The sequence below is a fragment of the Solea senegalensis genome, linkage group LG20 (assembly GCF_019176455.1).
Source record: "Solea senegalensis isolate Sse05_10M linkage group LG20, IFAPA_SoseM_1, whole genome shotgun sequence".
In the NCBI taxonomy this organism is placed as follows: Eukaryota; Metazoa; Chordata; class Actinopteri; order Pleuronectiformes; family Soleidae; genus Solea; species Solea senegalensis.
The window spans coordinates 20,105,799-20,166,255 of record NC_058039.1 but is presented as its reverse complement, the minus strand read 5'-3'; the positions used below and the strand labels follow the sequence as shown (position 1 = coordinate 20,166,255).

The 60,457-nt window shown below is 42.0% G+C and overlaps 3 protein-coding genes across 4 annotated transcripts; all 3 read right to left on the bottom strand.

The window, feature by feature from the left end:
* Positions 1-6,726: 6,726 nt before the first annotated feature.
* On the bottom strand, positions 6,727-12,790 carry LOC122786376 (hepatic leukemia factor-like). The gene is made up of 3 exons (XM_044052645.1): positions 11,363-12,790; positions 7,866-8,143; positions 6,727-7,059 (listed from the first exon to the last, which is right to left on the bottom strand). Exons 1-3 carry the CDS (start codon positions 11,556-11,558, stop codon positions 6,775-6,777), a joined length of 759 nt encoding a protein of 252 aa, XP_043908580.1. The 5' UTR covers positions 11,559-12,790; the 3' UTR covers positions 6,727-6,774.
* A 2,415-nt stretch (positions 12,791-15,205) lies between these two features.
* On the bottom strand, positions 15,206-24,299 carry znf865 (zinc finger protein 865). Its single transcript, XM_044052643.1, has 3 exons — positions 23,661-24,299; positions 22,272-22,423; positions 15,206-21,270 (listed from the first exon to the last, which is right to left on the bottom strand). Exon 3 carries the CDS (start codon positions 20,845-20,847, stop codon positions 16,738-16,740), a length of 4,110 nt encoding a protein of 1,369 aa, XP_043908578.1. The 5' UTR covers positions 20,848-21,270; positions 22,272-22,423; positions 23,661-24,299; the 3' UTR covers positions 15,206-16,737.
* A 6,761-nt stretch (positions 24,300-31,060) lies between these two features.
* Positions 31,061-59,464, bottom strand: shisa7b (shisa family member 7). 2 transcript variants are annotated; one of them, XM_044053442.1, is made up of 10 exons: positions 59,102-59,464; positions 58,768-58,858; positions 47,414-49,572; positions 44,878-45,120; positions 44,335-44,451; positions 44,122-44,252; positions 42,533-42,601; positions 37,051-37,287; positions 34,120-34,501; positions 31,061-32,035 (listed from the first exon to the last, which is right to left on the bottom strand). In XM_044053442.1, the coding sequence occupies exons 3-10, from the start codon at positions 47,821-47,823 to the stop codon at positions 31,537-31,539; spliced, it is 2,088 nt and encodes a 695-aa protein (XP_043909377.1). In that variant the 5' UTR covers positions 47,824-49,572; positions 58,768-58,858; positions 59,102-59,464; the 3' UTR covers positions 31,061-31,536. The 2 variants fall into 2 exon arrangements, with proteins under 2 accessions (XP_043909377.1, XP_043909379.1); XM_044053444.1 differs by lacking the exon at positions 42,533-42,601.
* Positions 59,465-60,457: the final 993 nt, after the last annotated feature.

Here is a 60,457-nt window from a genome sequence, read left to right as displayed (position 1 = left end):
GCAGCAGTAAAACCAGCAGCAGCAGCAGTAACAGCAGCAGCAGTAACACCAGCAGCAGCAGCTCAACGTTCACATTCAAACTGCAAAATGATTTGACCGCTCAATGACTTCCTTGAGAGATAAATCTGAGATTAATCGGATATTTATCTCGTCTCCACGCTGGTATTTAATCTCAGTTTGAGCTGAAACACCTGTATTTATTTCTCAAATATATAATTACGCGAGAACGTTAGTCTTGAGTAAATGGTCACCACCGCTCCTCTCTGATTGCTTTCCAAATATGGGACCAAAATGTCCGAATCAGTTAGGGCTCCTCCTGGTGGAGGATTATGTAGTGCACGACCAACCGTCATGACCGCAAGACTCTCCACCATAAAGCCAGAAAGACATTTATCACGCGTTGGTATACACTCGCAAGCTGCTTCACGACGTTCACGACGGAGACCGGTCCAGAGGAGTCATCGGTGTGAGCGCAAATGTCCACGGAAGCCACACACACACTCACACACTGGAGAATCTGCTGCCAGATCCCGAGTATCATCTCCTGCAGGAGAAACGGCAGATGATCCACAGCAAGATCTTCTGGAGATTCTTCTTCCAGATCCTCTAGAGATTCTTCTTCCAGATCTTCTGGAGATCCTCCTGCTGTTGTGAGCACACCCAGATATTATCTTGCCACATTCATCGTGCATGAACAGCAAAGTCCTGAGAATATCTGGACCCAAAATCCCCAAACTCTGCCCAGAGTTCATGTCTGAAAACAGCGACAGACGACTTGAGGGCAGAGAGATAAACCAACGGCTTAAAGTCAGAATGTTCCCACAGAAGATTCAACTTTGGATGAAGCATGATTAAAAAAACGAGGCTTAAGATCCAGAAAATCCAGCTCATAAATCAGTAAAAACAAATCAAATCAAAGTGTGAGGTGAATTGTGGTTTGTTTGTTTTCCACAGAAGTTATACTCTCAGAACTCGCTGCTTTGTTTTTGTTTATGCTTCCAACTGGAGGTTCTATCACTTCTGCGTCATGTGTCGGCGCGAGAACACAAGGTTGTTATCGCCGAGCAGATTCTCACGGAGGTCAGTTGACGACAAAAGCCTCGGGCAGAGAAGATGGTGTGATTAGATTTAGGACCGCAGGTGTCGCTTCTCCTGAGGTGTCAGTCATGTGTGCAGATGCAGCGCTTCATTAGCTTTAGAGACAAAAATAAAAAGTGTTGTGCAGCAGATGCAGAGCAGCGAGTTCACCAAGCCTCAGGCTCACAGTGAAAAATCTGGATTTAATCAGGGATCAACTTTGAACTGAGGACAACATTCAGATGGTGGACTCATCTGCTTGGACGTGAAGGTTAAACGGATCGACTCTGAAAGTCACCCAATAAAAAAAGAAATACGATAAAGGGTACAATTGAGTACAATCAGCCAGGGGTGGAGTCGAACTTGCGACCAATGCGATCATGATATCTTTCGCACACAGGGTACCGGTCTTAACCACTCCCCCATCACGTCGTCATTTTCTTGTTTTGACTTTAGTCGCTCGTTGTTTTGCGCGGAATCTCACGTCAACTGCGATGAGAGAGACAGTGTCCACAACACCGCTAGTAACGATGTCTCCACGTTTGTCCTGCATCGGCCTCGTCTACGTACATCAAGCAACGCAGGGCATGAAACAGTAGGTGGCGCCGTAACAAACAAGGGAGGCATTTACCTAAATATCAACTTCACTTCTTTCAAGCACTTTCAATGACCCATGTCTATTTAGGGCTTTCAGGGCCTTGAATTCACATACTTTCAAGGACTCATGGAAATACTGAAGGGGACACCAGTGGCAGGAGACATTTACCTAAATATCAACTGAACGTCTTCCTCGCTCAAAATTCAAGCAATTTTAATGGCCCGTGTCTGTTTAGGGCCATTTTCAAAGAACTTTCAAGGGCCTTGAAAAAAATTCCCAAACTTTCAAGGATCTGTGGAAACCTGATGATATGTTTCACGTCTTTATCTCACTGTTACAAAGACTTTTCCAATGTTTGTGAACTACTCACTCTCACACACCAAAGCCCAAAGAGAAAATCAGCGATTTTAACATCACACACACACACAGACACACACACGCACACACACACACTGTTGCCTCATCGCTAAGTTCAAATGGCTTATTATAGTGATTTCAGCTTTTAAAAGCTTTCATTCAGAGTGACCTCAGTGGCACAAAGTGGCCACACGAGGCAGCAGAGGAGCAGCAGCTCCTGTGTCGCCGCAGCTAAAATCACTGACTTCAGTGGTATTTATCCCAGTTTTCCCTGATCACCAGCCCTGAGAGAATCTGTGATTGTGAGAATTGTCCTGATTAATTATCTATTTCCTCGAGGATTCTTTTTTTTTTCAAACAGGAAAACAAACACAGAGCGTGTTCTTCCTGCAATTTAAAAAAAAACAACAACATTCCTTATCAATTCTCTCTTTAACAGAACAATCTTGAAATTCTATCGTACACAGACTTGTAACTGTATTGAAAGATCGTGTATAAAATGACAGAATCAGAGCAGCACGTTCATGAACGAAGCCGAACTGTTGATTCATTAAAGAGACTTTGAAAAAAACAGCCTTCATCTCTGATGTTTAGCAACAAAAGTTAAAATTTTAGTTTCAGTAAAAGTGTGATCTGCTGATGAGATTGAATTTTATTTTCCTTAAAAACTGGTCATTGTTTACCACTTTGTGGCTGTGGCAACACAACGATGAACAGGAGACAAACACGTCACGATATCTGGGGGGAAACATCCTGGAAATGTTGAATTTCATCTAAATTATTCAGCAAAATAAACATTCATTTAAAACAAATATGGACTTAAACGTGAGGTTAAAGCACAGTGGAGATGTATGTGAGGATAATGGACAAACGCTGTTTTCCTTCCAGTCAAACAGTAATTGTTATTATGAGACATTCACGCAGCACAAAACACCAGCGTAGGATTTGTGTGGGAAGAATAAATTCTCCTGGAATAACGACGTTGACTCCATGAGAGAAAAAAGAAAATCAGATAAGGCTGAAAACTCTCGCAGCACAATGACTCACTGCTTTGAGGCAACGTGAACACAACTGAAGTGAAGACTGACATGATGATGTCACGTTATCTGTAGATCCCAGTTTATCACGCGAAACTTTACATTTCATCTCAATGATCCAGAAACAATAAAGATTAGCATTCAAGACAAAGCATGTAAAAACTCAGCTGATTCTTAGGACACTCAAATCCTGTGAGGTTGCCAGGTTTGTGAGGGAAAAGTCGCTCAGTAATCGCTCTGACAGTGAACAGTTAGCAAAACATCTGGTTTAGTGTTTTGTTTTTAAAAAAATAAATCTATTTTCCTTTCACTCTGTTTCCACACAGATGGAGAGAATCGTTTTTTTTTATTTAAACTGTGTCGTGCCTGGAATTTACCAGGAGAGAAGGCTGCTAGCAAGCTAATGCTAGCAAGCTAATGCAAGCTAACGAAACCAGCAGGAACAGCTGCTAACCCATCTGAGACATTCAATTACTGTATATAGCATCAGGCTAACATCTTGTAGTTGCAGCTCTGTTTTTTTTCTGCCGATTCATTGTCCTCCAAAGCAGCGTTTTTGCATTTTTTCTACTGACTTATCCTAACCCTAAAGTAGTGTTTTTTCTGCTGACTCATTACCTTCTAAAGTAGCGTTTTGTCTGCTGACTTATCCTAACCCTAAAGTAGTGTTTTTCTGCTGACTCATTACCTTCTAAAGTAGCGTTTTGTCTGCTGACTTATCCTAACCCTAAAGTAGGACTCGTTATACTCTGAAGTAGCGTTTTTCTACTGACTTATCCTAACCCTAAAGTAGCGTTTTTTTCTGCTGACTCATTGTCTTCTAAAGTAGCGTTTTTTCTGCCAACCCATTATCACTCTCTGAATCACTGATATGTACAGTGCGTACACCTATATTTTTTATTCAGAGTAAAATATAGAACAAATTATTAAAGAATTGAAGAATAAAAAATACTTATAATAACAGGTTTACAGAATAATGTGTAAAGTTTATATTATTTGTTTTTATTTAAACTACAACTACAAACTCCAAATCCATACAGAATTTAAGACACGCTAAGAGTATTATAAGAGTAATAGTTGACCTTTGACATGAGAATATATTCAATGTATGTTAAATCTAAACAAGAGAATGTTTGTTTTTAAAGAGCAAACATCAGACTTTGATATGAACACATGAAGCCATGAACATATGAACACATGAAGCCATGAAGCCAAGAACATAAGAACATATGAACATATTAAGCCATGAACATATGAACATATGAACACATGAAGCCATGAGCCCACGAAGACATAAAGGACATTTTTTGTTTTGTCTCCTGCTGATTTTTTTTTTAAATCCACAATGAATTTAAATCAAACTGAAACATGTGCATGTGGATCAAATTATTACTTCCAGTCTATCTCTCTCTCTCTCTCTCTCTCTCTCTCTCTCTCTCCCTCTCTCCCTCTCTCTCTCCCTCTCTGCTGTAGTAACACTTCAGCTCCACAGTGACCTCAGGGATTTCTGGCTGGATGCATCATCATGCTCAGCCCAGTCACGTGTTTGTAATTCAGAGTAAAGAGCACACACACACATGCACACACACACACACACACACACACACAAACACACATGCACGCGCACACACACACACACACACACACATTAAAGCCTACAGTTGCATACAAATGCAGAAACAAAGAGGACACTGCCACGCATGTTAAAAGTTCAGTGCACAAACACAAACACACACACACACACACACACACACTTGGAGCCTGGCAGCAGTTTCCAGTGTTATTCTCTCCTCAGCGCTTGCTCTGCTTCTCTTTTTCTCTGTCATTTTTTCTGTGTTTTTATTATTTCTTTATATACATATATACATATATATATATATATATGTATATATATATATATGTATATATATATATATATATATGTATATATATATATATATATATATATATATATACATATATATATATATATACATATATGTGTATATATAAATACACACATATCTATATATATAAATATATGTAGATATACATATAAACTGCAGCTCTCTTCTTTCCCCCACCGTCGTTATCGTCTATTATCGTTTATTCAAACACAAACACGTGGTCCCGGTCAGATTCCTCACAGTCTGATCCTGGTGTGTGGTTTTTGTCTCAAGGCTTCATCATCCAAACAACTACGTTTATGTTTGAAAACAACTAAATATAAAATGATACATGAGGTCATGATTAATGAAGTGTTAATATTCTTCTTCTTCTTCTTCTGCATTTGTCACATAAGAACATACAGGTGTGAACATACTGACTGCATAAGAGGACAAAAGAGGATTTTAGCCTCTTAATTAAGACTCAATGAATAAAACGTCTTCATGTCACTGTTCGACAGGAAACTGAAGTTTGATAACGCTCACTCTCCGACACCAAACCTCATAGAGAAGTGATTTTAGCTCACAGGGACACAGGAGCTGCTGCTCTACTGCTGCCTCGTGTGGTCACTTTGTGTCACTGAGGTCAATGTGAACAAAGGATTTCATAAGCCGAAATCTCAAAATGATATTGTTATTTATTATTTGAACTGACCAATGGAGGCAGCAGCAGATTAAAAACTACTGTGTTGCTGTGACGTTAAAATCGTTGATTTTCATCATGGAGTTTGGTGTGGGAGACCGAGTTCTTGGCACAGCTCCGAAAACTCACTCTCTGATTGATCCATCTATTGATTATGTTTGAATTAGTTCAAAAATAATGATATGCCTGTCCTTTAAAAGGTGTTTTTTTGTCTTAAATGACAGCTCGTGTAATTCTATCTGTTGATTCCACTGAAGGAAAAAGGCTTTAATGGGGAAAATAAAGGCACACACTTCTTTAGAAAGAAAGTTTGAATCTTTAAAACATGTGAAAACATTTGTGCTGTCTGTGTGAGTCTCTCTCGCTCTGTGTGTGTGTGTGTGTGTGTGTGAGATACTTGTTCACTTGTTATCTGCTGCTTCCGCTAACATTAACAGAGACACGTGATGATCTGTTATCAATAAAACATCGTGAGATGATCTCGCGGTGCGGAAACCAAAAGTGACGACCGACACCGTGGTTTCAATTAGTCCAAAGTGGAGGTTTGAAAAAGAAAGAGAGAGAGAGACAGAGAGACAGGGAGAGACGGTTGATGATCTGGTTCACATCAAACGCAGCAGAAGGAAAGTGTGATAAATTATAAATATCTATAACAGATGAAAATAGGCTACAAGAGAAGAGAGAGAGTCAGCCGTTAATCACACGCAGTCATAATTAGACGTTATTACGCACGATTTAGATCAACGTGCAGATAAATGTACTTTATTGATCCCAAAACAGGGAAATTTGGACAAATTCGTCACTGCAACGTATTGTTTTTTTTACAGCTGATTTTCCTATTTTTTCTGATATAACTGTCGAATGATAAATAATACAAAAAACATTACATACAGTATTTCCATTAAAAAATAATGTATAACCTACATAAAAGACTAAATCTTTGGATGAAAATATAAAGTTTTAGTGACAAAAATGTGTAATTTTTTTAAAATAATTTGACAATAAGTGAATGACAATCAGCTAATGGTGATTTTTTTTTTTTTTTGGAAAATATTTGGTTTAATTGCAACAAGTTTCCCCTCGTTTTTCCATTCCAGGCTACTGTAGAAGCACTGTGGCACAAAATGGCCGACTTCATTAAAGCACAAACTGTGCCCAGAAATACAGAGAAAAGCAAAATGGAAGAAAAAACACTTGACGGTTTGACTCACCATGTAGACACTCAGGTCCTCCCATCATGCTTTGCTGCTGCTGCTGAGGTGGCGGCAGCGGCGGTGGCGGCGGCGGCTGTACAGTTTCCAGACCAAGCAGCGAGGATGAGGAGGACGAAGAGGACATGGAGGAAGACGAGGAGGAGGAGCAGGGTGGAGGAGACGTGGGAGGACACTGGGAGCTCTGGTTAGGCACCGCTGACTGTGAACTCTGGGAGGAGATGACCAATCAATCAATCAATCAATCAATCAATCAGGCTGCTGTTTCATATTCTCATATTCTAAAACAATAGTGATATTGTTGATTCGCTACTTTATTTGCTGATTATAAGAAATTCTCAGGAATTCGCTGCAACTGTTAGCTGCTACTGCTGTTAGCTTCTACTGTAGCCTGATCCCATGTTATCAAACCTTGACCGTAGCAGCTACTGTTAGCTGCTACTGTTGGCTGCTACTGCTGTTAGCTGCTACTGTAGCCAGATGCCATGTTATCAAACCTTGACCGTAGCAGCTACTGTTGGCTGCTACTGCAGTTAGCTGCTACTGTAGCCTGATGCCATGTTATCAAACCTTGACCGTAGCAGCTACTGTTAGCTGCTACTGTTGGCTGCTACTGCAGTTAGCTGCTACTGTAGCCTGATGCCATGTTATCAAACCTTGACCGTAGCAGCGACTGTTGCCAGTCGCTGCTAACATCAACATCGATGACAAAGCATCTGTTTACAGTCGCTGCTAACGTCAAACACTATTTTCTGTCATCCAGCTACAGTTGTAGCCGGCAGCTGCTGTAGCATTGGCGTGTAACATTAGCAGACACGGGTGTAGAGACACAGTAGCAGCTAGCAGCTACAATTGCTAGCTGACAAACTAACTATCCATGCACTTTAGCTAACATGAAAACAAAGCTATACCATGCTAGTGATGTGAAATAATAATAAATCTATTTTATTTGAAATATTCATTTTAGAAAGCATGTTTATTTGTGAGTCCCTGGGTTTTGGTCTCTGTCAGTTGTACCTGGGACGGGATCTGGGCACTGGTGGAGCTGGGCCCGTTGCTGTGCATCCCCATCCCGTTCTCGGTCAGAAACTCCTCCAGGTCCATGTACTGCAGCTGGAACAGGCCTCCGTCACACGGCAGCGTCCTCTCCCACAGCAGCGGGCCCAGGAACGCTGACTGGGAGTTGGGCCTCAGTCCACCAGAACCCGGGACACCTCCGACGCCACCGGGGCCTCCGGGGCCTCCGGCGTTGACACCCAGCGAGTCCTCGTCGGACTCTGATGGCTTGTCTTTGTCTGGAAAGACAGTGAGACAGACGTGATGCATTGTTTTTGTAACGATTTGATTTATCACAGAATAAATCACGTTTTTGTGAGGTGTTGTTGTTTTCTGTCTGACCACGGAGGTTAACGACCCTTGCTCCTCCTCTCTCTGTTTGTGTTGAAGGGCAAAAGTAAAGATAAGAGCCAATAACCGCTGATATCCAGCGTGATAAGGTGCGATGAAGTGAAAGTGTGTGGAAACAGAGAAATATTCTGCAGTGAATCCAGATTCTCTCCAGAACTGTGACTGTTCATCTCTTTCCACAATAGACTCAAACATTTATGCTCATTTGTGACGGGTTTATAAAACTCTGCCCGAAGCATTCTGACTTTTATCCCACCATGTGACCGCTCGCTGTTTAAAAACATGTCATAACATTTCAAAACACGTGGTTTTACCTTAAACTGGAGGTGTGGTTGTTCCGGGATAAGACAGGAATGCTAACCCTTAAGAAAATAATGTCAAATACTCAAAGATATCTTAAGAATGAGTTCTCTTACTTTATCTTGTCATTATACAGCCTTTTATGACGGGAACAATGAAGTTGTTAACCACTCACTCTCCCACACCAAACTCCATAGAGAAAATCAGTGATTTTAGCTGGAGGGGACACAGGAGCTGCTGGTCCTCTGCTGCCTCGTGTGGTCACTTTGTGTCACTGAGGTCAATGTGATTTCAAGGAGAAGGATTTCAAATGCCAAAGTGACAAACTCAGACATCAGAAGTGTGTGTGTGACGTTAAAATCACTGATGTTCTCTATGAGGTTTGGTGCGGGAGAGTGAGTGGTTCACAAACTTCAGTTTCCCATTGAAAAAGAGCGACATAATGGTGCGAGAAAGTGAGAATCACAGCGTACACTTAAGACAAAGTAGATATTTGCCCCCTGTGTCTCAGATAACCACGTTAATAGTGTGGATAAACTCGACTGACCCTGAACTCCGACCCGTCAGTGAGGGAGAAAGTCCGATGGAAAGATAGATACAGACTCCAGACATCGATAAAAGAGCGGCCGCTTTTTAACGAACCGCTGTGAGGAACACAGAGGTGGAGAGACTGTTTTCCCTGCTGCTCCCTGTGGGAATACCATTCCAACACACTCATTGAATTAATGGCACAGAGAATAATAAAGCTCAATAAAATAGTCATAAAAGAGCATATTTAAATGAGCCCGGGATGCACTGGGCGGGGAGGCCACAGATTTATATTTAAAGGGATTCAAAAGAACTGATAAGACACTTGAGATTAAGAGGACGAGGACACGGCTTTAATGTCCCTCTGCAAACTTTTCATCTACTTCACACAGAAACTTTGCTTCTTCTGACGAAAAATACACACCATGACTTTACTTTTATCATCATTTAGAGGAAATGTGTGTGAAAATGTAAAAATGAACATTTGTTTCTGCTTTCAATTAGCTTTAGGAAGCTAACTGTTAGCCAGCGCTGACTAAATACAGTCAGTGTAAAGTATGACATCATTATTATATTATATATATATATATATATATATATACACATATATATATATATATATGATTATGAGTGAGTTTTAGGGTTGTAGACATTTCATTGCGAAAGTGTAGCAGCTAGCATTGTTTTCACGTACTAGTCTTTTAATTAACGTGTTTTTACTGAGGCAAATGTGGTCATTTAGTCTTTGAACTAATACTTCACTGATTAATAGGAAAGGAAAGAAGAGGAGAGTAGAGGTAAGGAAAGGAAAGGAGGACATGGGGGAAGTCCCTTTGATTGCAGAGGGAGGAAATAAGAGGAGGAGCAGAGAAACTGATGAGAGGAATAAGTGGAAGTGACAGTGTTTCATCAACGTGATGTGACACAGTGAATTTAAGTGGACAAGTCATTAGGATAGAGGAGAGGAGAGGAGGAGAGATCAGAGGAGAGGAGAAAACACAAGGACAGTGAGAGGACAGAAAAAGAATGACAGGTGAGAGGACGTATGCAAATTTGATAGAGATGTGGGAGGAAAGAGGAAGGGGAGGGAGGGAGAGAGAGAGAGAGAGAGGGAGAAACGAATGCAAATCAAATGGGTTTAAAGAGAGAGAGAGAGAAAGAATTAGAGGGAAGACAACAAGCCTGAGAAAATGGAAATGAGCAGAGGAGAGAGTGGAAGACAGAGATGTGATGAGGCAGGAAACGTGTGACAGAGAGAGAGGGAGAGATGGAGAGGGAGAGAGATGTGATGGATGAGAGAGTGGGTGTTTGTGAGGGCGTTAAAAACAAAGCTCTTCAGAGAACGAGCTGAAACATCTCGTCTGAAACTACACACATGAACTCATCTTCATCATCTGTGTGTGTGTGTGTGTGTCAGTCACACTCACCATCATCACCTCCAAATTACACTGAACACACAGACACAGGAAGTGCAGCTGCAGCAACAGGCCACCAGGCGGCGCCAACCAACGACGACTATTTACTGATGTTTACTGATTTCTGAGTCTGATACCGATATCACAAACTTTTATGAACGTATGAAACCGTTAATGACACATTTGTGCTGAGTCATTTCAAAGTCACAAACATGACACATGAAGCATGCAGTATATATATGTATATGTACATGTATATATATACATACATATATATACACATATATGATCTTTGGACATTTTTATCTGTCCAATATCCGATTCCGTGATTTTTGACCGATACTGATTCCCATCGGAAAACAACGTGACTGATACCAAAACTGAGTTGAGCCGAGTCGTGCTACAACTTTAGCGTGTAAAAACAACAAAAACAGTGCGATAAAGATATCGTAGACTTAAACTGACGGAGATTTTTACTTGATAGGTATTTTGTTTAGGGGCTAAAATCATAAAATCATTGTTGTTTATTAAAATAATAACAATTGTTAACCCTTGTTAGGCCTTATTAGCCCTTGTTAAAATCATTAGCCCCTGTAAGCCATTATTAGTACTTGTTAGCCATGGTTAGTCACCATTAACCCTTGTTAGCCCTTTTCAGCCATTGTTAGCGATATCAGTTGCAGGATATGTTTGTGTCCATGATGAATTCAGAGGAGACTTCACTCCGAGTTGCAACTTCTGATGAGACTTAAAAAACGCACCACATGTGTCAGTGCCTCAAACAACCACGCTCCAAAACACCCGAACTATCCCTTTAAGAGACTTTCCTCTCACTCACACACACGTGTCACGTGACCCGCTCACCTTTCATCTCGCAGCAGTCCTTCACCTCTCTCTGGTCGCTCTTGATTGGCAGCTGGAGCAGAGACTTGAGGTTGGTCATGGAGGTCAGTTGTCCGCCCTGGGGGCCACTTCCGGCGGGGTTACTGGGCCCGAACTGGGGGCTGGTGGCCCCGGCGGGGAGGTCAGGAGGCAGGAGCTGAGTGAGGGGCCTCGACATGACTTCAGTCTACAGCAGGAGGAGGAGGAGGAGGAGGAGGAGCAGCGACTCTACACACTCTTTAAGTTCAAGATCACAATAATCCAATTAGAGACGCTAATTGACAGACGCGCCGTCAAACGGTGCAGGTGTTGCGCTCAATATCTCCACCTGGTGTCCCGGTGTTCCGCCTGTCCCATGAGGACATGAGAGTGTAAAAAAACACAAGTAAAGACGGGGGTTTATCTCCAAAATGGCAGCATGCTGTCGGGATTATTCTTAATTCATGCTGTCACCTGCTTCAGCAGAGCAACACAAAAAACTCCACCAAAAATAAAAAGACGTCACATGAAGAAGAATTCAATCCAGATTCAGGATCTGACGCTGGACTGGGGTCCGGTTCGGTGTGGTCCGCTGGTTTGTCTGAGATTATTCTCTTTTCTATATTTTAATCCCGGATGAGGTGAATAATCAAAAAGTGAGAGGGTGATGATCGTAGTCCCGTTGAATGAGTGAAGAGAGACACAGGCGAGTCTCAGCAGCAGCGGAGGAGAAGAAGAAGGAGTAGAAGAAGAAAAGAGAGCAAATGAAGAAGAAAAATGACCGAAATTGAACAAAAACACACGCGAAAAACTGAAAAAGATGGAGGAAATAAAGAGAAAACAATAATATTCACGAGATGAGAGAGAGTCACAAAGATGAAGCTCTTGTTTTCCCTCCCTCCCTCTCTCTCTCTCTCTCTCGCTCAGTCAGTCAGCTGGAACCAACACGGGCCGCTCACGTGACGTCACCGCTCACGGGGGACAGACGCTTGGAGGCGTGCTTCGTTTGCATGCCGCGGCCACGCCCCCCTCAGGGACACACGCCCCCTTGCCTCCCGTGTTCTGGAGGCCTGTCTGAGTAAAGTCTGTTGATGTGACGTGTGATGCCTTCAGGGCGCCAAATAGAGTTTGGGAAATTTGACTTACGACGTTAAAATACAGTTTAAATCACAGAAACTGCACAAAATACTTAATAACATAATTTAAATAGGGGAACATGTGCCTCTATGAACCGTGTGTGTTTGATAGTATAATTACATGTTTGTTTTAGTTCACTTTATTTCAACTTTACTTTCACACATTCTATTTATAATAATTTGGTTATAGTTGTTTTAGAACTAGTACTAAGCACATCTTTCTCATCAAATTAACACACCCAATCCCTGCGTAATATTTGTTTATAAAACTATTTTAACCATTTTCACGTTGATATTATAGATGTTTAATGTTATATGGACACATATGAGTGAAGACTGGTCTAATAATTAAAAATATAGTACTATTAAATAACAAATAAGAATGTGAAATGTAAAATGTGTCAAGAAAAGCATGTTTTTATATTTAACACTCTAAGTTATATTGTAAAAACGATAAATTTGTTTAAATAAACAACAGTGTGTTAAAAAAACTTTCATTACTTACTTAGTGCTGTTTTGTCCCGCTGTACTTGAACACCTCTCGCGTGTGCATGTAACTCCTCCCACCCTCCCTTCTGCTTCCAACCAATGGCTGCAGACTACTGCCACTGTTGCCAGGCCCCGCCCCCTGCTCTTCTCTCACGCTGTCATTTTTAAACCAGAGACCAAATTAACTGTAAAGAAACAGGCGCCGACAGCCTGAGTTTACAGACATTAAACGCAACACTCGCTCCTAAATACGTTGTTATTCCACGTTTCCTCCCCCCTCTCCCCCACACTCGACCTCTCATCCTCACCATCCACCTGAGTAACGGCTGTGAATGTAGTTATGTTGTCACGTAGCGTGACAGCGTGAATACAGCGACAATGAACGGCTCACACGTGTGAATGTTTAGAAAAACTCCCGTGGTATTTGAACACGCATCATCGTGCTTCCTTCACGGACTCCGCCGCCATGTTGGGATTAGTGGGGAAAAACGTGACCCGAGTAAAAGTTGACAATTAACGGTGTTTGTTCCAGCTGACTCACGCTGAGTCACGTTCAAACGTTTACGTGTATTTTCACGTTCATCAAAAAGAAGGTGAAGTGTGTTTTTATGTCGTAGAAACGAGCCGCAGCGGCTCCACTGTTGTCTCTTCACCGGGAGGATGCACATGGCTCCGGCACGCGCCGACTTCTGCCTACCAGCGACGGTGCTGCGCTGTGATTGGGCCAAACTAGGTCAGTCGCTGCAGTTTCCGGCCCCCCATTGGCTGAAAATAGGTCACAAACTCCGCCCACATGTTTCCCCATGCCAGTGCCGCGTGAGGGGCCGCGTGGAGGAGGAAAGAGAGAAAGGGAGAGAAAAAAAAAAATTCAGCAACAAAAATGTATATTTTTTAAATATGAACAAAATATCTAAGTATGTAATGCTACACACATATCAGATGGTTGTTTTATATATTATGTGGAAACAAAACGGAATAAAATAACAAATAATTAAGGATTAAGATTAAATATTAAGAAAATTAATCAATTAGAAATATATATATATATATATATATATATATAAAACACTAAATGTTGCAGCCCAGAATTCTCAAATTACTGGAAAAATGTATGTATTCAAAATGTTGACAAAAAATTAAAACATGAAATGTTACACAAATATTATACTTTTTAATCATTCTCTGCCTGTTTACAGACCTTTTTTTATGAATTATTAATATTTAAATAGTATTCTGCACGTTTCTCTTGTGTTGGGTTAATAAACAAAATGCCGAGTAAATAACATTATCATTTGCTTACGTTTTGTTGACATTTCTTTAACAGAGACAGTTGTTGTTATTCCTAGAAAGACGAGAAGAAACCTGAGAGTCTGGTTCTGAACACGGTTGTCAAATATACACGACTGGAATGTGTTTGTAGTAAGTATCTAAAATAAGACACACACACACACACATCAGTGTTTTTGTATTTGTTACCTCTGTAGGACCTCTTCTGTCATAAACACGAACCTTGTCAAAACCTGGTCCAACCTTGGTTGAAGTTTAGGACTAAGATTTGAATTCACCGAGGGGATACTTGGGTCTTTTTAAAATAATGTTTGTGTTCTAAAAACGTCCGATAACGTCTACGAGTTGTTGTTTTAGTCGTTAGCCCTTAAGTGACACAACTAATTCTGTAATATGTCGCTAAATACTCTTGTTAACTTGTCAGGGTCAGACATGAGCGGTTTAAGGATTTGTTTAGATGGTCTAAATGATTCCGTGTCCTAAGAAGAATAGCTGCACTAACCTGTGTGTGTGTGTGTGTGTGTAATTGTACATAAGTCTTTGTGAGGACCTCGTGTTCTGTCAAACCTTAAACGGACAGTTTATGTTTTTAAGGTTAGAATTTGGATTAAAGTTAAGGGTTAGGCATTTAGTCGATGATGGTTAAAGTTGACTTAAGTTAAGGGGCTAATGAATGAGTGTCCTCACTAATGAACCTCTACATGAATGTGTGTGTGTGTGTGAATGGTTGACCAGCCATAATAGAAACAGTTCAGCTCTAATAATGGTTTTCTCCTCTTTCCTTCAGACATAATTTAATGATACTCTGGCACCATCTAGTGGCAGGTTAGTGGTATTGCAGCAACGCCACTAAAGCCACTTCATTAGCGTAAACATTTAACTATTTTAAAGTCACATTTTGTTTTTGTGCTTTCCTTCTTTATTCCACACAATGTTTAGGTTTAAAGTCTCAAATGTAACATTTATTTTCTGAACCAAGATAGTGGAGGATTTTACTGAAAATAACAATATGTGGCACTAATTATTATTTGTCAAATGTCCAACATTCAATTGAACATTGTACAGTGAATAATGGTTATCCTTTGTGAAAACAAACAGATTTTGGCCAAAAAAACTGCCACATACACAAAGAACAATGTTCACAAAAACAATTACCTACCAACTAGATTGGTTTTTTTTTCAGTTTTTCACTGAAAAATTTCTATAATTTCCATTGTGGCAACGTCCAAAAATTAGCTTCCAAACAAACATTTCAGACTTTTTTTTTTTTTATTGGATTTGAGTTTTTTGTTTTTTTTCCAACAACTCACTTTTAGGCAAAGGAATAGTAGTAATTTAGTAATAATATTACATGTTCTTTAGTTTTACAGGAAAATATAAAAGGAAAACAGAAACACGTCGGACATGGACCTAAGGAAGTAATGAACTATGCGTGTACACGCTTCTGTTACAAAAAGAGCGGGGGCGTAACCGCGGCAACCGAGGGGGCAGGTTAAAAGGTTTGAGAAAAACGAAACAAAACACATCAATACATATATTCATCCCGCTTGTTTTACAAAGACAAACCCCGACGCGTTCCCTCCCGCCCGTACAATAACAACAGTGATTAAAAGAAACCATACTTGGAGTAAAAAACAGCAAATAATCCATATATAATAAAATATAATACGAATTGTACAGTACACTCTGCGTATTTCTGTTTCAAATCCTGAACGTCAAAGAGCTTGTTTCGGTTGCGCGTTTTTAAAAAAAACGACTAAAAGTAGTGTACGTTAAAAACAAGGTCAACAATACTTTCACTGTAACACCGTTTTTTTTTCTCCTCTTACATCATCCAGATCAGGATTTCTATTCCGTAGTTTTTTTGTGTGTTTGTTTTTCATATCTCAAGGGGCGGGGCTATGTCTGCGTCATCTCTGCATAAAAAGAGAGCGACTGTCCACTGGGAGGAGACAAAGAAGACATACAGAGCCAGAGACAAGGACAACACCGCTTTTAAAACTGCCAGTAACGTGAGAACGGTCGTGTAAAAATAAACGGGTACTAAAAAGGTACCTCACTTCTTACAGTCGGCATCCGATTCCGCGCCTGTGCGGAAGCAATGCTAATTTGAATAAAATAATAACAATAATAATTAAAAAAAAGTGTCGGAAGGTGAGTGGATGAACGCATTTTTTCTAAAACAAAAAATTGTCACGTGGTTTGTGTGTGGAGGTTCTCTGACAAGAACAACCAGAGCGGTTCTGATTCTTGGCCTTTTGAAGTCCACATTAGCTTCTGAACCGGCTCCGTCTGCGAGAGGATGCGGAGATTTCATGGCAGTTACACTAAAACCCTCCCCACAATCTCTGTGTTAAAAACTTTGCTAAAACTCGCTGCTTGTTCTGCTTCTTGTATTATTTCAGAAAAATAAACATCAAAACGATCTATTCTAGAAAAAACAGTCCCGTTTTTGTCCTGTTCTCCTCACTGACTGTACTCTGTCAGAACGGTTGATCTCCCCGGCTGGACCAGAACCGGGACCGCCAGCCGCAGCGGTGACGGCTCCTTGTCAGACTGGCTGTGCGACGACGGAGACTTGATCGTCATCATTTCCCAGCTCCCGCTGCTGGAGCCGCGGCAGGAGAACATGTGGCGGACCAGGAGCCCGGAGTTCCAGAAGCGGTGTCGGCACCTGTGGCACTGGAATGCGGCTTGTTTTAGGTGCTGGCCCCGGTGTTTCAGGGCCTTGTGCAGCGAGCTGGTGCGTCTCCCACAAACCTGGCACCGGAGTCGGGCGTGGCGGCCCGACTTCCTGGGCGGGTGCCTGATGGCATGGTGGACCAGCAGAGAGCCCTGTTTGGCGTACATGGTGCTGGGGCAGATGGGGCAGGGGAAGCGCTTGATTTGGATGTCCAGCGAGGTGAGCCCAGATACTTTGACGGCCCCGCCGCTCCACGACCTCACCCGCATCATGCCGCCCTTCATCCTCAGCTGAGCCAGGAGCTTCTTCTTCTTGATCTGTGCTTGCAGCCGTCCCCTCTTTCTCTTCAGGACGCTCAGTTTCTTGCGCGTGTCTTTACTCAGCGGGAAGCCCACCAGCTTCCCGTCCCTCATGATGCTGTGGATCACCACGCGCCTTTTTTTCTTTCGGTGCTTTCTTGTCAGTCCGTGCCGCTTTTGGTAGTTTTTTGAGCGGTAGTGAAAAGGGTGCTGCAGCTGTTGCTGTTGTTGTTGTTGTTGTTGCTGCTGCTGCTGCTGCTGCTGCTGCTGTTGTTGCTGCAGTGGTAGCGGTGGTGGTTGACCACCAAGGGCCCCCTGCTGCATATGAGACGACCCAGTGTAGCTGGAACCTGACCCTGCATCGTAGAAGAGCGGTGAGAATCCAGCAGGTTGGGACTGGTTGACGCGCTGGCCGCTGCGGTCGATGCCGTGCTGGGAGAGCTTGTGCCGCACTAAACTGTTGGAGTAGGCGAAGGCTTTGCCACAGACGTCACAGCGAAAGGACTTCTCTCGTCCTATTATGCCGCCGTGGACGGTCTGCTGATGTGCCGTCATGTGGAAGTAGTGGCGGAATGACTTCCAGCACACCGTACAGGTGTACAGCCTCTGCGAGGGGGTGCCGGATGTTGGCGACTTTTCTCCTTGAGAGCAGGATGAGAAGTAGTCAGAGTTTCCCGAGTTGGTGACCTGACTGATGGCGGCGGCAGCAGCTCCTTTGACTCTCCTCCCCTGGCTGTCGATCTCCCCCTTTCTGTGTAACTTGCCGTGTCTCACCAGGCTCTGAGCGTACGCAAACATCTTCCCGCACAGGTTGCACTTGTAGTTCTTTTGGCCAGAGTGCACAGTCAGATGCTTGGTGAGGTGGAACGGCTCGCGGAACATTTTGCCACACACGTCGCAGGAGTGAGGTTTCTCCCCCGTGTGGACGCGGTTGTGGCGCCGCAGCGTCTCCGCTCTCCTGAAACGTTTGCCGCAGATCTGACATCCGTACGGCCGCTCTGAACCGTCCCCTGGAGGGGCGGGACTCCTCCTCCTCCTGATGATGCTGCTTGGGTCCCTTTTCTCCCGAGGCTTCCTTGTCCTCCTGGGTTTGGTGTGTGGATGGCTGGGGTGGGTTAAAGGCATGGTGGAACCGTTGAGGGTGGATGACGGTCCCCCCAAGTTACCAAACCCCAACCCCCCCAGCAGGCCTCCGATGATGTCCCGCCTCTCTCCATCCCGGCCCTCAGTGTTTATATCGCAGGAAGCAGCGGCGGCGGCGGCGATGGCCGACATTGCACTGCTGGTGACTTCGTCCTCCGAATCATCCAATAGTGATGAGAGGGGGAGGTGTGGCTGCTGCTGTGGGTGGTGGTGCTGTTGCTGACTTTGAGGGTGAGGGTGAAGAGTTGGAGCTAAAGGGGCCTTTCGGAGAGTTTGGTTGGCCATCTCACTGGCTAGCGTACTCCCTGGGGAGTACAGAGAAGACTGCGATCGCCTGTAGATGTCGACACCGCTGTTGTAGGACGACTGGTTCTGGTAGCGACTTCTGGAATAATCACTCGAGTACTTGTCGTTGGTCATTGCCGCGCCGTTGTTTGAAATGCCTACTCTGTCGCCGCTGCTCCCCATTTTACTGCTGCTGCTCGGGTTGGATGATCCACTTCCACTGGGGGAGGCCCGGTTTTTTGAACTCCGGGGAGGTTTGCCGCAGGCACCAGAAGCTGCATGGTTGAGAAGGGAGGTGCTCTCACGGAAACACCGCCCGCACGCCGGGCAGCGGAAAGGCTTGTCGTCGTGGATCTTTTCATGTCTCGTTAGCGACTCTCTGCGGTTGAAGGACTTCTGGCAGACGGTGCAGGCAAACGGACGGTTTTCTGAGTGGGTGACACTGTGTTGGATGAGGTGACCCCTTTTCTTAAACCTTTTTCCACACTCACCACAGCAAAATATCCTCTCAGGGCTTGGTGAGTTACAGTCTGACTTTCTGCTTTGGCTTTCTGGTGTCAGGCCGTGGCTGCGGAGATGCCGTCGAAGGCTGGAGAGGTGGGTGAAGGTTTTACCACACTCACCACAGTGGTAGAGGGGTTCAGGTTCGGGCTGGCCGGACGAACCGTTCCTGTGACTTTCACGGTTTTTGGACAACTGCTGGCTACCGTTGGCTACAAGCACAGAGGTGGAGTTTGAGGAAGGTGGGGCGGAGGAAGAGGAGGAGACTGTGGAGGAAGACCGCTGTGAGGACGAGGAGAGGAGGGAGGAGTGCTGCTGCTCGCTTACGATGCCACTTATACCAACACTCCCAGATCCTCCTCCCACAAGACCTGATGAGGAACTCTGACTGTGGCCACTCGAGCTGCTGCTGTGACAGTTGCTGACGCTGCTGCTGCTGCTGCTGTGGCTGCTACTGTCCGATTTCCTCTGCGGCAGATAGCCTGCCATTGCTTTCTTTCTCCTGCTTCCTCCACTGGAAGTAGACGTGGAAGAGCTGTCAATGGACTTTGATGAATCTTCTTTGGAGAGGGACAGGTGGAGAGGGAGTGGGAGGGGGAGGCCGGCTTCTTGCTGCATTAACGAGGCTATCTGGTTTGAGGAAAGGACTGGAATACCTTGAAAATCAAAGCTGCTCAGTGGGGCGGGCTGTGGTGCCGGGTGGAGAGGGTGTGGGTGGTGAGCGTGGCTGTGTGGATGTGATAAGGCGTGAGACGCCAGCTGCTGCTGCTGCTGCTGAGGCTGTGGAGCCGAGTGGCTGTGGCTGTGGGAGGAGTGGAGGGCGGGGGGAGGGGCCAGGGCCGAGTTTGACTCAGTGGTCCCTTGGCTGAGGCCCAAGCCCAGGTGGTTGTGAGTGCCTTGCTGGACAAGGAACTGCTCCAGGCTGCTGTTGGTAGGAACTCCGGACAGGAAGTACTGGTTGGCAGCCAGCATGCAGCTGAATTGCTGGTGGAGGCTGCGGGGATCGGACTGGCCGACTAAAGGGACTGCAGTGCTGCTGGGAGGGTTGTTGGAGGCAGAGGTGGCAGGAGAGCCCGAGGAGGAGGGACCAGTGGAAGGCTGGGGGACAGAGAGACCTGGATGCAGTGGTGGAGGTGGAGGCGCAGGTGTAACCACGCCCCCGATGACCCCTGCACCTCCTCCACTGCTGCTCCCCCCAAAGTCAAAACGTCCCATTCCAGAGTGGAGCTGCTCCTGTGCTAGCGCAGCCTCAGCCGGGTGAAAAGGCCGCAGAAACTGTGGATAACCTGATGCGGAGCTCCCACTGCCGCTGCTGCTGCTGCTGCTCATCTTACTCGACTTCCTGGAGCTGTGAGACGAGGAGGAGGACTGGCTCTGATGGGAGATGGATGGGGGCGGGGCACTCATTTTGGCAAATAACGACGAGGAGTCGGCGAAGGCATTGCTGCGGGAGCTCTGGAGGGACCCGAGTCCGAGGCCGGACAGGAGGCTTCCAGATGAGTCAGCAGAGGGCTGGTGCTGCTGCTGCAGCTGCTGCTGATGCTGCAGCTGGACCTGCTGTTGGTGGCTCAGTTGTCGTTCTAATCCAAGGCCTTTGAACTGATGGGCTTGGTGACCACTCAGCATTTCTAAAATGTCCATGGGATACTTGCTGAACTGGAACATCTTGCAAAGCAGCTGTAGCAAAGTGTCCGGGGCAAAAACACGTATGCTCAGTCCGTGAGTAGCTGGAAACAGCAGTGAGCTCCTTTGGAACTAATAAAGGTCCGTTTTTCAGAGGTATTCCTTGCTGAGGCTTCTACCCCAACTAACCCTTGATTTCCTCACATAAATACATCGGAAAGTCAAAGGTACGGCTTCTCTGCTCAGGAATCAAGCCCTCAAGTGCTTTTGTGGGAGGTTATATGTAAAAAAGGGGGGGCCATAAATAGACAATATAGTAAATAATACTTAAAAAAATTAAACTGTAGTGTTTCTTTAAAGTGTTCCATAAGTGTACAGTGATTTCCAGGTCAACAGTTCCATGAAGGGTGTTTATATTAATCCATCACTTCACTGCCCGTCCATCCTTCCTTTCATGGAGCTCCTCTGCAAATGAGACAGAAACCAAATAGAAATAAATAAAAGTCTGTGAGTTATTCAGTGAATATGATCGTGAGCAGATCAACGAAACAACGTGACTGTGACACTACAGCTACAACTGGGTTTTAACTAAGGCTGAAACAATTACTCAATTACTAAACTAATCATCAGCTATTTTGATAATCAATTAATTGGTTTAAGTGATTTTTCCACATCATAAATGTGACAATGTTCTGGATTCTTTGCTCCATAAAATAAAGAATTTTGGTTTGTGGACAAAACAAAACACTTGCGGACGTCATCATTTCCAGGTTTGAACCATTTTTCAGCATTTGCTGACATTTTATGGACCAAACGATTACAGTATTTACGCATTTCTGTTTTCAGAAACAAATAAATGCTGCTTGGTGTCTAAAATTTTATGATTTCAAAAAGTATTAGCATTCTATATAGCAGCTACCAGCGGCTCTGGTTTCTAAAGATCAGTATCAGTGTCGGTACTCACATCAAATCTAAATTCTTCACTGTGCCCCACCATTCAGAATCATTTGTGTGCTATTCTTATGTGTAATCAAATCTACCAAACAGACTGACTCCCTCACTGATTTAATACCACGATTTTTCTTCTTTTTAAAACACTCTGTGGATAAAACTGATTTGATGAAACGTTCTCCTCCATTGTGAACTAACCGAGTCTGGCTGGACACATCTCAGCACTGATTGGTTTTCACATCATTGTATGAGGTGACATTTCCAACCAACGTTGAAATTCTGTTTGTAATTCGTGCTAATGAAGCTCAAATACTTGTGTCTGAGCATCGACTTTGTGTATAAAACTGTACGCGCATTGGTGTGAGCACAGCAGAGAATTTCACTAGTTAATGATATATAATAAATGTGATGATTATCAATACAACAGCCTTTAAAATCTTGTCTCATGTCATCATATATAGATATAATATCCATATATTTCCCAGACCTAGTTTTATTTGTTGAGAGTATTTTACCTGCTAAACTTCAGATCTGGAGCTCATCTGCTGAACGTCGTCTGCTGTTGCTGCTGCTTCTTCTTCTTCTTCTTCTGATGTTGTGTATTGGGTCCAGGCGGAGAGTCCGTTTACTTCCTCCTCCGTAAACTGGACAACTCCAGGCCAACCATCTGAAAGACCAGAGTCTGTTAGCATCCATCAGTCAACTGTCATTTTTATAAATGTTATCAATAATTATGTCAGTCCAACTAAAACTGGACTTTTAAAACACATGTATGTATGTAACTGAATGAAACTCTCAAATGTGGACAAACACGATTATAATAACGCAATTAAAATTCCATTTGACTTGAGAAATCAAACATCACAGTAACATTACAAACGTAGCTCGACACAAATGTGTATGGAAGTGTATCGTGTTCCATATAAAGTGATAAAAACATAAATTAGACACATGTGATCGTCACGTATGATGTTATTACATATGCCAATCAGCGGTCCTATCAATGGACTGGCGAACTGTCCAGGGTGTGACCCGCCTATCGCCCTATGTCAGCCGAGATTGGCACAGCACATTGGTTTTGGTGCACAAAATAATTAATTTGGAAAACATTGATCAACATTTTATGGACCAATAGACTAACTGATTAATCAAGAAAACAGTCAGTGGATGAATCACAATTATTTTATTCGATAAAATTGCAAAAAAATCTACATTTTACCCGTTTTGAGGTGACTAGTATATACATTTTTGTAAACTTTCATATTTACTTTCAACACATAACTAGTTTATTTCTGTATAACGACAGTAGCTTTGCATCATTGTATAATTATTTCATCATAAATAAGGTCAAACTTATTACATAATCAGAACACACTTATTAAATTATTGCCTTCATATTATTGACTTTAAATCTTTGCACCTGATTTTATGCAAAGTAGTTTTTAATTGATGTGATTATGTAATGTAAATCACTTTATTATTATTTGTAATGTGTGTGAAAGCACGTTATTAAACTAATCTGTGTTGCATTGATCTTTCTATTATAACCTGTAAATATATAGTTACATTTGAGCACGTACATCTTCTTCTGCCACAACATCACAGTGACTGCGTGTAATGTTGTGTCTGTTCGGTGTTAAAACTGCTTTAAGTGACAATAAAACATTTTATTTAAATACATAAAGACATGAAGTTTGGTTAAAACTGAACCAAAACGCAGGAAACTGCGGAATAATAAGGTTTAAATCATGTATTCCATTAGATTAGCAGAGCACTAGCAGCGTTAGCTTGGCAGCTAGCACGTTAGCTCTGTTGCTAGCATGTGAGCTAATACACTCCCACTGGTGGAAACTGATTTTGATCGCTGCTTGTTTGTTTGTTTGTTTAGTTTAGTTGTTGTTTACCTGTAAACAAGCGCCGACCCGGTGCAAACAAACAGGCAGAGGAAACGGGTGCGTGAAGGCCGTGTGGAAGCGCCGAGGACGGGGAGCTCCGTGAGAGCGGGGACCCTACTGTAGGCTGCCTGTCCGCGGGGCCTTTCTCCTCTACATCCATGGAGTACGAGCACGGAGCGGGGCCTGGTTCTCCATCAGCCCAGGAGGAGGAGGATGAGGAGGAGGGGGAGGAGGAGGAGGAGGAGGAAGACTGCCGCCGCCGCTGCTGCTTTTCACTCACTAACAAAAAAAGAGTTCCCGCTGCTCCGGCCTGATGTCACCGCACTGTCGCCCGCCTCTCCCCCGCAGCTCTCCGGCCTCTCGCCTCCTCTTTGTTTTGATTCCGTCGTGTTTTTTCCCTCTTTTTCGCTGCTTTCCGGCCCGTGTCGGGTTCAGGTTTCTCCCCCCTCCTCCGTGTAGTCGACGGCTCCTCCGGTGGGGCTGCCGCCGCTGCTTCTGCTGTTAGCCTTAAAATGGTCGTTTCCTGTCTGGAGAATGGTTCCGGGTGACGCCGGCCACAGGTCGGTGCTGTGTCCGGCCGAGAGAGCACCGAGCACGGCTCCACTAACATCCACCTCTGCCCCCCCTCAGCTGAGTAATGTGGAGCTAAATAAATAAAGTGTGTGTGTGTTCAGGTATTGCTCATGTTGTGGGGACCTAAATCTGATCACACATTCACATTATGAGGACTTGTCTTCCTTGTCGGGACACAAATCAAGTCCCTATCATGGAGGACACACATCAAGTCCTCATAAGATAAATTATTACACTTAGGATGAGGTCAGTAGTAGTTCTGAGTAAGTCTCCAGGAAGTAAATGTAAGTCAATATTAGGTCCGCTGTAGTCATGGAAACCAGACTCAGTCTTACCTGTTTATGATCTTTTCTGGCATAAACACAGACTGTATCAGGACAACATCAACATCAACATTTAGTCCTCATAGAGACTAAAGACGAGGGGTGGGAATCGCCAAAGACACCGCGATACGACGTTATCACAATATTTAATTTGTCACGATGAGATATTATCACAATATTAAAGTCACGATATGATAATATCACTGTCAATACGATATCATGATATTCAAGACGCAATACTATATTATCAACATATTTAAATCACAATATTTTAAGTCACGAAAGGATATTGTCATGATATTTAAGTCACAATACGCTATTATCACGATCGTTAAGGCATGATATTTAAGACATGATAGATACAATATCACAATATTTACAGTTTTTCTCAATTGCTAACACACTAAACCCTATTGTCTGAACCAATTGTTTAGACACAACTTGCCAACACATTTTCATTGTGATGCACCCGTGCTGCATAATGGTGAGCACAGGTACACAGGAACGTATAAGCCAGTTCAGAGAGCACTGGTCTGTGACGCCCTACGATGGATAGAAATCTGAGAGGAAGAGTTTGTTCGAGAGGAGGTCCAGGTGGTCCAGGTGGTCCAGGTGGTCAGCGAAGATATCTGATGAAATCAGAGCTACTGTGATTGACCATGTTCTTGTCCATGGTATGAGCATGAGGGAGGCCGGACAAGGGGTACAACCAAACATCAGTAGATTCACTGTGTCCACCAACAGGTAATTCATATACCTGTGCTACGTGTAAATGCACAGGTTTTATGTTTTGCAACATGCATTTAACCTACAGGGAAGAATAAACATTTATTTCTCCAGCTTCATGTCCTGAGCATTGTGTTTTCTATTTTTCTACATAGTGTTTAGTGACTGTTCTGCAGTGTTTTGATTGACTCGGGGCACGATTTGACAACATAGTTCAGTTTTGAGCACAGACTGAACTGTTTTGAGGTGAAAGTTTGGTTTTGCAAGAAGAGTCTGAGGTTTTGTGAATGTAGCTTGAAAATTGGCTTTTGTGTTCACAGCTTTCAAGAAATGTGTCTTAGCAATCGAGAAAAACTGTGAGGTATACGATATGGTATTATCACGGTATCTAAGTCATGATATGTTAACACCATATTGCAAATTTCTGAGTAATTGTGAGATCATATACTGCTATACCGCTCGTGAGAGTGAGCACATGGCGCCATCTAGTGGACTAAAACGGTTCTTGGTTTCTGTGCCAAGCTCAGCTGACCTGATGATTAGACCCATTAAAACGCTCTATTTCTACTTCAGGGATTAACACACGACGTCTATGAGCGTCCTCACAACTGTAGAGAAACAAGTGTGTGTGTATGAGACACTGTATTTCATTCACACACACGCACGCACACACACACACACGCCCCTGTCAGCGTGTATGTTTGTGTGAATGTGTGTCTTTTCACACCAAGTGTGTGAAATGTTAATTAGTCAATTAAAGATATCACTATGACGCATGTGTGTGTGTGTGTGTGTGTGTGATCCTGTTGCTGTTTTGCCTCGTGGCAAATGTGCCTACAATTAGTTAATTTACATGCGTGTGTGCGTGCGTGCCTGCGTGTGCGTGTGTTGTACTCGCTGACGAAATTTTTTATTATTTATGTTTTATAATAAATGATCCTTAAGCACAAAATTACACATAATTATTCACACACACACACGCTGCCAGAGGTTGTTTTTATTTTATCCACAAACATGAAACCATGTCAGTTAAAAACGTACCGTTTTATAAAAAGCAGAGGTCTCAAACCTGAGGCCCGTGGTCCATGAATGGTCCCTCCCAAGGAGATTGTGAAAATGTGTTCTTGACTATAATTCCTGCTAATTCCTTTCTTATTGTATTACAAGTTTTTGTGCTCAAATAATAAATGAAAGAAAAATGTCCCACTCTTACACTGTAGTAAATATGCCAGGCCTGTGTGTGGCGCTGCAGCCAGTGTTTTAAAAACTCTGACACTAACTTGAAATATGGTCAAATTCTGTTATGACACAAATACTTAGGCTGGAGGGTTATTATAAGTGACTTTTAATATATAAATATGTTGATTCCATATATTTAATGTATTTGAATGATTTAAAATGATGATAAAAAACATACTTGTATCTCTAAGACCATATCTTGACATAAAATCATCACAAAACATAGACAATATGAAGTATGTCATTCAAAATGTTTGTATTTGAATATTTCCTCTGTCAGGATTCATCACACAGACACAGTTCAGTTTTTTCTTTTTTTCAAATTTAATATTACCAATTGAACAGTATGATCTCTATAAACTCAAGAATTGATCACCAATAACAAAAGGGGCTGCACGTCTGCGAGACCTTTGTTTGGATTATTCTTGGAAATAGACGATAGAAGGAAGGGGGGATGTTACAAATCAACGTATCTTACAAGTTGAGGTATGCAGAGTAGCTTTGAGAATACAAATGCCCCCCCCACCCCACCCCACCCACCCCACCCCACCCCGTGGCTCACACACGCAATTAACTGAACACAGATTATACAACAGTGTCTATCAGACTGTTGAAAATATGAGGAGAAATGAGACGTTACAAATACAACTCAAAGTTCACGTGTCATTTACATTCCCCCTCCTGTTTTTATTCTTAAAATCTTTTCCTCCTCCTCCTCCTCCTCCTCCACACGACTGTATATGTGACAATAACAACAACAGCAACACATGTTTGTATGGCAGCAGATTCATTAAAACAATCCTGGCAAAATGTCGCTCTGAAAAGGACAAATTTTAAGGTCAATTTTAAATTCGGTAAGGGAAAAATTGAGCCACTTAACAAAAAACTCCACTTGTAAAATCTATGTCACTTTACATCTATGATTATGGAGAAGACAATAATGAGATGAAGAGAGGAGTAAGAGTTTTCTGATTCCAGAAGATGGCAGTAATGCAACATTGTGGACGAAAGCTGCCGTTAAACCCCACAGAAGAAGTCTATGATATCTCACCGGTACACAGACTTGTCCAACAGGAAACTGAAGTTTGTAAACCACTCACTCTCCCACACCAAAGCCAATCATTTGAAGGATTTGAAATGCCAAAGTGACAGAATAACACATGTGAACTTAGTGATGGATTGTGATGTTAAAATCGCTGATTTTCTCTGTGGAGTTTGGTGTGGGAGAGTGAGTGGTTTACAAAAAGCTGTGTCATTATGAAATAAAGTGGAAAATATATTCTTAAGATATCACAAACTTAAGTTGAGTGTAGATTTTTTTTAGCTGAGCCTTTTATTAAGTGGCTAAAATCATTGACAGCCATGTTTTCAGTCTCAGGCTAGTTCCTGATGACTTAAGAAAATCCCAAACTACCCCTTTAAAAAGCAGACTTCATACCTTACATTGAGTCACATTTTAAAAGACAGATTTGTTTTTTTTTGCAGGTCAAACTTTCACATCTCTTCAAACACAGAAAGGAAAAAGAACGTGTGACGAGTCCTCGGTGCTTTGGTGAACGTTGCTCGACGAAGAACGACGTGATTCATCAATGTTCCCCAAACAAACGAATGAAAGGAAGAAAAAGATAAACTACAGGCCGTTAAAAAAGTTTTCATTACACGTTGATATGAACACATCATGAGACTCCGGTCGTTAAAAACATCTCCGTGTGCGGAAGACGCAAAAACCCGAGCGCGCTCAAAAAATGAGGTTTAGCATTCCTACGAAGAAGAAGAGGAAGAAGAGGAAGAAGACACAGAGAGAGTTACGCACACGGGCACACAAACGAAAAACAGACACATGTTACATATAAACACACATACACGCTATGACATCATCAGTCAGCACTATGACATCATCGACACTGGCTTCTGACATCATCATGCGTTTGTTTTTTTTTTCTTTTTGTCTTTGATTGCATCAGCTCCTTTTTGTTCTCCAGATTTCAAACTTTTGTCCCGTTTCTCTTTTGACATTCCACAAAGCAAAGTTTGAGAATAAAAAACAAAAATCCGATTGAATCTTTGCACGTTAAATCGTAAAACCGCTAACACGTACGAAAAAGACTTACAAATGGTGGCCGACGTGTCTCAAACCACATTATGGGTAAAATTCGACCTGAAGGGTCAAAGTGCATTCACACCGTATGAATATTTCCCCGCGACACGTGATCCGGCAAAGACAAATAATCTGTGTTAGCGTGCCAGACAGTGGTTTAAATATTCACTCACGCAAGTAAACACAGGTGATGTGCGGTTTCCATACCACAATTACAAATCACGCTAGGCGACATGGATCGAATAAACTTGGGTACGACATCAAGTGAGGAGTACGTAGGATGTGCAATAAAGTAGAATCGTGGGCTATGACGCAAATTAGTGTAGAAAACAAAAACACAGTATTTTCGCAGGCTATTCTTGGTCGTAAAAGTGTGACAATGGCCGTATCTGAACGCTTAAACATTACGACGTAGAACTACGACAAAATAATTTGCTTCACGCTAGGTCATCTGTCTTCGTACAACGTATATGGGACACAACAAAGTGAGAAAAACAGCTTCTCATACGGTGTGAACGCACCACGACAGGGTCCAACTCACGGCCATGACATCAATATGGCCGCCGCTTCTCCGGCAATCACAAATGTCCATGTTCCCAGAAAAGTTCCCGTTGCTTTAAATTTCTTTGCATGTTTAGTTTTTTTCCTCTTCACGCACAAAAAGAAAAGAAAAGAGAAATCGGTGAATGTTAGCGTCGCCTCCCGACACGTGGAACAATGAGACAGAGCAGCAGACAGCGTTACAGGACACACACAAAGATAGTTCGGAATAGCCCTTAGTGCGGAGTGCCCAGTGTCCCCCCGGCCTCGAACCCGTTTGCCCACGTGCTTTCGTACGAGGTGAGCAGCTCATGTGGCGTCGCAGACACACGGGAAGGTTCTGCTTAACAGCGATGAGTCGCAAAACAAAAAAGAAGAAGTAACCTGCGACTTTGGATCAGTTCAAAAACAGTGTTTGAGGGACGTTTGCTTTGTCGGGACTCAAGGTTGAACCTTTTAAAATTTCAAACATTTTTTTTTTTCCTTACGTAATGGGGTCACAGCACATTGTTTCATGATATACACCCACTGTACAAAGGCTTAAAGTTAGCAAAAAAACAAACAAATAAAGTGGATTTTAGTGGATTTTCAGGCCCCGGTCACACCAGAGGGTGGAACAACAAAATTCATCCACTCATCTCTGTGAAATATATAGATTTAGAAACAATTTTACTATGTTTTTTTTTTACCAACATCGTACAAGTAAAGTGGAAGGTTTTTGATTCATTGCGACGTTTTTATTGACTTTGCGGAGGGAAAGATAATTTATCAGAATTTTAGAGGAACTGTTGATAACTGTTCTGCAAACGTTTTTCCCTTTTTCCTCATTCCTTGCTCAATATCAGAGGTGGAAAGAGTACTGAAATATTCTACTCAAGTATGTGATTTAAAACGTAGTCAGGTACAGTACTTAGGTAAAAGTAAAATTATAAAGTACAGAGTACACACAAAAAAACTACTCAATTACAGTAACGCGAGTAACTAATAATAATAATAATAATGATGATAACAGTAGTAATTCATTACCTTTCCACCTGCTTAATATCAACATGCTACCTAGCATTACCACAACCTAGCGAAGGTGTTCTCATGGCTTTACCATTTCAAAACCCAGAGTAACTTTGTCCAATTTATTTATTTGAAGGCAGCACATTTTCTTAGGATTGTTCATAAATTCACCTCATTAGTTAGCTAGTTTTGTAGAGGGGGGGTAAAAAAGCTGACATGCTAAAAGCTAGCTTCTCAGCTTGGTCATAAACGTCACAAACGTCACAAAATCAAGATGTTAAACACACGTTACTTGTACGATAAATGTTTGTGTCGCAACAGTTTTATTAAAAACATGAGGAGGTAAAAGAAAGAAAGTGGCGCAACATGATGCTAATTAGCCACGCTAGCTTCCTCCATCTCGGTGTCACTAGTCTAATTCACGAGTCACACAAGTTCAACAATGTTCATTTGTGACGTTCAATTCTCCAGGCGCAAGCAATATCCAGTGATTGCGATAATTTTTTTGGACGGTAAATGTACGACAATGCTGGTGCGACCGGGGGCCGTCATGGCAACAGTTTGTGTTGATGTCATTTGTCTTTTCACCCAAAGTAAAGGCATTTATTCATCATAGTTTGACCTGTCGTGAATCAAGCCACAAAAGTGATCAAGTGACAGAAATCTTTTTTGCAGTTTTCTACTTTTATGATTCTACGATAGTCCGATCACGATCACACGACGCTTCAGCCTTTAAAAACCACAAAAAACGGCTGCGTTAAGGATAAATACGTGTATACACAAAGTCCTACAGGGCTCAGTTATGTTAATACTACAATTATCATCATCATCATCATCATCAGGTTCATTTCATTTTTTCTTTTTTAAAAAAAATGAGCAACTTGTTTGGTTTTAAATAGTTTTGCTTTTTTTTAAATACAAAGACGAGCAAACCTGTCTGTCTCTCTGTCCGTCATCCACAGTGGACTCAAAGACAGACGGACTTCTGTCTGTCCGGAGGACTCAAGGCGACAGTGCAATAAAACCCAAGGATGAGTCAGTAAATTATAGCGCGCCGGGTATCCTTCAATAAAAGTCAGCGGCGGAAACCCGGGAAAATTCACTCACACCGTCATTTGAATTTTTTGCTCGTTTAAAAGTGGACATTTCTGTCTTCCCTTTTTCAGAGAATGGCTGAATATTCTCTCTTTTTTCTTCAAAACACGACAAAGAAGCGACACGGAGGAAAATCAACTCACGGTGAGATTCATGTCGTCACCCGCCGCTTTGTGTGTTATGAATGGGAGAGTGGGGGGGAGGAGGGGGGAGAATGTCTCAGTGCTTCCCTTTTTCCCTCACCTTCTTTACAACTTCACCTCTGTTTTGTCTTCCTCTCTTCTCACACCGTCACCTCGTTCTTACTCCCAGTCCACAGTCCTCCTCCTCCTCCTCCTCCTCCTGGGATGAAGTGCAGCTGTTCGATGGTGTTCTGCCTCTTGGTGGCGAAAGCCATGCGCCGCGCGTTGGGGTGGCCTCCCATCACCACACTGGCTCCACCTCCACCTACGCCTCCGTCCCACCCACCACGCATGCCCATGCCGGATATGGCGGCGGACGTGCGGTCGTGGTCGTGGTCGTGACCCGGCGTCGGGTGGGAGTTCATCTTGATCATGTGATGTCGGTCCATGGACGGCGTGACGCAGATGTTCTGCTGAGACTGCGCCTTCTGGTGGTGGCTCAGACGGCCCATGACCGGCACCATCCCGCTCCCTCCTCGGTCGCCTCCTCGGTCGCCGCCTCGGTCGCCTCCTCGGTCGCCGCCTCGGTCCATCATCAACCCCATCGCCATCAGCCGATCCTCCAGGTGGTCCGGTGAGACCAGGAGCCGCTCATGTGACCTGAAACATGAGACTCGTTTCGTTACAGTTTCCCATTACAATATAGCACCTCCTCAACGTGGGCGGAGTCATCATAGCACGGTTGCATGAAACTGGCGTGACATGGTTGTGTCCAAACTTATAACTCTCTCTCACGTCTCTACCTCACCTCCCCTTCCTCTCCTCTGTCCCCCATTTTTCCTTTCACCACAACCTGTCTGGGCAGACGGCCGCACGTGTTTGAGTCTGTTTCTGTCAGTGATTTCTTCTCCTGTTTTTGTTTGCTCATGAGGTTTCTCTTCTCTATAATATTGTAGAGCAATAGGGGCAACAGGGGCCTCAAACTCAAGATGACCTGGGGGCCAGTGAACTTCTAGTCTGGTCAGGAGGGGCGGGGTCAAGTGAAAAAAGTCAAACAATTCGGGGAAAACAGTTTAGTGATTAGAAATGAAAATGATCCATCATGATGTTGCAAAATTACAACTGTAAAAGTGTTTGCTTTGATATATATAGTTGACGACAAAAGAAAAAGCATATTGATGACGCTAAATGAATCTGTAAATAACAAAATATACATGATTAAAACACTAGACAAGCTTATATATAATTAAATGTTGAATTTAATAATTTCAAAGGATATCAACTGGCGGACCGCATGTGGCCCGCAAGCCGTGAGTTTGAGACCCCTGTTGTAAAGGTAGAACTCAGTCATTGAACATTTATTGACAATTCTACAGCCATAAAGTCTAATAAATCCAGGTCATAAGAGGGTTAAACATGAGTTGATAGACAGGTGTGGATTTCATGGACAACGTTCAAAGGGGACATATTATGCAAAATCAACTTTTTAACCATTTCAATACTTATATTTGGGACTCTGGAGGCCCTACCAGTCGCCAAAGTGTGGAAAAAGAATACTCAGTCATGTTTTCATGGTCCCCCTTAGTGTAAGTATAGGCGATAAAACACTCCATGTTGAATTCCCTGCGCTTATGACGTCAGCATGCGCATTTCACCGCGAATGTTACTGCCCAACCAGTAAGTTTACTTGGAGAGCTCCACCTTAGCTCCACCTTGTCCCTGCGAGAGTGCAGGCGAGGGAGGAAGAGCGGTATTATGTCAACGCGGAGGGACAAGTGTGCTGTTGGTGGCTGCACAGTGGAGCACAGTGTTTTACAGAGGATTTTATATATGAAGCTAATGTGCCGGATAAAGTCAGCAAACGTGTGTTCGTGTGTTCGCACCACTTCACATCAGACTGCGGCCAGCGGTCGCCGTATTTAGTCAGCGACGTACAAACACACACATTGTTAAGAAAAGGTCACATAGAGGTCATAACTGACCATTCTGACACGTCCTAATTAAACATATGTGTTCAGTACGTCCTCCATGACCGGAGCACAGACTCAGTCTGATACAGTCACATACAGCAGCTGTTTATGCAGCGATCAGCGGTGGATCAGTGGTGCTGTCCCTAAGTGTTTTTAACTGATTTACAGTTGGACAGTGTTCGGCTCCATCCTTATGTAGGACGTCTCTTCCTGTGACGACACTCTCGCTGTTTTCTGCTCACGCTGACATGTTGATATTGTCAGAGTGGACAATAGTGGCGGGAGGGGGGGACGAATGGAGCTGTAAAGCGCTGTAAAGAGGACAAATCAGAAACCCCCTGGAAGAAGTGGGCGTGTGTTTGCCTGTGTCTCATTTGCATATAAAGGGACCATGCACGAAAACCAAGCGTTCTGAAAGGGGCGGGTTTAGCAGGGTTATTGAACTGCTATGGTGCTTCATCCTTATGGTATTTTGACCAAAGCATGTCACTGACATGTTCATTAGGACACCAGGGAACTATTTTAATGGGGGAAATAGGGTATAATATGTCCCCTTTAACTCGTCTGCTTCACATTTTCAAAGACGCCAGATGAGGTAAAAAGGACAGAGGAAGTATTGTGCGTCATAAATCATTAATGTCGTTTACCCTCACCTCAGCAGACTCTTTCAATTTGAATGAAACCGTTCTGCTCCTGACATTCATTTAATATTTCATCCTTGAATTCATCACTCTCTCTTCCCTTTTTCCCACCTCTGACCCCGGGTCAGCTCACCTGCGGAGCGTCTGGGAGGCGGCGCCCCTGCTGGTGCTCATCATGGCTTTGTAGTACTGGTGCTGCTGGTTCTTGGACAGGCGTGAGAGCGTGTTGCCCTCGCAGAGAGCCAGCAGCTGGTCCTGGGAGCGGACGCGGCGCGGCGGCCTGTCGAACGAGGAGCTGGCGTAGTGCGACTGCACGGGCAGCGGGTACGGGTTCGGGGTGGAGGCGGGGATGTGGAGGCGGGGCCGGGAGCCGTTGAGTGGCAGCGTTCCCCGGGATCCTAGCGTGTACTCGCCTCCCCACGGCAGGTGGTGCTGAGACGAGTGGAAGGAGGGCGGAGCGTTGTTGAAGCGGCGTTTGGAGTTGTAGTAGTTGGAATACTCGTCCAATTCTTTCTCTGGTTCCAAAAAACACAAAAGAGAATGTTATTTTACAGTAATATCGACTGTTTTTCTACAGCATTTTAAAGAAGGTTCAAGTTCAAAAACTGATTTTAATCATTTAACAAAAGCCTACGATTAAGTCTACGATATCTTAAGAACACAGACAGACAGTTTGCTGTTCAGAAGAAACAGCAAACTGACGTTTGTAAACCACTCACTCTCACACACCAAAGTCCATAAAGAAAATCAGTGATTTTAGCTGCTGGTCCTCTGCTGCCTCGTGTGGTCACTTTGTGTCACTGAGGTCAATCAGAATAAAATATTTCAAAGTTAAAGTGACAAAATAAGACATTTGAAGTGTGTGATGGAGGCAGCAGTGGATCAACAACTCCTGTGTGTGTGTGATTTTAAAATCACTGATTTTCTCTGTGGTCTTTGGTGTGGGAGAGTGAGTGGTTTACACGCGTCTGTCTGACACTGAGATAAAGACGTGAACGTGTTCTTAACATATCGTAGACTTAAACTGATATAAGTGGCTAAAATCTGATTTTTCATTTTGTTTTCACTGAGCATGTCGTGAAGTGTCTCAAGCTGCAAAATACGTGAATTACATGCTAAAATGCTAATATGGCATAAGTACATTATCCTGAATGATAGTATAGGTTCTTGGTCATGGATGCTAATGTTAGCAGCTAACACCACAGGTGACACAGCAGCTCCTGTGTAATGTGATGTAATGTAATGTAATGTAAAGTAATGTAATGTAAAGTAAAGTAAAGTAAAGTAAAGTAAAGTAATGTAAAGTAATGTAATGTAAAGTAATGTAAAGTAATGTAATGTAAAGTAAAGTAATGTAAAGTAATGTAATGTAATGTGATGTAATGTAATGTAATGTAATGTAATGTATCTCTGCTGATTCACCTCTGATCCGTCCACACATTTGTCTCTGATCTGGAAGAACGGCGAGAATAAGACGGTCGCGTACGATGTGTGAAGTCAGTGAGGACATGAAGGACATTTTAAAGACATTCAGCCTCAATAGACGTCAAGAATTATTTCAAAAAGATAACAGAAATGCTTTTAAACGGAAGCAAAAACATCATGACTGTTCAAATCAGCTAAAATATGTTGTAAATGTCTTAGAAATTATGATTTCATGAAAAGAACAGGAAAACTATCATTGGAAATTGCTGACTCATGATAATAAACCATGAACAGTGTTGTTGGGACTCGCTGACTCAGCATCCCTGACAAACAATAACAATGAAAAACGGAAACATTGTTGGCAATAATAAGAATAATAAGTGACTCAGCATAAATCACAAAGATCAGTTAGCGTCGCTGTTGTTAGAGTTTGTTTAAATGTGGGACTTTAATAATGAGAAGATGATGAAGATGATGAAGATGAAGGTGTCTGACATATTTCATTTTTAATCAAATGTGGTTCATGCTCTCACTTCATTACTGCTCACACACACACACACACGTTTGTCCATGGAGTAAAAAACATCCATCACTCAACCCTGCAGAGGCCACGCCCCTCCCCCTGCAGGGGCCACGCCCCTCCCCCTGCAGTCTACAGTCACAGCAGAGAGACTTTTTTTCTTCTGTCATCCGCAGCAGTGAAACCAACCAATGCCCCTCCCCCTCTGTCCTTCCTCTCTCTCCTTCATCATTTCCTTACATTTAAAGCACAGCTGTGCAGGTTTTGTTAGGATAGGTTTGGGGAGGGGGGGGGGCTCTACTGCCCCCTACTGTCTGTAATTATATTATTATTATTATTGTTCTCATGAGTTCACTCTGATCACATACACCTGTATCTACAGTGTTTTTATGACTTTCCTCTGATGTTCCACCAGAGGGAGCTCACGTACCACAGCTTGAGAACCATGGGGACAAGGGGACACTTGTCTACTCAACCTACTGCTGACATTTACTGGTGTAATTAAATACTGTCCTCAAGTCACAAGTGAAGTCTGAAGTCTCTCAGACTGGAGTTCATGTCTCTCTCTCTGTGTCCCAGTGTGTCTGAGAGTGTTTCAGTATGTCCCAGTGTGTCTCAGTGTGTCCCAGTGTGTCTCAGTGTGTGTCTCAGAGTTTGTCTCAGAGTGTCTCAGTGTGTCTCAGAGTGTCTCATTGTGTCTCAGTGTGTCTCAGTGTGTCTCAGTGTGTCTCAGAGTGTCTCAGTGTGTCTCAGTGTGTCTCAGTGCCTCAGTGTGTCTCAGTGTGTCTCAGTGTCAAAGTGTCTCAGTGTCTCAGAGTGTCTCAGTGTGTCTGAGTGTGTCTCAGTGTGTCTCAGAGTGTGTCAGAGTGTCTCAGTGTGTCTCAGAGTGTCTCAGTGTCTGTCAGGAGTGTCTCAGTGTGTCTCCAGTGTGTCTCAGTGTGTCTCAGAGTGTCTCAGTGTCCTCAGAGTGTCTCAGAGTGTCTCAGTGTGTGTCAGAGTGTCTCAGTGTGTCAAAGTGTCTGTCAGTGTCTCAGTGTGTCTCAGAGTGTCCAGTGTCTGAGTGTCTCAGTGTGTCTCAGAGTGTCTCAGTGTCTGTCAGAGTGTCTCAGAGTGTCTCACCCAGCCTCTTCAGTGAACTGTAGCGGTTGATCTCTGGCTTCATGGTGACCTCGTAGGACGGTGGCAGCTGAGCGAGGTTGTGGAAGGAGTGAGAGAAGGAGGCGTGGCTGCCGCTGCTGTGTCTCATGCCGCCGCCTCCCATGATGCTGCTGCCGCCACCGGGACCTTTACCGCTTCCTGAGAGCAGGGAGGGGCCGGAGGAGAGCTGGGCGGAGTTATTCATACGAGCTCCACGCTCTGGAGAAAGAAAGAAGAGGGAAAAGGTGATGGAAGATTGGAGATGAAGGAGAGAACAATAAGAAAAACAATAACAAAAGAAATGTGAGAAAACAAAGGAAAAAGAGGAGGATGAAGGTGACAAAGATAAAGAGAAAAGAGGAAAAAAAGGAAGGAGAAGAGAGTTTGGAGGTGAAGATAAAGCAAAAATACACCAGAGAACAAACGGAGGATAAAAAAGAGGAAGGTAAAGAGAGAAGTTTGAGGAAAGAAGAATGACGAAAAAATAAGAGAAACAGGTTAAAGACAGAAAGAGAGAAAGAGAGAAAGAAAAAAAGAAAGTACATGGAGGAGAAGAGAAAGAGATGACAGAAGAAGAGAATCTGGTTAATGATCAGTAAACACAGGAAGTGTCTCTGAGCTCCATGGCAACCGTCTATAAATACAACTGTTCTGTTCATCTGAGGCTCCAACACACACACACACACACACACACACACACACAAAGAGCAGAAGCAGCAGGTCGATCATTTCACATTAAAATGATTTGTCTTATGTAAGACGGGCAGTGAGGGGGCGGGGCTTGTACACTTGAACACCAGTGACATCATACAGTTACATTTACACAAGTACATTCATAAACAGACGTCACTCTGTTTGACCTTGTGTGACCTCACATGTGCAGTTTCTGAACATTAACACATGAACAATGAGGTCGACAGACGCTGTATCAACGTTAAATATTCCCTGCATCATCGTTGAATTATTGCCGTATCATCGTTGAATTATTGCCGTATCACCGTTGAATTATTACCGTATCATCGTTGAATTATTAATTATTACCATATCATCGTTGAATATTCCCTGCCTCATCGTTGAATTATTATCGTATCATCATTGAATTATTACCCATATCGCTTGAATTATTGCCGTATCACCGTTGAATTATTACCATATCATCATTGAATATTCCCTGCCTCATCATTGAATTGTTACCGTATCACCGTTGAATTATTATAATATCACGTTGAATTATTACCGTTCACTTGAATTAATACGTATCATCATTGAATTATGCGTATCATCATTGAATTATTACGATATCATCATTGGATTACGTATCATCATGAATTATTACGGATCATCGTTAAATATTCCCCATTATCGTTGAATTATTACGTATCATCATTGAATTATTACATTATCATCCCAGATTATTACGGATCATCGTTAAATATTCCCTGCATTATCGTTGAATTATTACCGGATCATCGTTGAATTATTACCGTATCATTGTTGAATTATTACCATATCATCGTTGAATTATTACCATATCATCGTTGAATTATTATCGTATCATCATTGAATTATTGCCGTATCATCGCTGAATTATTGCTGTATCATCGTTAAATATTCCCTCATCATCGTTGGATGCCATATCATCGTTGAATTATTGCCGTATCATCTGTTGAATTATTACGTATCATGGAAATATTCCCTGCATCATCGTTGAATTATTGCCGTATCATCGTTGAATTATTACTGTATCATCGTTGAATTATTACCGTGTCGTCGTTGAGTTATTATCGTATCATCATTGAATTATTGCCGTATCATCGTTGAATTATTACCGTATCATCGTTGAATTATTGCTGTATCATCATTGAATTATTACCGTATCATCGTTAAATATTCCCTGCATCATCGTTGAATTATTGCCGTATCATCGTTGAATTATTGCGCGAATTATTGCTGTATCATCATTGAATTATTGCGTATCATCGCAATTATTACATATCATCGCGATATTAATTATTGCCGTATCATCGCTATTCCCCGCATCATCGCTGATTATTACGTCGCATCATTGTTGAATTATTGCCGTCGATCATCGCGTTGAATTATTGCCGTATCATTGTTGAATTATTGCCGCATCATCGTTGAATTATTGCCGTATCATCGTTGAATTATTACCGTATCATCGTTGAGTTATTGACTTTTCCAACAGGAAACTGAAGTTTGTAAACCACTCACAAATCAGTGATTTTAGCTGGTGGGGACACAGGAGCTGCTGGTCTTCTGCTGCCTCGTGTGGTCACTTTATGTCACTGAGGTCAATCTGATCGAAGGATTTCAAAAGTCAAATTTTACAAAATAAGACATTTGAACTTAGTGATGGAGGCAGCAGTGGATCAACAACTCCTGTGTGTGTGATGTTAAAATCACAGATGTTCTCTGTGGGCTTTGGTGTGGGAGAGTGAGTGGTTTCCAAACTTCAGTTTCCTGTAGGTAAAGTCTGTGTAACAGTGAGATAAAGATGTTAAAGCGTTTCTAAACTGTGTTTCAATCAAATCTAATCAGACGATGACGTGGGGACAGAAACTCGATGATGTTGTGCCGTCAGCACTCGAGGACGAGAACGTGACAGTGAGAAGTTACGTAACTGTGGGAAAATGGGGCCATTTTGTCCAGTGTGTCAGGACGGTCGTGGTTATGGGCCGTGATCTTGTTAAGATTACTGCTGGACATATGCTGCTCATTGACCACTGACAGTAATGGGCAATTATGGCCAATAATGTCTGCGCTAAGCGTCACCTGGGGAACACACACACACACACACACACACTGCAGTGCTGTGGATGTTAAACACACACACACACAGGGGTAACAAAGTAATGCCAGCTGTGAGATCACATAGTTTCTACAGTTTCTTCACTGACCACAGTAACGCTGACTTACATGTCTTTTTTTCTCTTTTCATAATAACAACGTGTCACAGTAACAGAATTAGGGCCGGTCATTTTCCAGGAGTGCAAGAGTGAATGGATTTGTTCTTGTAACACCTACATGTACGATGACGGCTGACAGAGGTTTCTGATGCCGTTGTCATGGAAAAAATGAGCTGCAGCGAGAGCGAGAGCAGAGTCTCTGACTCACTGAGCTCAAGGGTTCTGTTTCCTCTTCAGGAGCACGCTCACGTTATCTAACACAGGAAGCCTGACGGTGAGACTGGATGACAAAAACCTCCAAGTACCACAAAAAGGAATCTCAAAAGTCTTAATGTCATGTGTTCAAAAGGGCAAAGCACTCACTCTCCCACACCAAAGTCCATAGAGAAAATGAGTGATTCCAGCTGGCGGGGACACAGGAGCCGCTGGTCTACTGCTGCCTCGTGTAGATTTTTATGTTATAAGTCTTGTGGCAAAGGGTTTACGCAGGAAGTAGTAAAAAGACAAAGTCAGAGGCTCTTATTTTATAAGAATTAGTACCAAAATAAAAGAAAACATAAAAAGGATTATTTATTTTAGAAAAAAAACAAAACGCAACAGGACATGGATGGATTACTGGGCGGGCCTACCGGGGCCCGGGGGGGGGGTTCAGCTGCTCAGGGGCCCTGGAGCCCGAACCTCTCCAATCCTATCTTGATATATTCGGTACTAGTTATTGAAAATACAAGTTTTTGTCAGTAGAGGGCACTATTTTTAAGATGGACCTCATTTTTTATGCTGTTTAGTGCAGTTTCTAGAACAAATCAGGTCCAGTCAGGTGTAAAACTTCCTCATTTTGGTGCAGAACTGTTAGATGAGTTAAACTGGTTCAGTCCGAGTTCTGATGTTTTTGTTGCTGATCTGAAGGACGAGAGTAAAGTGCTGGCATTGCTTTTGTGTTTTCTTGGTGCAAAGCCTGAGAAAGACAGACAGACAGACAGACAGACAGAGCACAGACCTGGGTTCATGTGTGCTGGTGTCAGCTGTGAGCACAAACACAAACAACACCAACACGAACAGGAAGAGGAAGCAGCAGCACATTTGGCACCCGTGGGGGGGGTGGGAGGGGCAAACAGGCTTGCGTAAAGCAGAGGGCGGGGCCAGCTCACACTCTTAAAATTGAATGTGTCACATTCAACACGACTTCTACACAAAAATTTATTTAAATATAAATATGTTCACACTAGAGGTGGAGGAAAATATTATGACTTAAATAACATGATAATATCATAATAATATTGTATTATGACTTCAATATCGGGATAATATTGTTTCGTGACCTAGATATCATGATAATAATATCGTGTTGTGACTTAAATACCACGATAATATCATGTCATGACTTAATATTGTGATAATATCGTGCTGTGACTTAAATATCATAATATCGTACCGTGACTTGAGTGTTGTGATATCGTATTGCGACTTAAATATTGCGATAATATCGTGTTGTGACTTAAATATTGAGATGATATCCTATCCCGACTTAAATATCGTGATAACATCGTATCACAACTTTAATATCGTGATAATATTGTGTTGTGACTTAAGTATTGAGATAATATCGTATCACAACTTTAACTACTATCGTGTTGTGACTTAAGTATGGCGATAAAATCGTATCGTGACTTAAATGTCGTGATAATATCGTATCACAACTTTAATATCGTGATAATATTGTGTTGTGACTTAAATATTGAGATAATATCGTATCACAACTTTAATATCGTGATAATATTGTGTTGTGACTTAAATATTGAGATAATAGTATCACAACTTTAACTACTATCGTGTTGTGACTTAAGGCGATAAAATCGTATCGTGACTTAAATGTCGGTGATAATATCGTATCACAACTTTAATATCGGATAATATTGTGTTGTGACTTAAATATTGAGATAATATCGTATCACAACTTTAATATCGTGATAATATTGTGTTGTGACTTAAATATTGAGATAATATCGTATCACAACTTTAATATCGTGATAATATCATATTGTGACTTAAATATTGTGATACTATATTGTGAGTTAAATAAATATCCACTGTGATAATATCATCGTCATGGTAGACTTTAATATCGTGACAATATCGTATATCGTATTTTAATATCATGATAATACCGCATCGTGACTTAAGTGTGGCAATAAAATCGTATTGTGACTTAAATACTGTGATAATATCATGATATCCTATTGCTACTTTAATACTGTATCATGACTTATATCGTGATTGTGTGACATAAGTGGACATTATATTATGTTTTCTTGTCACATGTAAACATATTTTTATTATTTTATTTTGTTTTGTTTAGAGCTGAAATTCAGTGATATAATATAAATACTGTAGTATTGTGAGGTGGCGTTAACGGTGACACAGCAGTTTTTAAGAGTGAAGAACAACAGGACACACAGACAGTGACGTGGTGAGGCTGTTTGTTCAACCGCTGCACCACCGCCACTCCCGCTGCCGCCGCTGCTGACCACGAGGCTTACCGATGGTGGCAGAGTGTTTGGGGCTGGGTGCTGACCCCTGCTGGTTAAAATGGTGGTGCAAGTTCCCAGCTGCAAAGAGAGCAGAGCCGACAAAACTGACGGACAAAACCACTCGAGAGACAGAGAGAGAGACAGAGAGAGAGACAGAGAGAGAGACAGAGAGAGAGAGAGACAGAGAGAGAGAGAGAGAGAGACAGAGAGAGAGAGAGAGAGAGAGAGAGAGAGAGACAGAGAGAGGGAGACAGAGAGAGAGAGACAGACAGAGAGAGAGAGACAGAGAGAGAGACAGAGAGAGAGAGAGAGACAGAGAGAGAGGGAGACAGAGAAAAGAGAGAGAGAGAGAGAGAGAGAGAGACAGACAGAGAGAGAGACAGAGAAAGTAAAGAAAGAAGAGTGTGTTGTTGTTGTTGTTGTTGTTTAAACAGAAAGTCACTCAGCGTCACTTTGATCCATCAGTGACTTTTTTCCTGTGATCGTTACAAAATATCAGATTCTGTCATAAACAAAAAATCAGCAAAAAAAAACACGTTTGGAGTTAAATCAGAAAAAAGGAAAACAATCTGCAAATTATTGTTATAAAGAAATAACATAAAAATATGCAACATTAGAGAGAAATAACTAATATTACTTCATGTTTTTATTTGAGAAAACAAGCTAATTTTGTTCATTAACTTTAATTCATTGATCATAAATTCACTTTTTTGTGTTTAGTTTAATTAAAATTTTATAAAATCAGTGATTTTAGTTTCTTCAATGAGAATATTTAATATTTCAAATATCCTATTTTATTTAATATTAAATGAAAAAAACAAAGCTTTTCCTCATTGTTTTTTCCCCCTAATTTCTTTTTTTCTTTTTCTTTTTTAATTACAAATTATTTTTAACTCTGATATGTGATCAGGTTAAGAGATGATTTCATCTGGATATAGAAAAAAATTAATCTATAAATACAATTGTGAATGTTTGTTAGATTAACTTTAAAGTAGATTTCTTTTTACAGTGCTGTGCAAAGGTTTCAGGCACTACCATCTCTGTTGTTCTTTCTGTCTGTCAAATTCTGTGATCATTGGACTTAAAGCTGCTCCTGTGACATATTAGCGAGCTGTCAATGAGTTGAACTCATGCGACACGTGTATGTCTGGAATAAACCTGGCGTAACAGACGCTTTTTTACCGCCGATATTTCTTTAAATGAAATAGTAGAACAAACACAGGATTTACCAGTAACATGAATGAGTATGAACAGAGCTGTGTTATTGTTCAAGTGTAAGCGTAGATCACGCTACATACTTGACACCTGTAGAGGATGTTTTTTTTTCTGCATACATGTTTTCTGGATGTGTCCCAGTAAAGTGAAATAGAAATAATGATCCTCTATTGTCGTTATAGCATTGCTAAAACAACTAATCTAAGGGTGGCCTAAGACTTCTGCACAGTACTGTATACATATATACATACATATATATGTACATATATACATATACATATATATATGTATATTTTAGTAATATCGGGGAATATTCGATTTTAAAGCCATGATGATGATATGGTGAAAAACCCAGTGTAAATCCTGTGTTTTCTGACACTCACTGCGGTTGTCTTTGCTCTGCAGGACGGGGGTATAGAGGTTTTTAGAGGCGGAGCTCGTCAACATGGCCGTGTTGTTCCTCTCTCCCTGCTGCACGGGGCTCGACTGGTGTCGCAGGATGTCCACCAGCGACCTGAAGACAAGACAAGAGAGAATTCAACCTTTCAAACTTTTATCGTAAGTTTGTGAGTCATAAACGTGGGCGTCGCCCTCACCTGGGCATGTTGACGTCTCTGTTCCGCGGTCGACGCGCCACCTTGCTGAAGGCGATCCTGACGCCCACGGCCACCACCACCGTGAAGGTGATCACTCCGCCGATCACGTACGCCGTGCTGAGGCCGGGTAAATATAACGTTAGCATGACAGGAAAGATTAAAAAAAAGAAATGTTTTCAAACACACACGAAAACCCCCACATGACTCTTAATGCTGTAGTACATATGCCAGGCCTGTATGTGGCACTGTTGCCACAGAAATGGAACAAAAACAGAGGAGACTTTCTTCTGCAAACAAATGCTCGATTAATCGAGAAAATAATCGACAAATCAATGAAAGTAATCATCATATATATATATCAGATATATTCAGTGTGTCAGGTTCAGGGATAGATTCCTTCATTTCCATGGATTTCACTCTGACACCTGAAAACAGACACTGATTCCATTTTGGGTTTTTTTTGCTGCCAACATGGCGGCGTAAACAAACTGAGTCATGTGTGCAAAGTGCTGAGAATAATTCTACCCAAGCCCCGCCCCTCACCTGCTGTTCTGCTGCTGCAGTGTCTCAAAGTCCGGGTCGGGCTTGTTGTTGGCGGGAACGGTGACAGGGACCAGCGGCTCGGCCCAGTCCGGGGACTTGTAATTGGTGCAGGAGTCCTGGTCCAGGCGGCTCCTCTGGTGCTCGCAGCAGAAGCGGTAATGACATGTGCCGCAGCAGTAGATGTAGCTGTCTTTGGAGCAGTTAAATGTGCTGTCGAAGTGGCCCATGACGTCAAAGTAGCCTCTGAAACACACACACGTCACAACGTTATTATCGTAATGCTGAGACTTTATTATTGTAACGCTAGGACTTTATTATCGTAACGCTGAGACTTTATTATTGTAACGCTAGGACTTTATTATCGTAACGCTGAGACTTTATTATCATAACATTCCGACTTTATCATCGTAACACTGAGACTTTATTATTGTAACGTTGAGACTTTATTATCGTAACATTCCGACTTTATCATCGTAACACTGAGACTTTATTATCGTAACACTGCGACTTTATTATCGTAACACTGAGACTTTATTATCGTAACACTGAGACTTTATTATCGTACGCTGAGACTTTATTATCATAACATTCCGACTTTATCATCGTAACACTGAGACTTTATTATCGTAACACTGCGACTTTATTATCGTAACCTGCGACTTTATTATCGTAACACTGAGACTTTATTATCGTAACACTGCAACTTTATTATCGTAACACTGAGACTTTATTATCGTAACACTGAGACTTTATTATCGTAACACTGCAACTTTATTATCGTAATGCTGAGACTTTATTATCGTAATGCTGAGACTTTATTATCGTGTGAGCTACTTTATAATCGTAACACTGAGACTTTATTATCGTAACTGCAACTTTATTATAGTAATGCTGAGACTTTATTATGTAATGCTGAGACTTTATTATCGTACAGCTGAGACTTTATTATTGTAACATCGTGCTGAGACTTTATTATTGTAACTTACTTATTATGTAACACTGAGACTTTATTATTGTAACACTGGGACTTTATTATTGTAACACTGCAACTTTTTATTGTAGAGACTTTATTATACGCTGAGACTTTATTATTGTAACACTGAGACTTTATTGTAACACTGCAACTTTATTATCGTAACGCTGGGACTTTATTATCGTAACACTGAGACTTTATTATCATAACATTCCGACTTTATCATCCTAACACTGAGACTTTATTATTGTAGCTGAGACTTTTTATCGTAACACTTTTATTATCGCTGAGACTTTATTATCGTAACACTGAGACTGTATTATCGTAACGCTGAGACTGTATTATTGTAACACTGAGACTTTATTATCGTAACACTGCGACTTCATTATCGTAACACTGAGACTTTATTATTGTAACACTGCAAATTTATTCTGATATTATTACAACTTAAATATATTGAGTGAGGCTCATAATTCTGTGTCGTAGTGAACGTGGTTGTTCCTCAGTCCTTTAGTTATTGTTGTGATGTGACATCACTGTTAGAAAAAGAAAAAACATCATTTCAGTTTAAAGTGGTGAGGTGTTCAAGCTCGTCGTAACTTATAGATCTGTTGTTATCGTGCTGCGTTCGAGTGCCTGAAAGCGTCTGTTGTTGCCGTGTGCAGCAGCAGCCGCTCGCCAACACACAACTGATTTAGAGCCCATGACCTGTTGCCTAGCAACAGCAAGACGCCTGTGAGCCGCAGCCCAGGAGAGGAACCGTGAAGTGCTGTTGACTTTTACACACCACACACAAGAAAGGAAATTAGACGACGCACAAAATTAATGTCGGAGGCTGTTAAATTTTTAGCTGACTGTGTACAACACACAGATGACTTGTATTACACACAACCGGTTGTAAACCTGATTTTCCTGACATTGTATTTATTTTTCAGATATTTCTAGCTGTTGATAATTTCACCTTTAATTCATTTAATTCCATTGTTTGGTTCAGAAAATGTCAGAAAACTGTTGGTGCGTTCCATTTGTAGTTGGAACATCACAAAATAACATATACATCGTCCAGCTAACAAGGGCCAGAGCGACATGTTTGCATTTGCGACTTCTCAGCTGGAAATTCAGACATAAATGGAATGCAGTCGCATTATTATGAAAATAAAGTTGCGATATTATGAATAAAATGTAAGAATAATTTCTTACATTTTATTCATAATATCGCAACTTTATTTTCATAATAATGCGACTTTATTATCATGATATTGTGACTTTATTTTCATATTATTGAGACTTTATTCACGTAAAATTGCGACATAATTCTGGTAATATCGCAACTTTATTCTGACATTATTACAACTTAAATTCATAATTCTGTGGTAGTGCACAGAACGCAGCATTATTCTTACGACATTTCATATGTTTTTATTCGCTTCATTTTTAGTCCGATTTCCGTTTTTGTTGATGTATCTCCAAAGATCTGGTTGGCCACGCCTACATTTTCACAAATCAATCAAGTTCAGGGATCTCCTGTAAATGGTTAGATTTAGATGTTAGCGACGGTCGTACCTGCACACGTCCATGTCCACCAATCGTCTTGGAGGAGGAGCCACCTGCGCCGGCATGAGTGGCGGCTTCAGGGCGTCAGCCGTCATATTCCTTGGCAACATGGTCTGGGGGAGGGGCTTCGGAGGAAGTTCAGCCACCGCCGGGGGATCGTCCTCCCCGTCCTCCACCTCGGCTGCTTTTGGCGCCACCTTGGGTCCAGCGGGCAGCGGCGGTGGCACTGGCGGCTTGTAGCCGGTCAGGAGGAACAAGGTGGCGCTGGTTTTAGCAGCTGCAGCCGAGCCGCCGCCAGTCAGAGTCCTGACGCTAGCCCGTCGTACTGTGGCGATGGTTACCGTGGAAACAGCAAGGCAGAAGAAAAACAAGAGAACGAGCGACGAACGAAACATCCTTCTCGAAATTAAAGGTCTCATCGTGAACTTTCTGAGTCAATGTAAAAAACAACAGATAGCTCAGTTAGCACTGTTAACGATTAGCGTCCTCATCCAAGATGGCGGCGTCTCCGTGTATAAAAAAACCCTCGGTGTGAAAAAGTCACTTCCTGTTTTGTCCACACTTTAGCGTAGATTCACGTTTTTTGGGCAAAAGTTCGCATTTCACTCCCTCGTCGTAATGTAAACAAATCCTTCCTTTGAGCAGCTTTTGTAAACAATGAGGTTTGTCGGCGTTTTTTAGGCCCGAGTAGAACTTCCTGTGAAATGGCTATTGATCGGAAAATAATCAATGATGACTTTTTCTTTGTTATGGCAGCAGAAAACACAGGCAGTGACGTTTATTTGTTTCTGTTATTCGTAAACGAGAGAAATGTAAACTCGTCAAACAACGACCGAAGAAAGAATTGTTCATGGAAAAATGTTCACGTAAGAAAGTGAAGAATCTGTAAACATCGAGTATGTAAACTTTGACCTTTAACGCTTTTGTTTGACCACTTCTAACGCACAAAGGAAGATTTGGCACTTTTGAACGTGAAGACGGACAAATTGTTTAATTTAAAAAAATCTAGTGTGTGTGTGTGTGTGTGAGAGTAAACAGAGTGTAACTTTAAATGAGCAGTAAAGGTGAAAATGCTTGAAGTTTTGGTTTCAGTGATCGCAGAATATCGGATTTAGACTTCGCGTGTGTGTGTGTGTGTGTGTGTTTCACTGATAAAGGTTCATGCTAGAAGAAGAAGAAGAAGAAGAAGAGGAAGAAGAAGAAAACGTCCAGAGATCGGTTCTGGAAAAACATTCACAGAAAAAACCCAACAACAAACAACACGGACCGATATCTTATGTGCGTTCGATTCCCTCGCGCGAGTGTCTCTGCTCCGAGTTCAGCTTGGTCCAGCAGAAGAGGACGAAGGACGGCTTGGGCCCGGTTCTAGCGGGGCAGCGAGGTTCTGCCCACAGAACAGACATGAAAATGTCCGGATTCATCCGTCAACGCTGAGGGGGAACGTTTGCGAGGCGGCGACGAAAGCGGGCGGCGGGAGAAACCCGACACGCGGGCCGTTACAGGGCGACCACTTCAGCGTCTTCTTCTTCTCCCTGAATGTGCGACGCGACCCAGCGTCACTCCAAACATCGTCAGGTGTTCTTCCATAAATGCGGTCACTTGCTATGGCTGCTGTTCAGTATGGCTTTAGATTTTTAAACCGGATCTTCTTCCACCAAACGTGTGAAAACAGTGACAGGTTCTAAGTTGCATGTTTCTCAAAGAAGAAGATAAGGTAGGAGGTCACAGAGGTCACTGGGATTCCATAAAAAGGGGAGGGGTTTAGTCTTCGGACATCAACGCGTGGAAGAAACAACTGGAAGACGGAGACGATGAATCTCCGAACTTTTCAGAGCAGCAGCGGTGATGATGGTGTTTGTGTAGCTGACGTTAATGAGACAGATGATGACGATTACAGTTCCATTAATTCTTCTGTTTCCTTGTATTTTTGCTTCAGTTTGGCGTCTGGTTTTGGTTTTTCTTAGAAAAGACACAGTGGGAGGACGAGGAGGAGAAGAACACTCCCCCGATGGAATGATTTGAAGTGAGGAGAGCAGCGGAGATAATAATAACTATTATTATTATTATTTATATTAATAAAAAAGAGAGAAATCCCTCAGGAATCCTCCAGGGGGCGCTGGAGCAGAAATCTGTATTAACTCGCAGCTTCACATCCACCGATCTTCACACTGTAGGAGAAATAAAACAACATGTAGTGAGTTAGAGAGGAAAATCTGTTCTGATAAACGGCTGTATGACATTTTAATTTTTATTGTTTAGTTTAATATTTTCACTCTTTAGTCATTTATAATAAAATCGTTTCAGCCAACACTACGTGAAGAACATGTACGTCTTTATCTCAGCAAAATAAACGTCAAAGATGAAAAGACGAATAAAACGTTAAAAGCGTTCCATTCTTTTCTCGAGAGAACAGGATGTTTGACAGGAAGTGTTTCCTGGGTCACAGTAAATAAGGCGGCGCTCTCTGCTGGAGGGTTGTGGACACTGCAGTGACGATGTGACAGCGTGACTTCACATCAGCGCGGCTCCAAACCTCCGGGCTTTTTCCGACCTGTTTCCTCAGATGTTGTAATTAAGGAGCGTCCTGCTGAGTCACAGCTGAGCGTCTGCTGCCTCTCTGCACGAGCACAACATTCACTCAATCACAAAATAAAAACCAACCACTGAATATGGACCACAGGCGTGGACACGTGAAACACGGACTGAGCATCCACAGGTTTAATGAAACCATAAAGAAATGAAGTACAATAAAATTAGGATTTACTGACCATCACGTTTCATTCCATATTCATTTGGAAAAATACTAATTTTCCTGTGTAATGAAGGAGATTTTCATTAGGGCGTCATGTTCATTTTAAAAAGTCAAAATTCTGAGATTAAAGTAAGAATTCTGATTTTAAAAAGTCAGAATTTAAAAAATAAAATGAGAATGAGACTTTTTTAATCAGAATTATGACTTTGATCTAAGTCATTATTATTTATTATTATTATTATAAACCTCAGAATTCAGGTTGTTTTGTCCTCATGTGGCACGTATCCTCTTCCCTGTCACAAAACTAAAGCATGTGAATTGTAAAAGAGGGTGGGTCTCTTTAATCCTAAAATTATAATAAAAAACAAAATTGACCTACGATAAATTAGCTGTTAGCTTTTATTTAAAATGAACAATCAGCGAAAGTGAAGTTATATGGTTTTTTTTTCTTTTTTTAAAGTAAAACTACAGCGAAATAAACAAAGCTTAGCTAACATCTCGCAGTCACGCGAGACTATCACGTTCAAGTCTCACGTGATTTCAATAGCCCCACCACAGGAAACAGGAAGTGGCCTATGTTTAAAGGTTTCTGCTATCGTCCACATCTGTCTGTCTGTCTGTCTGTCACACACACACACACACACACACACACAGGTGTATGGATTTGTGTCCCTGCTGTTGTGTTTCCAGGACACAGTGTGTGTCTCTGCTGTCTCTGTGGTGTTTGAAATGTCTTCTCTGTTTGTGGACACCTCTATTGTGTACCTAATAAAGTGGTCACTGAGTGTGCGTGTGTGTGTGTACATCTGTCAACATGTGTTTATGTGTCTGCACACACACACACACACACACACACACACACACTGGGAGGTGTGTGTGTTGGTGCGTGGGACGAGCGACTCAGAATAGCACTGCAGCAATGAAAAGAGAGAGAGTGAAAAAAACAAAGGAAGAAGAAAAAGAGACATTTTGCTGTTGTGTGTTTTCTTTAACGTCATCTTTATCTTTATGATATGTAACGTCAACATCATGACACGAGACAAAGTAACGTCTCAGAGTTAGTTTGGAGCATCTATGACGTCTTCTGCACTTCAAGGCAGGAATTAAGTCAAATATGTAGAATATTGAATAAAAACACACGTGTGTGTGTGTATGAAAAGCTCAGTTATGAACTCTTCTTCACCTTTAAGTCGTTACAACAGAATTTGACTTTAATTTTTTTCTTTTATTAACAAATAAATACATAAAGAAAAACACGTTAACCAAAGAATAAAGAAAATAATACATAAATACAGAAAGTTTTATTTATTTACTTTTATTTGTTCATATATTATGTCATTTATCGTAAAAAAGCGACACGATGCATTCAACGACCCTCGTAAATGTCGGCACTTCCGTGGGGGTTCCCAACTGAGAGGAGCAGCAGCTCCGAGATGCATTCATGAGACCTGGTAAATTTGTTTAAGAAGGACCACTGTGAATGCACCGTAAAAATATCAATTACTTCTTCTTCACTAAAGCTCTGGTCTTTCCCTCCCCTTCCCTCTCTCTCTGAAGCATGCTGGGAACTGTGCCAGTGCATGCAGCAGCAGCAGCAGCAGCAGCAGCAGCAGCAGCAGCAGTATAATAACAGAGACTGCAGAAGAGTCATCACAGTGAACTCTGTCCATAAAGGTCAGTGCACTGCCCTTGGTCCTGACACACACACACACACACACACACACACACACACACACACACACAGAGAACAGAGGTGGTAGTGGAATAAAACTGGTTTATAAATAAAATCCATTAATGCAGCCTGGTTTTTCAGATGATTGTGTTTGGTGAAGCCTCTGCCTCCATTAATGTGACACAACATAATGTCATAATGATTTATTTCTGCCACATGTTTGACGGTGAAACGCGATGACACATCGTGATTCAGTCTGAACTGTTTTGGAAAAACATCTAATATCATTTATGATATAATATAATTGAATATAAGTCAGGGTTCACGTCAGTATTCAGAGCTGCTTATTTATCGATGTTTCACAAACCTGGAAATGATGGTTGTTAAGAACGTGTTCATGACTTTTCCAACAGGAAACTGAAGTCCATAAACCACTCACTCTCCCACACCAAAGCCCAGAGAGATAATCTGTGATTTTAGCTGCTGCTCTAGTGCTGCCTCGTGTGGTCACTTTGTGTCACTGAGGTCAATCTGACTGAAGGATTTTAAATAAGACATTTGTCACACGTTAAAATCACTGATTTTCTCTCTGGGCTTTGGTGTGAGTGAGTGAGTGAGTGAGTGAGTGAGTGAGTGGTTTACAAAGCCACAAAACCTTCAGTTTGCAGTGAAATAAAAAGACATGAACAGAATGTTAAGTGGCTGAACTATCCCTTTAACAGGCCGAGAAGAATAAAGGACGTAAACCGTGTCTGATAATAAGTGTGAGATGAAGCATCTGCACGATGAACAAGCGTCTTTAATCAGTCACTTTAATCAATCGTGAGCGGGTGAATCACTGTTTGTGTCCACGTGGTAATGTTCTCATTGACTCTCCACCGTATGGTCTCATCAAAACTGTGAAGCACACACACACACACACACACACATACACACACACACAGTGTGAATGAGTGAACGAGTGAGACATCATCACTGCAGCACGTCCATCAAATGTACAATCGCTCTCACTCCGTCTAATTTTTCCCTCACAAGGCGTAAAAGTAAATGTTTGAGCTCCGTCTGCTCGCACGCGTCCACGCCAAGTCGCAGCCAACAGGAAGGTGTCGCTTCAGACGGCGGCCATTTTCAGGCACGTTTGTACGCTCAGAGAAAATACTGAGCTTTCATGTGTTCATTCATACATATTCATGCACGTGTATGCACGTGAGTGCCTGCTTAGCAACTTATATCAAACCCTGCGCTTTGATCGGGAATGGTTTGCTAAAAATCTCAAACTGCTCATAATTCCCACATACACATGAATGAAAAACCTTCGCCCACTCTGGAGCCTCACAGTGTCGTTACGCTCGAACGCAGAGACGTGGCTGAAACTTTAAACGGTCACGAGACTTCAGCCCTAAAAGCACAGAGAGTTCTGCGCTCCCATGTTAAAAACCTGCTCTGGAGTTGGATCTCGAGCGGGATTTTAAAACGGTTGTTTCTCGGTCAGTTCACGCCCGTTTTTCCACAAATTTAAATGTGGGAGCTGCTGAAAGCCTCCTGACGCTCACAAGCCAAATTGAATCTGTATCATCAACTGTACTTGAGAAACGACAACTTTAAAACAAGTTGCTTTCTCTGGTTTTCCACTGTGTACAAAAAAGTGTTACACTCAGACCGTTAAGTGCCAAAAATGTACCATTGAAACTCATTCAAACTCAGCATTCAAACTCAGCATAATACATGCATCTGGGAGTCAGTCGGGGCTTTTGCATAGGGCTGAACCATTAACCAAAATTTAATTGAAATCGCAATATATTCAATATTTCTACAAGCTTTTTTTTTAGATTTTACATTTCAGATTAAATATTGTCCTGATGTATACGTCATGTCATATTGTCATATGTCATATTCAGTCAATAAAGACTGAAGCATCCCTCTGTGTCTGCTGTGATGAGCAGCTGTTAAATAATCAGAGTTTATTTATAGAGAAATGAACATTCACTGCCCACAGCTGCCTTCACACACGCTGTATTTAAAGGTCCAGTCTGTCATTTTGCTGCAGGTGAAGATCCAAACAAACAGCCATGAGCTGTGGAGGACGTGAGGCTGCAGCAGCTTCACTTCAGTGTGAAACCACTGAGGCTCATGTTCTGTGGGTGTGTGGCTCTAAAACACACACACACACACACACACACACACACACACACACAGCCCCTGCAACCATATGTGAGGTGATATCATCCACAAACACTCACCTACACACACCACCTACACGAGTACATGCCCAAACGCACACACACACACACACACACACAGTATGAAGTACACTTCAGCAAAAGCACAAAATGACTGAAGTTAAACCATCAATCATTAGCATTAAATGTCCTTTGTGTTTGACGATGTTAAGTCGTTTGTTATGAAATGTACTTAAAGGGACAGTCCACAAACTAAAGGCTTGTCTACTAGACTACACAAGTCTATGATATCTTTATAGCATGTTCACGTCTTTATCACACTGTTACAGACTTTTCCTACAGGAAACTGAAGTTTGTAAACCACTCACTCTCCCACACCAAAGCCCATAGAGAAAAGCAGTGATTTTAACATCACACACACACACACACACACACAGGAGTTGTTGATCCACTGCTCCAACAGTGAGATAAAGCGACAAATACATACTTAAAACATCGCAGACACTCAGGAAATCTCGTGCTTTCCAAACCAATTTTGCTTCATCGTGATAGAGATTTTTCCAAACTTTAAAATTGACCCCAAACTAGTTATATTAATTTATTTAATATGACCACACAGTGCAAGGCTAGAGTAGTCACAGGTGATAATTCAAAGTTAAACACTAAAGTTCAAACAGTTAGAGGTAATCACAGTAGAGGGCGCTGTGAGCACAGCTTGGTCGACATCCGCGCCCCCTTTGCTCGTCGGGAGAATGCCGATGTTGTGTTGTTTTGTGGTTCAAATGGAGGACAACAATCATGACACCAGAACTAGCTAGAAATCTAGAAATCTTCATGGTCACGAAAGTCAAGACATGTCAAGTATTCAAAGATCAGTCTATGGATTTCTTTTTTTCATCAATATCTTTCCAGCGAACGTCAACACGAATCAGAAAATCTATGTTTTGAAGAACCAGCCAGAGTGGGCGGGGCCTGTTTGTGGTTCTGCTGTAGCCAGAGAGGGGTGCATTCCATTCGTAGTTGGGACTCTGTATTTCCGAGGTCACGGGGACCTCAGATTTCCAACTCAGAAACGCAGACTTTCTTATTTGTTTCACGGTAAATCAAAAGTTTGTTTGCACCAAATACCGCGTAGAGGTTGTTATCGACTGCTAATGCTAACAATGGCTACTCTGACTTCTCTCTGGAACACCATGAACTCGGAGGTGACATCACTGTCAGCGCCGACACTTCAGGGTTCCGATGCAAATGAAAGACTGCAGAACAACTTTGAGGAACACGTACATTGACGATCCGACTTATATGAGTTCAGTGAAGACAAAGAAGATCTGGATCCTGGATCGAGTCGAGATTCTCCAATTCTGCAATCTTCACTCTGAGGGTGCAGAGCGTGAGGCCATGGTTTGTTTCTCTGACGGCATAAAATCCAAATTTCCCGTTCCAGAAATCCAACGCCTCAACTGTTGTGTTGAGTCAAAGCAGACAAACGTGTGCTATCTGGGGAGGATTTTCGAGGACGGACAAAGTCCTGGTCTAGAAGTACGTCCTGCACCTTGATAGGAAAAAAAACAAAATCCCCAAAAAGACCAAAAACAAACAACAGTAAAAAAACAGAAACAGAAGCCCTTGTCCGCACATTTGCCCCCAGAGGTTTATCACGTCGTCGTCGTCATCTTCGGTGACGTCGTTCGTGACTCTGCCGTCGTTTCCGACTAACCTGGTCTTCCTGAGATGCAGGTCGTACATTTTGAAGTCCTGCTCGGATCTGATGCTGTAGTAGATCACGCTGAAGGGCTGTTTGCATAGCGGACACTCGGCCTTGTTCTTGGACCACTCCTTGATGCAGCGGAAGCAGAAGTTGTGGAAACACGGTTCCAGGTGTGAGATGTTGTTAAATGTGTCCAAACAGATGGGACACTTGGAGTCGAGGGACGCGTCCGTACACATGTCTTCACACGCTGTCGCGGCGGGACGATCTTCTCAGCAGAAATGAGGCGACGGATGACGAGTTCTGTTGTTCTTGGTGCTTTTACAGCAGCTGGCGTCCATTTGCTGCCTCCATTAGCGTTGACGTTAGCCTCTGTGTCTTCCGTTGACTCGTCGTCTCCTCTTGACCTCGTGCTACATTTTATTATAGAGTATAAATTATGTTTTCCCGTGCAGTTATAGATGAAAGCCACAAACAGGTTGATGATTCTAACAGATCAAAGGTAGTTTAAGGTGAGGACATGGAGGCCAAGAGGACTTCACTGACTGCATCATACTTGAACCATCTCATGACCATCATGATGATCAGGTATCGCCTGGATTTATTCGGATTTTATGGCTGGAGGGGAATCTTTTTCCAAGATAACTTTTACCTTGGAAAGTTATTCGACCGTTGAGGAATCACGGTACTGAGAAGCAGACGCCACAAACATGTGACGCACCCGTGAATCTTGGTCTGTGATTGGTCCTGTCGTCATGACAAGTATCTACTTCTCTGCTTTTCCGCTATCCATCCATCCATCCACCCATCCATCTTCTATCGCTTTATCCTCCACATGAGGGTTGCCAGTCTCAGCTGACATAGGGCAGAGGCGGGGGTCACACAGCCCGTTGACAGATTGCCAGTCCGTAGTTTTTGGATTTCCCAGATATTATGGTCTATAGGAGTTACAGTAATTACACACATGTGTGCCAACATCCTGGTAAGGAGTTAAGGATGAACAGAAGAACAGCAAATCCCATCTATCGTTTTCCCATTTCAGGTCTTTACTCGGTCTCCTTCTCCTTCTCCTGTGTTTTAGATGAAACTGTTTACCAGCGTTACAGCGCCACTTAAGGCCTGGCGTATGTACTACAGAGTTTTCAGGAAATGTCTCCGTTCAGAAGGAACAACCCTAAATGATGCTGTCTATTAAAACGGCAAAGGAGGAGATCGTTTCATGCCGTTTCCGTTGAACTGTGGGATGAGTTTGTGTCCAAAAACCCAGCAAACAGGAAAATAAAGGTTGGAATTGAACAGGAAGGTAAACAGTTGGAAATACCAATCACTCCCCACTGCATTTTCCTGGGAAAAGGAACATGTTCTAGGGAACTCGTTCCCTGACAGCACTGTCAGTATAAAACCATGGAAACGCCATAAAAGAGCCAGTACGTCAACTGTGATGGCATGTGTGTGTGTGTGTGTGTGTGTGAATGTAGGAGCTCTCTAACTCCAGAAGGTGGCAGTACTGAAACACTGTGCACGCTCGCTGATGAGACAGAACTTCATGTTTTTGACCTTTAGCGTCTTCATATTTGACCGTCGTTTCCAGTCTGTTAGCTTTGACCATTAAAGACACATTTAAAGTCACTTAAATCTGCTTTACTGCTCACTGTGATGAACTTCAGCAGCAGCGACTTCATCACGTCTCAATGACTACATGAACCCATGTGACTGGATGATTGAATCTGCAATAACAAGCCAATGTTCCTAATAAAGTGGACACTTGGAGGTATCTGTAATGATGTTTTAAAGGCTGTTGCATCGATAAGTATTAGGAAAAAACACTAAATATTATATATATACATATATGTATCTATATATACATATAGATACATATATCAAATTAATGAGAAAATACATGGATTTTACAAATTATATTTTAAAAAAGGCACTAATTATTTGAATTATAGCAGAATGTTACCGTATTTATACACAGTGTAAGGTTATATTTAAAGATCATGTGTTACAGATCATAAAGAATAGATTATATATATATTTTTTAATTTAGACTGTCACTCTCTTTGCACAAGTGCAGAAAAACAACAGCTTTATATCCACGTATATCTTCTATGTCAGGATTTAGACTCTAAATATACACAAATTATTTATAAAATATATCACCCACAAACTGACAGAAATATAGATTTAATTTATGTCCTGATATAGAACCCCCTTTTACACTGTTTTACAGTCAATGTTTTAAAAAGCAGCATTTTAACACATGCTATATTTTTTTTCTTAATCATTTTGTATTTGTATCATTTTCCTTTGAAATTACTGTTATTATTATTATTATTACTAGTAGTAGTAGTCGTATTATTATTATTATTTGAGGTGTGTCAAAAGGTCTCAAACTCGCAGCTTGTGGACCTAATAGTGGAGCTAATTAATAAGAGATATAGATTTGATTTATATCGTGATTAAAAATCCCTTTAAATCACAAGTAAATAACTCATCTGGTGATTTAATGTTGACTCTGCTCTTTCCTTAGATTTAATAATTGCAATTATTCACACTTTTAATTCTCAATGAATTTGTTTTACACGGTTCTTGTTGCACCTGTTGTTCTGTGCAGTGTTGTACACATTTGTACGAATTAAATAATGAATGTACAGAGTTAGATAAAGACCATGAGGCGGCGGCGGCAGCAGCAGTGCAGGGGGGGAGCAGCACTTTAGTTTGCAGTGATGTATTAGCATTCATGAGGCAATCATGCTCAGTGTGTGTGTGTGTGTGTGTGTGTTCTGTCTTTCATTATGAATAAAGCATTAAAAACACACACATTTCTTCAGGTGACTGCATGCAAGTGTTTGCTGCTGCAAACACAAAATGGGAGGGATGTGTTGCATTAAATGCTGAGGCGTCACACACTGCGTGTGTGTGTGTGTGTGTGTGCATCTGTGCATGTGATGTTATCAAAGCCTTTCTGTGACACACACACACACACACACTCACTGCACCACCGACAAAATGAAGGAGAGTAAAAGGGGAAATAAAGGCAGAAAATACCTGTTATTTGTTCCTGAACGCAGCACAGAGGAAGCTGCTGCTGCTATAGATGCTGATGCTATAGATGCTGCACCCGTCACCATTTCACCCCCTGCGAACACATTTACATGATGCGATGTCTTCTTTCTTAAAAAACAGTCAAATAACAGTGCCATAAACGCACCACGAGGCTCAAATGTGCTGCAAACGATGCGTTTAAGTTCATATCAATGGAAAAACGAGACTTGATGATGTAAAACTACGACACTCTCCCCTTTATTTCCCCATCTTAAATTCAACTTAAACACGTTAATTCACGTACATTCTTCTGTATGTTTTACTATTATTTTATTACCTGTTGTCGTGTGTTTCGTGTCGTCCTCGCGTGGATCCTCTATTGTGATTCCAGGGCTGGAGAAGTGGAGAAAAACGTGTCACCTACATGTTTCATTGTAATTCCCAGATCTGGAAGAGGAAATTGATTCAGCCGCAGTAAAAATTAAATAAATAAATAAATGAATGAATATAATGGAAAATAAATCATAAAAAAAACCCGCGCTGTTATTCGTGAAAAAAAAACACAAAGGAAGCGTTTAAAAGCAGCGAAAAGACGCGTTTTTCTGTTAAAAAATATAAATATTTCTCCGCCGAGTTCAGTCACGTTAAATCTCCGTGTCGTCGCCGCGGTGTGTGAACGTCTCACGGCTCCGAGTGTGTGTGTGTGTGTGTGCGTGTGTGTGTGTGTGCGTAAACGTCTCACAGACTGACGCTGCTCTCACTCAGGTCCGCTGATGAGTCTCTGCGTGTCCTCGCCTGTGATTGGACGACACGGTTCTGACCCGTGTTTGGGTCGGAGACAAAATCCACCGAATCCTCGACTTTAAAATCGCTCAGTTCACGCAAATAATCATGGAATAAAAATCAATTTGCTTCTCAACTAAAAATATGTCCTAATTTAGCTTAACATATGCCAAATAAATGAGCTCGTCGTATATACTAAATGAATTAGCGTCTATCCTAAGTTATCTAGCGTATATCATAGAATTGAGCTAAATGTGTTCTAATTTAGCTAGCTTATATCTTAAATTCATTGGTTTCTAAAGCTAAATTTTTTTAGCTAAATTAGCTAGGATACATCCCAATTCAGCTAGCTTTTACCGTTCCCACAAAATATCCCAATTAGGCTTGTGTTTAACTAGTTTCTCTCCCAATCTAGCTAAAATATACTTTAATTTAACTACCTTAGCCCAATTTAACTAGCATCTCTTCAAGGTAGAATATTAATGCTAAATATATGGAGCTTCTCTCCAAATGTAGCTCGGCTGTATCTTAATTTATGATGTTTTTCTCCTATAGTCTAGGTCAAATCTAGCCTGATTTAGCTATATAATCCTAATTTAACGATCCTGTCTCCCAGTTTAACTAGCATTTATCTTAATTTAACTAGCGTCTCTTTCAATTAGATGAGAATACAACCCTATTTAGGCAGAATTCAATAGCAAGCATGCTAATTTAGCTACTGACTCTCCTTATTTAGCTAGCTTTTATTTAAGATGTTTCTCTCCTAATCCAGTTAAAAATCTAGGATTATTTAGCTATTTAATACTAGTTTAACTATCCTCTCTCCCAGTTTAACGACCATCTATCTTAATCTGGCTAATTTCTCCCCCAATCTATCTAGAACACGTAAAATTTGGGCTAAATTCTATTG

Excerpts from the sequence above, each read along its gene's own strand:
- shisa7b (XM_044053442.1), bottom strand. The coding sequence starts at position 47,823 with ATGAGACCTTTAATTTCGAGAAGGATGTTTCGTTCGTCGCTCGTTCTC. Across the intron at positions 44,452-44,877 it reads CTGCAGCAGCAGAACAGCAG|CACGGCGTACGTGATCGGCG; the intron begins GTGAGGGGCGGG and ends ACCCGGCCTCAG. Across the intron at positions 32,036-34,119 it reads GCCTCCCAGACGCTCCGCAG|GTCACATGAGCGGCTCCTGG; the intron begins GTGAGCTGACCC and ends CTCATGTTTCAG.
- znf865 (XM_044052643.1), bottom strand. The coding sequence starts at position 20,847 with ATGTTCCAGTTCAGCAAGTATCCCATGGACATTTTAGAAATGCTGAGT.
- LOC122786376 (XM_044052645.1), bottom strand. The coding sequence starts at position 11,558 with ATGTCGAGGCCCCTCACTCAGCTCCTGCCTCCTGACCTCCCCGCCGGG. Across the intron at positions 8,144-11,362 it reads GGACTGCTGCGAGATGAAAG|ACAAAGACAAGCCATCAGAG; the intron begins GTGAGCGGGTCA and ends CTGTCTTTCCAG. Across the intron at positions 7,060-7,865 it reads GTGCCCAGATCCCGTCCCAG|AGTTCACAGTCAGCGGTGCC; the intron begins GTACAACTGACA and ends ATCTCCTCCCAG.